Source organism: Medicago truncatula, chromosome 1 (genome assembly GCF_003473485.1).
Source record: "Medicago truncatula cultivar Jemalong A17 chromosome 1, MtrunA17r5.0-ANR, whole genome shotgun sequence".
Classification (NCBI taxonomy): domain Eukaryota; kingdom Viridiplantae; phylum Streptophyta; class Magnoliopsida; order Fabales; family Fabaceae; genus Medicago; species Medicago truncatula.
In genome coordinates, this window is record NC_053042.1 from 33,161,402 (window position 1) to 33,232,783 (window position 71,382).

Below are 71,382 nucleotides of genomic sequence, written 5' to 3' on the forward strand. Positions count from 1 at the left end.
ATTATTTGTTATTTGCTGGCGCATATGGATGTGGAGGAACAAAATTATTTTTGAGGATGATTTTCGGCGTCGGATTGACCCAACGTATGCTAAACTATTTTTGAGGATGATTTTCAGCGTCGGACTGACCCAACGTATGCTATTCTCAAAATGGTTGAAGACATAGACAACTACTCCAACCATCCTTTAAAAACTCACAAAAACGACACTATTTTTATTGGCTGGAAAATACCTCGGGATGGGTGGATTAAGCTTAATTGTGACGGAGCATACAAGGATTCCTTGGGTCTAGCTGGTTGTGGTTGTCTATTCTGGAACTCAGATGGTAGATGGCTTAAAGGGTACACACGCAAAATTGAAAATTGTGACGCGCTTTGTGTTGAAATGTGATGAATGTATTTGGGAATGCAGCTTGCTTGGAAACATGGTTTCCACCATCTTCAAGTGGAAAGTAACTCAAAATCTCTGGTTGATATGATCACAGGGAAAATCAATATCAATGGCAATCCGACCACCTTAATGCGTCGTATACAAGAGCTCTTAAAGTTGAATTGGCAGGTACATTTCAATCATACATGACGAGAAGGAATCAGATTGGCTAGCCAATCTTAGTTTTTCTATGGACTCTTTTAACATTCATGCTATGGATACTCCTCCTAGTGAGGTCTCTAGTCTCCTTTTTTATGACATTTATGGTGCTAGCATGCCTAAAAACATTCATGTAACTTTGTAGTTCTTTTTTCTAGGTGTTAGCCCTCTTTTATTACCAAAAAAATAAAAATTAAACCCCACGTTTTTTGTTATACCCCATATATGTTAATTGTTATACTCAAATACTATCCATTTCATTGTTACTTTTTCCTTTTTCAAATGAAAAGATGCACACTTACTAACTTAGACCTTCATGTTTTAGGTTGGTCTAAGTTAACAAAAGTGTCACAAGTATATCTCAATGGTGGGTAACAAAAACACTAAAACATATGCTACAACAATCCCAAGTACGAGACGTACACCAGGATCTAAAATAAAAAGTTAAACCCTACTTACTACTGTTTGCAAGATTTGTTAAGACTGGTTTTACCATCAATTCATCATCATCACATAAAACTGCATCACTATCTGAACTATATAACCAACCATATAATGTGACCTACTAAGAACGTCATATGCAATTGAATTGAGAAGTGTAGTACTTCCTCCAAAAGGGGTAAATTACAAAACTTCCATCAAAATCCGAATTGGATACGAAGATGATTATTTTAAGACAGAACTGGGTGGATCAAAATCATTTGCAAGTCAGAAGAAACATTTGACAAGTAGAAAGTTTTATAAAAGAGAATGCTAACACAATAAGAGATTTCACCTAAGGACAAAGAATACGGTTAGAAAAGGGTTGCACTTCTGCAATCCTCAAGTTGAATTTATCAGTATAAACCAGAACCCTTGTAAACTTGGGTTCAACAAGATAACTAACTTATTTACTTCGGATCTTAACTTTCAAAGCCCAATTAAGCTTGCCCTCCGGCAAAGGGATGGACCTCGGTAAACGTAGTGGCACCTCATATTCTCCAATGGTCGATAAAGGTGTTGGAAGATGCAGATTTTCAGCTGTGATGTTCACACAGAGTTGTCTTGCAACCTAAAAATGACACAACAATGAAAGAGGGTTGCTTATGTATATAGGAGAGAGAAGAAATAAAAGACCCTGTGATATGACAGTGTTAGTAATATACTATATGTTATAATTTCTATGAAAATAAATAATCCTTGGTCTGTATTGCATGCCAGATGATTGCTTTAGCTTGTGCTCTATCTACAGCACATTATCATATCAAAGAAAACTATACTGGTTTGTAATGTTAGTTTCTGTTGCAATCCACATCTTATTTGAAAATTGGGTTCTTATTAAAGAAAATTTGGATCCATTTTCATCTTATTAACTTACTCCCTCCGTCCCATTATAATTGAGTCTTTTGCTCATTTCACACATATTAAGAAAAAGTGTAGTATAAGTGAAAGAGTGAGAAAAATGATTTTGAGTGCCTTTGTTAAGTATTGGTGCATTCTTTTTTATCATAAATGGAAAGTAGAATATATTGAATTGGAAGTGGTGAAAGTAGTATTATTTGAGTTATAATTGGAAAAAAGTAATTAATATTGTATTGGAAAATGAAATGGGTTAATTTTTTTAGGACAATATTTTTTTACAAATGGCTCAGTTATTATGGGACGGAGGGAGTAAGAGATAACAAAAGAGAAATAACAAAATGCTCTCTCCGCCCCATAATAACTGAGTCATTTGTAAAAAAATATTGTCCCAAAAAGATTGACCCATTTCACTTTTCAATACAATAATAATTACTTTTTTCCAATTATAACTCTAATTAATACTACTTTCATCACTCCCAATTCAATATATTCTACTTTGCATTTATGATAAGAATGAATGCACCAATACTTGACAAGACACTCAAACCTATTTTCTCTCTCTCTTTCACTTGTACACTTTTTCTTAATGTGTAAAATTAACAAAATGCTCAGTTAACATGGGACGGAGGGAGTATTATGAAATGGTTTTTGAACTTCCAAGTTTCAATTAACAACGGTAAGATACATTAGCAAATGATAGTAATGGACTTAGAATTAGCCAGACTCACCAAATAAGGGAGAGGGAGATACATGATGGAGAATATAAAATGAAGAGTTAATTATTACAGAATTTGGTATGTCAGAAACCAAAATAGATTCCATAACAAGAAGATCAACTGGAAATCAGCAATTAACATTATCATCTCCAACACATCTCTCTCTGGTAACAAAACTGTTAAGACTTCAGCTGTTGATATGAGAGTTTGTTTTCCTAAAAGCTCTCAAAATCAACATTCACCCTCCAAAGGCTACAATCACTAAAGAAGTGATCTGGCATCCCCCCCTAACAAGCTGGCTTAAAGTCAACACAGATGGGGCTGTTTTGAAGAATCCTATTAAAGCAGCTTGTGGTGGCATCTTTAGGAACTCATTTGGTTTTACTGTGGGCTGTTTTGCTTAAAAGCTTGATACAGAATCTGCTTTCATTGCAGAAATCTATGGTGCCATGCTTGCAATTGAAATAGCAAACCAAAACAATTGGTTACATATGGCTTGAAACTGACTCTATGCTTCTGGTAATGGCCTTCAAATCTGCTCATATGGTTCCTTGCTCTCTAAGAAACAGATGGGCTAATTGTTTAGAACTCACTAAAAATATGAATTTCTTGGTCTCTCATATTTTTAGAGAAGGAAATTCCTGTGCTGATAGTTTAGCTAGCCTAGACTTAGATTGCAATGAATTTGTTTGGTGGAACTATCCCCCTACTGTCATTAGAAGTGAAGTTGTTAGAAACATGTTGGGGATGCCCAATTTTAGAGTTACTAGCTCCTAGTCTAGTTTGTTTTTCTGCTTTGCTTTGTTGTATGTTTCTTCCTTTTATTGAATGAAATTGGGTAGTGTGCTTTGCACTACTCTTGTTTTAAAAAAAATAAAAAATATTACAGAATTTGTAAAAGTAGGATATAGAGAAATAAAGGAGAGAAGGAACGCAGAGTAATTATTACTAGACTAGGAGTGTTTTCAGCCACTCTGCCTAGGCTGTCAGCTCTAGGATTGAGAGATTTCTTATAGGATTTCTTGTTTCTTTATCAATCTTGTAATTCTTTCCAAAGGGCTTAAATACTGGGACAGATTGAGGTTTGTACCAAAATAAAAGTAGGGTTTCCAAGAGGTTGGGAATTTGTTGGTCTGAATATATCAACAAAACAAAAGGGTAAACAGGCCAAGAAAGTCCATCTTGCGGCATTAATATTAGTTGCATTTTTTTAACATCGTAAAGTTTTAATTTGTTACTTAGTTGCTATCAAGAAAACATTTAAATAATGAAGAACAAATATTACCTCGGCCACAAGAGCTTTTTTTGACACTGGTATCTGTAACTCCAAGGGCTCGTCTTTTGATTCACGTGCCTTCGCTTTTTTAACATCAATTAACCTCCGCAAGACCTATTAGAGTATCACATTAACTAGTGAGTTTTAAAAATGAAAGACTATCAAATTATCTGGTAAACTTTTTCTCCTAAAACTTCAGCAGTTGCTGTCTTTGCGAGTATCATCACAATCATAGTTTAAAAAAACCAAGCCAGACGAATCAACAAGAAAACCCATAAATAAGTAAAGTGGCATGTCCGCTTAACTGCCAGCTGGAAACAAATGGAGTTTAGTTGAACAAATCCAAAACCAATGACGGAGAACCAGTTTGAACGAAGTTTTTTAGTAATTGCTTTAACATTTACAATTCAACCCAAAAACAGTAACATGGTAAAATTTTGTTAGCTTACTGTATAATATAGGGTCATCTTATCTCTTCCTTATTCGAGCCCGGGTTATGGACGAAGGGAATGAGACAGAAATAGAAGCAACAACTGGGTTTATTACGTGACAGCTCACGATGTTCATATCGATCTATTATGCGCCTTTGCATTTGACTTTGGTTAGACCTCATACAATAACTGTCCTAACTCTACCGTATCGTATTATATAATTTTTAAAATAAATTTTCACACCAATTCAACCACAATTGAACAAGTGAACTATAATACATTCACCATTTCAGAAAAGTTCATTTACACTTTAGCTATGGCAAATTCCTCAACGAATGGCAATAAATATGAAACAATCGTCTGACTAGAAAATTATTCCCAAAAAAGGACCACAAATGGTCTCAATCAAACAGGCTTGAAAATCTTTGAAGAGTAAACTACTAACCAGCTTAGCTTTATCAAGAATCAGTCCGGCCCTTTCATACTCTTTCATCAAATCTTCCTTTGACTCGGTAACAACAACGACATCTTCTTGCTTCACTTCTTCAGTAGGTTGATAAATCTGAAACATTTAAAACATGATTCTAGCAATTGATGAAGGCAACATAACTTGTTGCAAAGAATAGCCGTGTGAGTATTCAAATGTATATTTTTCAATCATACAAGCACAGAAATATAATGTTGACAGTGTTTACTGTTAGCGGCCAACTCTCGGGTGGGATTTAGACCCACATCGGATAGATAGGAATCTTGAGAAGAGTTTATAAAGAGGAGGCACTCCTCACCGTACAAGCCGGTTTTGTAGGGATGAGTTAGGCCTCGATATTCGTTACATGGTATCAGAGCCTATCAGGTCCATCGTTGGGCTTCCTGCATCTCCACACTTCAGGCCCATTGGGCCGGGCTGAAGCGTGAGGGGGTGTGTTAGCGGCCAACTCTCGGGTGGGATTTAGTCCCACATCGGATAGATAGGAATCTTGAGAAGAGTTTATAAAGAGGAGGCACTCCTCACTGTACAAGCCGGATTTGTAGGGATGAGTTAGGCCTCGATATTCGTTACATTTACTGCACAGACATTCACATAAACAAAGAAAGACAGGGAAAGGATTGTCTTCAGATCAGAAATCTGACAGTACTGTCATGATTCATAGAAAGAATTTAAAGTTACTCCATAACAATGTTGTCAGCCACATATCACAAAATAGCTGATGGTTCAGATTCCGCTACACAATAGTGTGTTGTAGTGCCGCTCTAGCCACTTTTTTGTACTATATAACTTATAACGGAACAACAGTGACTTGTTCAAATTTTTCCACGCAATAGCGCCAGTACTTAACAACATGTTCCGCTATGGCACGCTAATTATTATGAAGATTATACAATGCAAAGACATGAATTCACATAATGATGACTGACATTGACAGAATAACTGTATGGATAAGTAGGTAAACAAACATAAGGGAGCAAAAGAAAACCTTGCGCTGCTCAGTGAGGAGATAAGCAAACTTATCAATGTTAGGGACAGCAAGGAGCTTGGGCATTAGGTGGTTGCGAAAAAATCCAGGAGCAACTTTGACAGTTTCACCAGCTTTTCCCAGCTTATCTATGTTCTACAAATTGAAAATTATAAACATCATAAGTTTGAATCAAATCCAATCCCAGAAAACAAAACATGATAAATCAGGGTTTTAAACTATGAAGCACAGATACGGACACTGGACACGACACTGACACTGCTAATAATTTGAGAAAATCACATGATTTAGTGGTAATTATATGTGTCGGTGTCGGGCATGTAAAGGAGTGTCCGTGCTTCATAGTTTTAAATAAAAGGTCTGGGATCACAATTTACATCACAATATAATAGTTTTCAATGTTGCTGAAACTGCAATGCTACCGCAATTGAAGTAAAGACTACATTTCTACAGTATCAAAGACCACAATGTGATCACAACCACTATTTAAAACCATGGGATAAATAAGGGTTTAAAAAAAGGTATGCAACTGCAATCTAAACCACAGCATAATGGTTTTCAATGTTGCCAAACTGCAATGTGACCACAATTGTGGTCGCATTGGCCATTTTCCACAATATCATAGATCGCAACACGACTGCAGCCATTACCACAACCACTACTTAAAAGCCTGAGATAGGTAATAATGGTTTTCAATGTTTTCGAACCACAACACAGCCACGATTGAGGTGGCATAGGCCACATTTGATCGCAATTCACCACAACATCAAGGATCCCGACTGCAACCGTTACCATAACCACTATTTAAAACCATTAGAGATTCAACTATGAATTGATACAAACACTAGACACGACATTGACACCGGTAATAATTTGAGAAAATGACATAATTGAATGTAATATCATGTGTCGTATCGGCCACTTACACGTGCCGGACATGCCTTCGTTGAAAAGTGTCAGTGCTACTGCATAGATATACAATAGTGGTTTTCAATGTCGCCGAAAATCACAACATAACACGGCATTTAACTGTAGTTCTCACCACTGCAGCCATTACCGCGGCCGCAATTTAAAACCCTGAGATAGATACTTACAGTTGTAAGAATGACTTGAAGCTTCCTGTTGTAACGCAATCCTTGAGATGCATACATGAGTCGGTTCACCACAACACTATCATTAACATTAACAGCATCTTTAAATCTAATAATCTGCCTAACACCATGTCTTCCAAATTGAAGATACCCCATTCAGATTCGTAATCACACTTTTATCTCTGTTAAAACCCAAAAACATAATCATGTATAAAACCCAATAATTTCATTTCTTCATAAAATCAGAATATGTGAAAGAAAATGAAAGTTATATTTATATCAGAAATGAGGAAATCGCGCGCTACGAGAAACGGAGAAAGGGGAAGAAGAATCTGAAAATGAAAATGAAAATGAAAATGGAAGAAGGAAAAGCTGGACGGAGTTTTTTCACCTTTATTGGCGGTTGATGACGAACTGCGGTTGCGTTTATCCGGCGAGTGGAGTTCAGTGGGAATCAAACTTGTTTCTGGTGACAAGGGGGTATTGCTGAGTTTTTGCTGCTTTACGGTGTGTTTGTTTGAAGAGAAACACAAGAGAGAGAGTAAGGTTACAATCTTCGCTGATATGAGAAGAAAGGCAAAGAGAGAGATGTTTTTCCATGATATTCCATTATTACCCTTAGTTCATTGCTTTAAATTTCAACTAGCAGGCATAACGCTGGCTTTATTGAAAATCAATACGTGTAAGTATACTGCAATGATATATTTCACATATTATTTAATTAATTACGAGCAATAGTGTAAAAAAAAAGTTAATTATGTTTTAGGACACCGCGTTTCCAACATTAGTCCTTACTTAAATTTTATTAAATTTTTGGTCCCCGACGTTTTTTCCTTTAGCAAAATAGGTTCTCGCTGTTAATTGTTGTTGATTGAGCACATGTGGATGCCACATCTGACTTTTTTTGTTAGGTTAAATATGTTTTTAGTCCCTATAAAATTGAGACATTTTAAGTTTAGTCCTTACTTAATTTTAATAGTTGTTTTAGTCCTTATAAAAATATTATGCATTCAATATTAGTCTCTGTTTAATTTATTCTTAAACTCTTAATTTTTTTAACAATTAGAAGTAAAATTTAAGAGTTTAAGGATAATTAAACAAACTTTGTTTTAGTAGGGACTAAAATTAGAAAAAAAAAATTGTAGGAACTAAAAAAGCCTACTAAAACTAGTTATGATAGTATTTTCATCATGAAAAGATATTTTTTACTAGTAATTATTCCAAAAAAAAAACTATCAATTCGGCAAGAAAATCACTCATGTCCGACAATGCAAAAGAAGTCATCGATAAGATAGTGAAAATAGTGAATATTTTTTGCATTGGGATAGTCATTCCACCTATTTCGTCAAGATAAAGAAAACGTAGTCTATCATAACAAAAGATGTTGACCAAAAGATGTTGAAGCGACATAGATTATTTGAGTATAACCTAATATCATTAACCAGAGGCAAAATATTGAATGAGTGTGGAAAAATAATTTCATATTAATTCGAACCAACCCATATGCTCCCATTTCATGCAAAACTAGTGGCAGTATACAAGATGCCTACATATCAACCAAAGAGTAATGCTTAACACATCTACAAAAAAAATTGTTAAAAAACTTAAGAGTTTAAGCATAAATTAAACAAATTTGAATTGAACAAGGACTAATACTGAGTGCATAATATTTTTGTAAGGACTAAAACAACAATTAAAATTAAGTAAGGGCTAAACTTAAAATGTCTCAATTTTACAGGGACTAAAAATATATTTAACCTAACAAAAAAAAGTCAGATGTGGCATCCACTGTGCTTCACTGTTTGCTCAATTAGCAACAATTAACAGCGAGGACCTATTTCGCTAACGGAAAAAACCGTTGGGAACCAAAAATTTAATAAAATTTAAGTAGGGATTAATGTTGGAAATACGCCTATTTATAGGGACCTAAAACATAATTAACCCGAAAAAAAAAAAATATATCGGCTACAATGAGCACATATTTGACAAAACATTTAAACAGTTTTGCTATTTTGCAAGTGTATGTTCCCATTTAAATATTTCATAAAACATTTACGAAACACTGCACTTTTTATTGGTAGAAAAAATACTTAAATTTATGAAGAAAAAAATTTATGTTTCATTTAAAATAAGTAGTTAAATTAATTGACTGAATTTAAACAAAGAATTGAATTAATTTGGATAGAAATGGTAGTATTTAACATAGGGGTATTATAGTACTTTTATTAAGAAGCAACACCTCTCTCTTCTCTATTTCTTCTCTCTTTCTCTTATACCAAACAATTCATCAAATCTACTCTATTTCTCTTTTTTTTTCTCTCTTTTCAAACTCTCTTTTACATGTTTCTCTCTTCACAACTTCTCTCCTAAACCAAACACACCCTAAGATTTTATTTTTTTATTTTTATCTAATAAAGAGGTTTTCATTTTTAAAATGTGTTTATTATTGTCAATCTTTTGTGCCTTTTTTTTTAAAAAAAATATTGTGTAAATATGAATAGTGTAATAAATGTGATAATTTGATGATGATGTTGTTGGAGAAAAGATAAAGAAAAATAAGTGTTAATAAGCGTAGGAGAATAAAGAGTGTTTATTGATATATTTTTTCAATGCACTTTTGACCTATATTATTTTTATCAAATCAAAAAATAAACTGTCAAATTAATCTTTAACATTAGAAGACACTTTATTCATTAGATTATAAATATCTTAAATTAGTCTTTGACTTGTTATATTTGTGTACTAATTTGACAATTTAATAAAGCGACCTTTTTAAAGTATTCATAATCTCATAAAGCTATTTGAGAGTGTCTTACATAGTGAAGAACTAATTTGATGGTTTGTTCTAAAAAGGAATAAATTGGTTTATACTAAAAGAGAATAAACGGTCTAACATTGTAAGACACCTCGTGCCATTATCCATTTGGTGGAGAAGATAAGAGACATTATTATATTATTATAGCCACTAGACTACCTGACAAAAAAAAATATATATAATGTTTGATTAGACAACAAAATATGATAAGTTAAACTTGAAAGCTATAGTATCATATCCCTCTAGTTATAATTTTTATCTTGAATAGGAGCGATTCGAGGTTAGAAATCAGTAGAATAGGGTTAGAAAATAAATTACTAATTTATCTCTATAAAATATAATTTAAAATATAAAATTGAAATCTAATAAAATGTAGATATAAATAAAAAAATAAACAAAAATAATAATTCCATATTAAATAAAAATTAAAATAATTAATAATATTCTCTTTTTGGATAATTGATAAAATTATAACTGAAAATAAATAAAAAATGTGAATATTAGTTTATGTTTTTGAACAAATTAAATATGATTTTTTTTTCTTCTGAGTGTATTTTTCTCATTTATATATACAGGCAAAATTATCCAATTGGTCTCTTAACTTTATTTTAAGTAACACTCTCGTCCTTTATCTTTTTTTTTTTTTTATCCTGATTTAATCTTTTATGTTACAAAATGTCAACATATAATTATCCTTTTTTTTATCAAAAATAGAGCATCAAAAAGTCAAAGATAGAGCATCAAAAACCGTAAAAAAATGTTGCAACCTTTGAAGATACTCTTTTGGATGTGGTATAGTATCAAAATGAATTTACTAGTTAATTTAACTAAGATTTATTGTTTTTTTTTTTGTGGTGGTTGGGGTTCGAACCCCAGACCTTGCATATTTTATGCATTGTCTATACCAACTGAGCTAAACTCACGAGGACGCTAAGATTTATTGATTGGTACAAAGAAAATAAATACTAAAAAAAACTTAATTTGGTTTCACAGTATCAACCAGGATAAAGTGCAATGCAAAATTAATAATGAGTTTCAAATGTCCAGATTGTGTAAAATAGTTTTAGAATGTCGACCAATAACAAGTCCATATTGTCATGAAAATCTATATGTCCTCGTTGTTACAACATGGTAGTTTGGTTGTGAGGATATTTTACGTGGAATCTCATGTTCAAATCCGGGTCACCACATTCTCTCCTTGTATGTTTATTTGAGAATATATTTATTTTTTGAGGGGGGTATTTGAGTGTATACTCGCCACTAGAAGAAAAAAGTTATGATAACCGTTTTAAAAAAATAACTACCAAACACTCAATTCAATTGTACGTGAAGAGTATGTGTTTTTGCATGTGACGAGTATGTGTTTGGACGCACGTTTGCTGCTTGATTATCATGTTTCGAGGCACTTTGACCATGAAAAATATAGAAGCCACAATATGTAGCTTTTTGGTAGACGTAAGTTTGGAGCAAATGTGTCGTGGTTCCAAACATGCAACTAGAGTAGGTCACAACTTATAGTGATATAGCTCAGAGACACTGATGTTGTTTTATGTGATAAGGTAGTAACTAGTAAGCACTTAAGCAGGGTTTAACCTAACACAGAGCAATCCATTTTAAATAATTTTTTTAACGAATAAATCAACAGTTGATACCACACATCCATGATTACAAAAAATATGTTAATATGAAACCTTTTTTTTCATCAATGACTGAGATACTTTACTTTAAAGAGAGTCCAGTTTGGCAAAATTAATTCCTCATTAAGTCAAAAGGGTTTGAAAGTTACTAAGTATATGCATGGGAGTAGGTCAGGTCAAGCAAAGTTCTTTTAACAATGTAATGGATAGTAATCAGGTCAATTCTCTTCCGCATGAGAGTTGATATGCTAACCAAGGCTCACAAAACGCAATAGAGTTTGTTACAAACTGATGCTACCTGATCAGCTAGCATCAACTTGAAGAAGATGGGTTACTGAATAAATCTCATTCATTTTATACAGACGATTTTTATCTAATTTGATTTGCGATATATCCAAGTTTTGTTTATTGATAGGAAATTACAAAATCGGATTTTGCATAAGTACGGACTTTGAATAATATTGCAACACTCAAGCAAAACACTATGTATCTTGTTATTATAATAGGGAAGCTGTAGATACTATCTAGTTCATTTGTCAGTTTAAATCTGTGTATTGAATGAAAAATACAATCAGAATCCAAGGAACCATTACAATGTATTAATTCATATCTTAACCAAGATCTGCATGAACAACTGAATTTACAGCCTCCAGAAGTTTTCATGTTCAAGTACACTGCAGCTGTGTATTCAATGCAACTTTGTATTCCTCACCACAGGCACATTTTATAACTTGATTGATCTCCTGTAAAATCAGAAGCACATATCCATGATTGCAGGGGAAAACTAAAACATGCGTTCGACTTTTACATAGGACAGAAAATCAGTAATATATTGCGACTTGATTATTTAGATTTGTTGTCTGCATTTACATACATGTTATACCTATTTTGTTGATAATTACTTTAAGTAACTTGTAAAATTTTCCATTGCACTAAACCTATTTTACCTTGAGTTTCCCTACTTGTTTCTCCATAGACTGCAAGTATTCGGTTTCTCCAGCTCTGTCGGACAAAAGAGCATTATATTCCTCTTCAAGAGCGGTTATATCAGCTGCTTTTAGCTCAGGCTTGATCATTTATTTGGAACAAAGAATAAAATAAGTTTAGAGAAAATCTAAATCACTTCATAGTTAAAAGAAAAGCTAAATCAATATATAGAAATATTTGTGTTTGTGTGTGTGTGTGTGTGAGAGAGAGAGAGAGATGAAAATGTATTCTCCATCTCTCTATATATGTGCATGATAGTCACACAATTCTAAATTTTCTGCAGAACTAGTGAATTACAAACCTTAAACTCATTTTCTCTGCACTTGACATCCTCAATAGCAAGTTTTATCTAGAATGAAAAAGAAACAATATTAAGATGCAAAGAAACCATAAAGACCATAAACAACAATATTAACATAATATATAAATCAAATTCAAAGTTCCCCATTCTGAAGACAATTATTTTAGATGCTCAAAATATTCTGCTTTCACTTTAAATGTAGTGTTCAACCTTGATCATGGTAAATAGGATGCCCGATGCACACATTCCAGTATGTAATACAGAAAATGCAGATGAAATGGGAAAAAAATTGTAGAAGTTGTTTGTAGAAGAAAATTAGAAAAAGTAAAGAGAAGAAGGGGGGGATATATGAAACAAAGTTTCAAATGCTTTACCATATGGTATAAAAAAATGATACACAGGATCAAAACTAATACACAAGCAACCAATAACTAGAGTAATGAATAGCAATCAATAACTTGAGTAATACTAATGAATAATTGACAGTCTAAAAAGGATGCAATTAAGTACCTTGTTAATGTCCATGAGAACCTTGGATTTCATAACAAGAATTTCATCAAGCCTTGCTTTAGCTGAATCCAAGTCAGTGATTAAGTTGTTCTTTGCATCACTCCCCTGTCAGACAAAGATAAATTACCAGATTCCAACTTTGTGAAGCACAGATTGATGAAAAAGGTAAAATACCAGGTTATCTATGGCACGGTTACCATCAGCACTAGTCCTCCCTGCAAGTTAAGTATTATATGAATGTTTGGACATCAATTTAGTTTCATAAAACAGCTTTGAAATATAAAAAACTTGTAGGTTGCAATCAGAAGATTAATATTAAAAAATAAAAATGTGGACTTTCAATTCAGTGTTTAGCCATGCCTTCAGCTTCACTTCTTTGCTCGTCAACTTTATCGTTGAACTGCATAAATTCAACATGTAAGTAACTAGCAGTGACTTGTCAGTAAAGATGTAAATAAGATCTGACAATTGGAGGAGATTTTCTTTATTTTATCTTGGTCAATAACTTATCAGATTTATTGTATTTGGATTCTCTCATGTGTGGACTTCACATGATGTCCTTATGTGGGAGATCTAACCGCTTAAAGTCCACTCAATTTTTTTTAGGTGTTGGACCCAATAGATTTTAATGGTGATCAATTCAACTCAGTTTCTCGCTCGGCATAGGCAAAAGAATCGATTGAAACAGACCCTGTAATTGCTGAAGCATTGGGGGTTAGATGGGGATTGCACTATTGCAGATGGTCAAAACTCTAAATTGGAACACTGTCACTATTGTTCATATCATTCTAAATCAGTTGTGTCTTCTATTGATCATATCATTCAATACTGCAAGGAGCTTATGTCAGAGCTGGACATAACAAATATTGTCTTTGTTAAGGATAGTTTAAATTCTGTTTCTTATAGCCTAATTAGTTTGTCAAAACATGTTGGTCATAGGACTTGGTTGGGGTCTCTCCCAACTCAGTTTGACACTAATGCTGCTGTAACTCTGATTTTTATTTCCTAATAAAATTATGGTTGCTGTCAAAAAAAAATCCAGAGTCCTAAATAAGGATCTCAATATATTTGTATGAATAAAGAAAAGGCATACAAACTCATGCTCTTTCAGTTCCATGCTAATCTTCTTAGTTCTGATCCATTCCTGCCAAAGATTTCTATTAGTTGCAACGAACTCTGTGAAAGAACAAATTAAAACATTGAGAGTCTTAATCATTAATGTTGACTATCTGAGTGAAAAACTGTGAAACCAAATTTCCATGCTGACCATGTATTTCAAATGGTATTATTTCCCTGGTAAATTCACCTTTTGATGTTAACATTTGTTTCCAGGTGTCTATTATTTCATGCATTGAGCCTGCCACTCCAAAGGTAACGAACTATGCACCATTCATATCAAATCCAATAATAAGAGCAAACCTGTTGCTTTTGGAATTTGGCCCTCATGTCCTCTGCAACCTTGCTATAGTAGGCTCTGAAAATGAAAATCAATTCAGATGGATAACCATAAAATGTACAAGACACTCACTCAGTATCCTCATTTACCTTCTCTCTGATAGTTTAGCAGATAATCCAACTTTCTCTTGTCGAATAAGCTCCATAGTCTATGGAAAAAATATTCATGAACAGCATCAGAAACGCATAACAAGGCATCGGATTTCTTTTTCCTCTCCTGGCTTTTCTTTTCTTTTTATTTCATCATTATCAAGGCATATATCAAAACAAGAAATAAGCTCCAAATTCTTCATAATCAATCCCAAAGCCCCGTATAGAGTTATAAAAAGTTTATACTACCAAATTGACTCCAGACTTAACACTTAATTCGAAAGTCAAATCAAAGACGCAACAATTAATGAATTAGTTTTTAAAAATATATTATTACAGTCATAAATTTATAGCTTTTACATGTTAGTTTGTACTACAATTTGATGTGTGTAGTGTACACATGACTTTACATGCAAGTTTATTTGCACTTATCTCTTAAGTCATAATATAAGCATTTGTGTAAATAGTTGAAAAAACATAAAAAAATTTCTTATACATATGCTCACAGGCTATTTTTAGTCCCAATACAACATATGGAAACAGTCAGGTCCTGTCTTTTCTTCACATCCACCTCAAATTCTATTTTTACATTAAGAATGTAAACAGTTGTTCAGTATGGAGAGCACAAATAACATACCAAACATAAGTGTTTATGATATAATAACTATGCATGTCTGCTGAAAAACCAAAACATTAACTGATGAAATTGAATATATCATGCATTCCACTAGAAAGGACCATTGATTACGCAATAAAAAACAAAAACCAAGTTCAGTTATAAAAATTAGATTCATCATAGCTTCAGTTCCACATTGCAAACGGAAATAACATTAATAAGATCAAAGGACACAATCCTTTTTACCTGTGTAAGTCTGGATGTATCAGAATCCAACGAAGCAAGCTTTTTCTGGTTTTCAAATATCTTTGAGCAGATCTCAACCTTTGACTTATTCATCTTTTCCGTATCCTCAACCACTTGTGCAATTTCAGATTTCGCTACATATAATATAATTAGAATTGTATAAAAGCACCAGATTGAAAATTTACGGCAATTACAATCTGAGGTTCCACTTCCATATATTTACAAAATTTTGATTGTTTCACTTCTTAGACTACAGACAGTGTTCAGATCTAAGAAAATGATATTAAAGCACAACGTGAATTGGAACGAAAACTAAACAGTTGCATTTGATAATGAGAAATTTTGATGTATGAGATTCCAAATCTAAGAATACTATAGCAATTTTGATTGTTTCCGTTCTTCGACTATAGAACATGTTTGGATCAACGAAAATTACACTTAAACGCAATGTGAATCCGAAGAAAAACTAAACCACAGCATATGATAGTGAAAAAATTTCATGTATGAGATTCCAAATCTACCAATACTATAGAAATTTTGATTGTTTCACTTCTTAGACTACAGACAGTTCAGATTGATGAAAATTACATTAAAAAACACAATTATGAAGGAAAACTAAACCACTGCAAATAATAGTGAGAAATTTCGTTTCATATATTTAGCAATTGTGTTTTTTTCAGTTCTTAGACTATAGACGGTGTTCAGATCGATGGAAATGACATTAAACGCACCGCGAATTTGAACAAAAACTGAACCGCAACATATAATACAAGAGATTGCGATGTATCAGATTCAAAATCTACGAAATAACCACAAATTTTGATTGTTTCATTACTTAGACTATAAACACTAAAATTGAACGCGAATTTGAAACGAAACCTGAATCGATGTCGATTTCTAAAGTGCGAATGTTCGTCATCTGCATTTGTTCTTCAGCTGAAATCTTTGCGGCTTGATCCTCCGCATCTGAAATCAGTTTTCAGAATTCGAATTCAGATTTTGATGTAAAATTAGGTCTGAAGTGAAAAGGATTGAAGAATTGGAAGGTGCGTACCGTTCATGTGAGAGCGTAAAGTCTTCATGTATTGCAAATATTCTTCCATCTTCTTCTTCGAAATGGTAGAATCGGTGATTCGTTTCGTTTCTGGCTCGGTTTGAAATGTTTATATCAAAATTTGAAAGGGGTATTTATAGATCCTCTGTTAGGTACCGTTTCACTTTCGGGTTAAGTTTTTTTTTTTTTTCCTTTCGAAAATGAGTTGTATTTGTATACTTTATCTCTTTCCAAAGTAAGGGTTAACTACACACTCTTTAATACACATTTTTCAACACAGTTGATTTATTTATTAAATCAACATGTATCTTGTAACGCCCTAATCGTTAATTTATTTATTTTGGATTTATTTAGAATTTTTTATGTGATTTTAAATAATATTTATGATTTATATGGTGTGCATTATTTTATTGTATAGTTTATTTTAATAATAATTAGAATAAGTGGGAAATTAATATAGTTTATTTAAGAAATTTTGAAAATGTAGTGTGACATGCCCGTTTGGGAATTACTCTGATGCATGTTTATTTATTATTAAATTGATTTTAGGTAACGGGGTGTTACATATCTTATCAAATTAGTGGGGTTTCATATAATTTTTGGAGAAACTCATGAATTTTTACAAATAAAGAAAGTTTGACAAAAAAATGTGTATTAATGGGTATGATAAGATTTCGGATTATGCTCCTCTCAAATTCTGATCATAAGGGAAAAAATGAAGGACGCTGTTGATCCTCTTTTCAAAGGAAGAAAAAAACAAAAGTTCTCATGTTTGAATCTTCTCAATGTTGGTAATTCATTTGTTTGGTCAGTTCATACGTTGTTTTTAAGGGATTAGTCGATTATGGGCCAGATACCAAATTTTCAAGACAATTTGATCCTCATATATGTGTTTTGTCTTAGTTAGTTTGATAATCGAATCTATCTTATATTCGTCGATTTGGTCCATACAATTACTAATACGAGACAAACACGTATAGTTTTCAAGCTTCAATTCAATAAAAAACACATAACAATAAAAGTTGAGAAAACAACAAAATACTTAAAGGATCTCAAATGACAAAGTGTGGTTACAAGTTAAAAACAATTAATCATTATGAAAATATATTTACAAAGATATAGAGAGTTGCAACTTCACATAGCTTCTTGAAGACCAAGTAACCTTGAGGGTTTTCTAACAAAATCATCATGGTTAACATGGGGTACTACTCTTTCGAGGTTCACAACTACCAGGTTAACCATGCAACATTATTAAGGTCATATCTCAAACATTTTCCTTAGAAAGGTTGAGTCTTTTTCCTATGACAAGAAATCTAGATAGATATTCAAACAACCTTTCAACGTATTTATATTTTTGAAGCTTAGAAACATAAATCAAATTAAACAATGAGTTTCATTCTCATCCTTTTATGAGCTCATGAAATTCGGTAATAAAGGTAAAAATGATCAAATTTTACTTTAACAATTAGAGTTAATACAATTTGTTTAAAAGAGACTTAAATTTGCAACGAACTAAACTTATGCAAACATTATCATAACATCATCATGTCTTAACCACAAAGGGTTTTACCTCATGATGAGATTAAACACAAAGATATAGATATGAGAAGAAAATAATGAAAACATAATATTGTAGTAATTAATTCCCTAAAAAAATTGTAGTAATCAATATAAGAGTTTAGAGTTTACAAATAAATATTACAACCCTGAAGGAGAGAAGTGATATTTTTGCATTACTCAATCAAAATGTTCCTAACACTTCAACTCTCTAAGAACTAGCTCTCATGTACATCAATGGAATGGATGAGGTGTTGAAAGACCTCAAGTGGCTGTTAACCCTGACTAAAAAAGGTCTCTCAATTTGGATGACAAATTGTAGACCCCTGACACAACATTCTCATTGGTCTTTTTATAATACAAGACTTGTCCATACCCATGTCTTGCCATTTGGTAATTTCCCATGTGCATCTCTCTTTGTCTTATCCATTAGGAATCAATGTATTCCTTATCCTTCTTCGCACTACCAATCATAAACTTCGACCTCAAGCTTCTCCATTGAAGGTCCCACGTCCGTGCGATTGTACTACAGACATCAAGAGTCTTACAACGATGCAGCTCCTGATTTCAACGTTGCATATTTGTACAACTTTGAAACAATCGTGCAGTCTGCCTATACTACCAACCATAACAGGCATCAATAGTTCCAAATGACTAAATAAAAACTACAACTAAACAAGTTTATAAAATCTTAAGTAGACGCAAATTAGATGAGTTAGCCATGCAATCACTCAAGACATCGGTAAATTATGAGGATAATTCAAAGGTAATAACTAACATCTTCATGGTTATCACTCATCATAATAAATTAATTAATGGACATTGATTCCTTTACAATTGCTTGATCCTTTGTACCATGAGTCTCTTCAACTTTCTCCATATATGAATATCTTCCACTTGCAACATCCATAAACATTTTTGTCTCCCCATCAGTCATTTGATGGTCGGATATGGCAAGTGTACCAAATTGTTTATCAAGTAATAAAGTGATAAGTAGAGTATCGTATCCATAGTGATTGTCGTTTCATCCAAACAATTCGCGTTACATATTTTTGTAAGTTGACGATATAAAAGTTAGGTTGCAATTTTTATCTGTTTGCAACAGAGCAAGTTTACCTGTTTTGGTTGCAAAAAAGTAAGAAGCGGTTAGGATACTTTGAATCTCCTTGTATATATATTGTTGGATAATAAGTAATAGTATGTCGCGTTTATTTATCTTAGGTAGACTATACAAGTGATGAGGTCGTTGGGACGTTACTAACCTACTTTGGTCTATCCCTCTGATGGCTAACTGCACCTACTAATCGCATGGTGGTCCTTACGTACGGGATCTCGTCAATTCAAAGGTAATTGAAACATAAATTTAAATTGGCTATCCAGTGTTTCACAAGGCAATGAAAGCCAAGGTTCCCTTAGGTCTACCCATCTATGAATCTTAGGACACTATATCACACTATCTCTACAATTTCTTATTAGTTCTAGAAACGAGCAGTCCTAATCTACATCTACCTTACTAAGGGTTTTAAGAGAATGGTTCTATTAGGTTACAACTTATTTCGGACAGCTAGGCACTTGTTTCCCTAATTACTAACAAGTTAATTCTTAGTGTCATACCCTAAATTTTGACCAATTAATATTTTTCCGCATTTTAAATTAGTCAAGTTTCTTTTATTCGTATTTGAGTCAGGTAAAGGTTCCTATTTGTTTTTTAGCTCGTCAAAATATTTTTATTCGTATTTTAAGTAGGTAATATTTTTTATTCGTATTTTTGTTGGTTAAAATATTTTTATTCGCTTTTTCAAACAGTTAAATTTTCTTATCGTTGTTATTAGTAATTTTCAGTTGTTTAAAACCTTTTTTGTCGCATTTTAAGTAGGGAAAATCTTTTATTCGTATTTTGAGTAGGTAAAAGTTTTGTTCACATTTTTGTACGGTTAAAACCACTTTGTCTGTATTTTTAGGCATTTAAAGTTTTTTATTCGTACATTTATTTAATTAATTTTTTTTTGCACGTATTTGTAAATAAATAAAATTTCCTTTTCCTTTTAGTTAAAATTTCTTTTCCGCTCGCACGTTAAACGTTTAAAAAGTTTCTCCTCATTTTAAAAACACCGTATTTTCTAGTCGTCTCAGTCGAAATTTGGCAGGGAGGTTACTTTGAAGTACCTCAATTGGTTCCGAAGGGACAATTTTAATTTTTGCTTTTATTATTTTATCAAATTTTTTTTTTGGTCAACATTTTTAAAAGAAAGTCACGTAAGTGACATCCTTTTTCTTTTTCTTTCTTCTTTTTTTATTTATTATTTTTATTTTTAAGTCCATTCCATGTGTCCTCATTTCATTGGCCATTGCAGTATTTTTCTCCAAGTTTCAGTCAGGGGTATTTTGGTCATTCCAATGTATCAGAGAAACCCTAATTGCAGGCTATTTAATGCCTGTCATTTATTGCAATCAGTCAGAGTCAGAAAAATCACCAATCAAATCACAACAAACACTTCTCATCTTTCTCTCTCCGAAATTTTGGATCAAACACCACAAAAAATATTAATATCACCAAGAACACTCATGAATATTCATGAACATTCATACTCAGTAGCAGTCTCTGGTGTTAAAAACTTTCTCCGCTTCCGTGAAACATCTTCCCCCCCCCCCCCCCCCATTTTGGAGGACTTTATGTGCTGCTTTGAGGTCTGATGGTGAGATGGTTTTGACATGTGCATCAAGTGGGATTGCTGCCTTGCTTATACCTGGTGGAAGAACTGCATTCAACATCCCTTTTATAATAGACGAATGCTCTATGTGTGGAGTTACCCCAAATACACTGTTGGCATCGCTGGTGATCAAGGCTAAACTTATCATATGGGATGAAGCGTCAATGATGCACACGCATTGTTTCGAAGCACTTGATCGATCTTTGAGAGATGTTCTTAAGGCCGTTGACGAAAGAAACAAGGACATACCATTCGATGGTAAGGTTGTTGTGTTAGGTGGAGATTTCAGACAAATATTACCGGTAATGCCAAAAAGTATGAGGCCAGAAGTTGTCCATGCTTCAATTAACTCATCTCATTTGTGGAGGTACTGTGAGGTCCTTACGCTTACAAAAGATATGAGGCTTCTAAGCGGCGCATCTGAATCAGACATTGAGGAGAGGAATTGTTTTCTGACTGGGTTTTAAGAGTTGGGGATGGTACAACTGGGGAAATCAATGATGTCGACATATATGTTGTTATCCCGTTCGACTTGCTTATTCCAAGTTCAGGTTAGCCTATTGCATCTATCGTTGACAACACTTACCCAAATTTGTTAGGAAACATTGGTAAAGCAGAATATTTTCAAAGTAGAGCAATATTGGAACCAAAGAATATTATTGTTGAACACGTTAATGATTATGTGTTAGACTTGATTCCTGGTGAAGAAAAAATCTATTTGAGTTACGATACACCTTATCATAAAAACATAGATGGTGACGCAGTAGATGACATCCACACTCCTGAATTCCTCAACACCATTGTGGCGTCCGGATTGCCAAATCATCGGTTGTGACTGAAAGTAGGAGCACGTGTCATGTTACTGAGGAACATAGATCAAATTTTGGGCTTATGTAACGGTACGAGATTGATCATTACAAAGATGAGAAAATTTTTGCTCGAAGAACGGGTAATATCTGGTTCTAATATCGGTGAGAAGGTGTTTATTCCAAGGTTATCGCTAACACCATCTGATAATAGAATTCCTTTCAAATTTAAACGAAGACAGTTTCCGATATCTGCCTCATTTGCAATGACTATTAACAAGAGTCAGGGTCAGTCGCTAGAACATGTTGGTGTCTACCTACCATCTCCTGTTTTTTCACATGGACAGTTGTACGTCGCAATATCACGGGTTACTTCGAGGGGTGGTTTAAGATATTGATTAATGACGAGGACGGCGATGATACCGATGTTGCATCAAATGTGATCTACAGAGAAGTTTTCCGTAATGTGTAGGACTTTTTTGTGTACTATTCATTTTCTTACTTATTAAAACTATTTGCATGTCAACGAACTTCAGTTTCCCTTTTAAAATTATATGTTATGTTAAAATAACAGGAACTAAATACTAGAATTATGGAACAATAACAAAGTCTATGGTAATTAACATTATGTTTTGATTCACGATAATTTTTATATTCAAGCGAACTACATTGTTTTATTTTTCCAGTGAATATTAACTTCTTAAAATGACCCATGCGTTAGTAACAAAGAAACTTAAGTGATTAATAACAAAGATTTAGAGATTGCTACCATCTTTTTTGCCCAAGTGATTAACCGATAGAATGATATTGAAACCTTTGATCAGTTTCTTGTTATATATATTGTCGAGCCTGATGAATGTGGACATGTTTTTTTTTGTTTCGACAATTACAAACATTAATTAATCGTATGATCATATATATATTTTTTTGGTTACAATCGTGTGATCATATAAGGTATCACTATTTATTTTTAATTATTTCAAATAATAAATATGATCAAATAAGGAAAGAAAGTTTAAAACAAAAGAAGGAAAGAAATATTACAAATATTAAAATTAATAAATCAAAAGAATAAAATTGTATCACATTTGTTTCTATGTGACGTCATATAGTTTGACCAAAAAGAGTCAATGTAATATTCTTTTGCACACATAGTCAAAGGTAATATCAAACTTAGAATTGTTTTTTTTTTTTTTTTTTTTTTTTTTTTTTTTTCATATTAAACTTAGAATAGACCTTCGTATAGTTTTTTTTACCTAGAGGAATTATTTGCCATCATTTACCTAGTGTTAGTGGTCTTTATTTTTTTTATATTGATTGATAATTTTTGAGACAATTATAATTTTACAAAAAAAAAAGATATGGACACAAAAATAAAAGTAATAGAGAGAAAATAAAAATATAATGTATGTAGGAAAGATAAAGTTGTCATAAAAGTTTTGAAAAAATAATTGTACAAATCATTTCTCTTTTTAAATAGATGATTTATGCTTAAAGTGGTGATTTATATGAATAAAACAAAATATATTATTTTTTATATTTGAGAGAAACAATTAATTATCGATCAGATTATCACCACCCTTCCAAAAATCTTGGGGTTAGCAAAAAAAATATTTTTAACAAATTAATTGATACTAATAAAGACATTACTTTTTTTATGGAAATAAAATAGTAAAACTTAATAATTAATTCCTTAAAAAAGAAAAACTTAATACTAATTTAACAGCACAGCAGAGAAGGGGATCATGGCACGTGTACGTACAAGATGACGTCTAACAGAAGGATCGTGCGGAGCACCATCGTTTAACTTTCCCGAGAAACACAAAAGCCTAAAAAATCTATGAACTCTCTGTTAGAGATCTTGCACTCACGCGCGATCATCTTCGAATCCTAAGTTTAGGGTTTCAACTTTCCATTTTCCAATCACCTCTTCTAAATGTACCCAGCACAATAATCACGGTATCGATCAAAACCGATTTTAAATACATTTTCCCACTTTGTTGAACTGCTTCACTGCATGTTGGATTTTCGTCTAAATCAATCTTTTGTTGTTGTTGTTGTTCATTTTTCTGTGCAGGAAAATTTTGTTACTAGTTTATGATGACTTGAAGTGCTTCTTCTTATGAGCTTACTTTGAAGGAAATGGTATGTATTGTTTTGAAATTGTTAACATTGTTTCCCAGAATGGATTATTTGTTTGTGTTTGATGTTTGAATTTCAACTGTTTACCATTTTGTTTTAAATGTGATATCTTGAAAGAGAAGAAGAAGAAAAAAAAACATTGGGGCTATTAGTTATTTTAATTTGCTGTTGCACTTGCATATGTTTTTGTGGTCCACTTTTAGTGTCAAGTACTACAACTTTAATTAGAAATTGACATGATTTTTGTACTTTTATTTGCATGGCATTCTGACCAATAACTGTTTTATCAGTTGAATAGGCTATTGTTAGTGTACTTTAGAAGTTCCTTAAAATATTGACTTGGTATAAGAAGCATCCTAAAACTTATTTCTATATGCAACTCTTTGCTGGGTGCATTTTTCTAATGTATGTTTTTCTTGTGATAGTCGTTCGACAATCAACCATTTTGGATGGGAAAGAGTTCTGGGAATTTGAATGACAGTGACGACATGACATATGAGAATTCTTCTAGACTCGAGTCAAAGCGTTCTAATCAGTCCTTCATGGATGGCCTTGAAGTGGATCTGTTTCCCAATAAGAAACAAGCAGTAGAGGCTCCAAACAGTTTATCGTCAGGAATGCTCAGCTCAAATATTTTGTCATGGGGAAATTCTACTCTTCACTCTTTAACTGGCCATTTTACTTCACAACTATTTGATCCTGGTGCTGCAATTATGAATTTTGAAGACACAAATGTTTGCCCTTTAACCATAGATAATAAGTTGAGTGCGGAAAGAAAGGATATCTTGGATCCTTTTGGGGGCGATGCCTCATTTGGTTTATCAATGTCAACTACACTAGAAGATTCTCAACCAGTTTTTAATCACAATGGGATTAGAAAAGTCAAAGTTAATGAGGTGAAGGAGAAGGAGTCTGAGAATTTCATGTCTGTTCCAAGCAATAATCCCTATGATGGAGGGGTTAGCAACATTGTGTCAAATACTCATGCATTCAAGGAAGGTGATTATTCAATATCAACATGTCTCTCATACAACAAAGGGGATGCCAATGTAATATTGACGGGTGGCGCTTTTGACAGGACAGAGAACAATTTAGTGTCGATGAGTCAATCTTATAACAAGGGAGATGGCAAGTTATCAATACCTTCAACATACACAGATATTTGTACTGCAATATCAATGGATGAAGGGTACAGTAATGTAGATAGTAATGTTGTGTCTATTGCTCAAGCTTACAACAAGGCCCATGACAATTTTATGTTAAGTAACCACTTATTCAATAAGGCTGGAGATGGCACCATATCAATGGGTAACACTTACCATCAGAGGGGTAATGACATGCCATTTGTTTCTTGTTCTTATAATAAAGGAGAAAGCAGTATTATATCCTTTGGTGGCTGCGACGACGACGATGCAACCCCATCTGACTTATTTGTTTCCGACTACGGGCTGTTTATGGGTCAGGCGCCTTCACATATGTCACAAGTTGCAAAAGAAAGAGGTTTGGTTAGATCAAGCTCTAAAGTACCTCTAAGTACAGGTCAGACGTCTGCATCTGAAACTGAAAATGTTCCCAAGACAAAAGAGGAGATGAAAATGTCCAAAAAGGCTACTTCAAATAACTTCCCTTCAAACGTCAGAAGTTTGCTATCCACTGGTATGCTGGATGGTGTCTCTGTAAAGTATAAAGCTTGGTCACGGGAGGTAAAAATTTTGTATTCCTGATGAGTTCATCTTTGCAGTAGCTTATCTTTGATCACATGTCTGGTTCTTCCTATGCTTAATAGAAGGAACTTCGAGCTGTTATAAAAGGTGCTGGATATTTGTGCAGCTGTCCGTCGTGTAGTTTTTCCAAGGCAAGTTTGTTTAATCGTCGTAGAGGAGAATCCTTTTGAAGTCAACTTGCTCTCCCTAATATTGCATTTCTTCAGGTTATTAACGCATACGAGTTTGAAAGGCACGCTGGTTGCAAGACGAAACACCCAAATAATCATATTTACTTTGAGAATGGGAAAACCATATATGGAGTGGTACAAGAGCTCAGGAGCACTCCACAGAATATGTTATTTGAAGTTATTCAGACAATAACTGGTTCACCTATCAATCAGAAATCCTTCTGCATTTGGAAAGGTAATATATCTTGTTCAGTACATAGACCATGTTTGCATAATCAACTTAATTAAACGCTTACAGCATTCGTGATTATCATGTAAGTGCTTATGTTTAAGGCTTTGAGCTATTTCTATAGTAAATGATAAAATAAAGTCATAATATATTCTCGTATAAGCTATGGGCTGTTTTCATCAGCTATCCTAGAGAGCTTATGAAAAAAAGGCTGAAAACGACTTACATACACGTCATAAGCTGTTTTCATAAGCTCTCCTAAATAGCAGTGCTTATGTCAGTAGGTAAGTTTAAATAAATTAGTCCAAACATGCCCTTAGTTGTACTTTGTGTATTTGTATGACATCGTCGTGTTGATGGACCAAGATGCTTTATCTGAGTGCATATTTCTTCTTTCTTACGTTGTGTATGCAGAATCCTTTTTGGCAGCAGCACGTGAGCTCCAGCGCATATGTAGAAAAGCAATTGTTATAAAGAAGCAAATTTGAGTTGTAATATGGAACAACCTTGTTGGGTTATCAAGTGTTCTGTTTTGATACTCCTTTTGCTGAGTGATTTTTTTTTTTTTTTTTTGAAGTGCAAATATTTCATTAGATAAAAACAGAAACAGGGTCGCGAGAAATTTGGTGTGGGACATTCCCCACCCAATTTTTAGAGCCAACTATGTTGGACATTTGAACTAACTCATGAGCAACAGCAAATCTTGGATAATTGGATCAACTGCAGCCATTATAGCCTTGACATTGATACAATCCACAACAGCAGCTGCATTGAACTCCACCACCACCTTGTTTAAACACAAATATTTTGCAACTGAGAGACACCATCTCAAACCAAGTGCCTCCGCCAACATAGGACTCAAATCCACTTCTTCTCTTTTGCAAGCAGCCAAACTGACAGCTCCCGTGTGATCTCTTATGACTAGTCGCCAACCGTAAAGCCATCATTAAAGCAACCTGCATCTACATTCAGTTTTGCCCAGTTATCTTGAGGAGGAAACCAGTTCGCTACAGCTGGGATTGGTTCTGTTTGAGGGACGGGTTTGCGATTAGCTTCATTGAAGTCACATACGAGTCTTGTAGCATTGTTGACCCTAAGGTTTTGAGTCCTTTACCCTTTTGTTCGGATTTTATTTTTCGAACCAGATTGTTAGTGATTTCCGGAAACTAAAATCCGGACAAATATGATATGAAATTTTTGTGTCTTTCTTTGATGTTAAGGGTCTATGTTGACCGTTATATAACCCCCACATAAGCTGCAATGAAATTGTAGGGGTCGTATGAACAGTCAACAATGACCATGACACCACAGACACACCTAAAAAACTAAAAATTTGAAGAAAATGTAAGAAAGGAGGTGAAGAAGAATGAAGGAAATTGTTGAAGATCCAAGCCTTTTTATAACCTTAAATCAGTCATAGGTCTTAAGTACAGTCAAATAAAACGTGTTCCACAACCTAAGCTGTCCAAAAAATCATTTAACACCCCACTAACCGTCCAAACCTTTGGTGAAACGCCACCGTCCAAAATGAAACTGAGGGGTTCCGGATTTTATATTTTGAAATGCATGGAGTTTGTCCGGATTATAAAATCCAAACTGCACCCTGTATTTGGAGCGTTTTTGTGGCGAATGGTTTGGAAAAAAATAGAACAAAGGTACATAACATAAATAGAAACAACATAAGACAAATAATCAGTTAAAAAAAATTCATAATAATATAAAAGATGAATCTTTTGGGAAGGTGCTCGAAGAGGAGCTTTTGAACTCGATCATGCTGGCTAGCCAACTGACATGTTACGATCGGCAGGCCGACATGATCGAGTTCATAAGAACCTCTTCTTCGGAGTTACATCTGTAACATAATGAAGAAATGCAAGGTGTTTCAAGAGGATTTCTTTGAGTTAGATCCCGCTACCTTGCCAAATGACTTATTCATTTGGCAGACAACAAGATCTAACTCATAGAAACCTCTTGATGTTCATACTTATATATCAAGTTCAGAAGCTTTGTATCTATCTATCTATCTCTATATTTTTGGCACCATGCTAAAGATCTTCATCATGCCGTCAAATAGAGAGCACTCTATTTGCGACAGTATGAGAAAGATCTTCAGCACAATGACAAAAAATTTCATGGTTACTTTGGTGTGTTTGTGTGAAAACCGAAAACACTTATTTATAGGGGTTTATGGATGTTGTGGACCACAAAAACTGTCTATGAAATGTGTTATTCACAAAAGAATCATATGTTGAGGCAGTCCAAATTTTGTAATCCGGATTGAACTTGCACCCTAAAAAAATTGACTTGAATTCGGACTATTTTAGCGTTTAAATGAACAATATCTTTGATGTAAATTAAAACATAATGAAAGTTTAAATAATATATATATTATTCAAAACATAGTTCTCATGAACTTAGCTCTGTTTGTATCGACAATGCATAATATATGCAAGGTCTGAGGTTCGAACCCGGCCACCACCAAAAATATATTATTCAAAACATAATGCAATAACTTAATTCAACAACATATAACTAACACGTAATTAAAACAACATAAAACTTTTTCCTCTGATCATTAATTGGGGTTGCATCACTAGTAGCCACCCTTTTCTAGTCATTCCATATGACGAGGGTGACGATCCATGCTGAAATATTATATTATACAGTTCAGTAGGTTCAACAATCTTAAGGTAATTGCAATGACGTTTGTCTTTGGTCGAGGAAATGTTAGCTTGTTTTATATGTTTAGTTTAATGCTGATGAGAAAGACTCAACCAACATATTACCAGCAGATAATTTTAGGTTTCATTATCATGTATATGTCTCTTTCATGCATGGCTTAATTAAGCCATCTGCATACATATCCACAAAATTCTTCATCTGTTTTTTTTCATCTTTTTTAATTTGGTGAAAATCGGAGACCTTGGTCACAATCTTGAGAAAGTTGATCTGGAAATGTTTGACTCTTAACAAAAAGAAAAGTAACTTACGATAATTTGGTTGTAGAAGTAGTAAGTTATATTGATCTAGAACTATACGAAAGATCACCGAAAAAGGAAGTTGCTGATAGGATGTATGAGAAATACCAGGAAGAATAATTCCAACCATAAGAGAGAAACCTTTGAAATTGAAGGAAGTAATCAAGTAATCGAGGAAGCATCATGCTTTGTAATAGAGTGCTAAATACATGGTCTAATAGACATCAATCAAATTCTAAATACTATTTTGTAAATCACTTTATTTAATTGTTGAAACTAAGTACGGATAAATCACCTTGTCTCATAGCAAGGTCGGAAACGAAACTCCCATGTGCTCCTAGTTTCAAAATGTATTTTGGTTTTTCATTCACAATGTTGAAATGCAACTCTCCTGAATTATCAGGTAAGTCGTTTTTAATAGAAAACATGTGAAACTTTTCGCATTGAGATTGAGAGTTTAGTGGAATAGAGGCTCTAGATCTACTGCCAAAGGTTGAATTACTGAAACACATAGCAATCACAAGTAGTAACAAGAAGGATACATGGATTGAAATTATAGAAGTAATATTGGATCATTAGTGCTTTAAAATATGTATGTCTTAATTTTATTTACAACTCTGTACGATATATTTTTAGGAGGACCTACGCAAGGAACTTCACTCATTTATTTGACCATATTTTGTTTTTATCAACTTAATAAAAAAGACAATTTTTTATACATAATTTCCACATGAACATTCATTCATTCCCATTAACCATACTTGCAACCCGTGTATTCAGGGTTCGTTTTGGATGACTCTTCAAAAAAAGTCTCAATGAACATTGTTTAATTGATAGGGAGACGGGAGTTCACATTTTATATATAGAAGTCGGGTTCGAACTGTGAATTACCCACATATTTATCTTAAGGGTCAATTTTTAGCCACTAAACTACTTGATCAAAATAAATTATCTAAATCAATATGATCCAATTAAATTAAATATGGTTTAATTTTGATAGTTTTTTGAATAATCCAAATTATAATTGTGTCAAAAATCTTAGTAGTATTAAGATTATAAAGACATATTAATAGGTTTAATGAAAAATATTAATATCATTTACTCAATAAATTTTTTGAAGGGATTATTATTAATAATATTAAAAACCAATAATAATACTCCATCCGTCCCGCAATAGATGATCTATTTGAAAATTTGCAATTTTGACCTAGCTTACTTTGACCATATTTTGTCGTTAGATTCGTCTAGGAGTATTTTCAAAATACTAAATTTTCATGATTTTTTCAAACATTATTCAAGATATTTTAAGCTCAAAATTATGCATTCAAATGCGTAATGAAGTCAACTGTGTCATGTATTAAGGAACGGAGGGAGTATATGTAAGGTATGAGGTTCAAACTCCGACATATCCATTTATGGGTTGGACATCGCTAGTAGTTTTATAACCTCGGCGGCGCACGTTTCTCTTAAGCAAGCCAAAATTCTTAGTTTTACGATGGTGAAATGAAAACTTATAAGAAAGCGAAATCAATCCAGCTTGATAAAGTTAATGTTGACATAATTGGTCAAAATGATTCGGTGTAGAAAGGAAAAATTGCAACAAGAATACCCCTGATTCACTGAATGATTAGAGCAATGATATTTGAACAACTATTTGCTAACAACTTCAATGACAACCTCCTTTTTCTCTCTTCTCATTGATCAAAAACAACGTAGAGAGAAAAATGAAGAAAGAGAGAAAGAATATAATGTGAGTATGAGAGAGAAAGTTGTCTAAAAATTGTTAAAAAATGATTGTACAAGTATCATTTCTCGAATGATTAATATGAAAGCAAACATTAAACACCGATGGATCACACACACAACCAAATAACTACAACGAATTTCATGTTATCATGCTATGAAAGGAAGTCTTAACTAAACGGGAAATGTGATTAAGATGTCTTTCACCTCTAACACTCAACAAGGTAAATAATCTAAGAGCCAATACTTAAATTATTTTACGAACACAAAGCATATTGGAATTAAGTGAAGCTTTTATGGCACTCAAATGTCGTCCAAGGAGGCGAAATCATATTCAGTGGTGGGTAAGTTCATTCGAGTACATTTCATCTCAGTTTGGATTATCTTTACTGTTTGTTTATTCATATTGAATGTGAGTTTCAGTCGGTCAAATTGCAGGATTCATGTAGGAAAAAATGAAAAGCTCTTTTCTCAATTGGTGTAATCCATGCTTACTCGTTGTTAATTTCGAAGAGGTGATCACGGTGCACTATGCATCCGTTTTGAGGTAAACACTTTTTCGATTTAAAGATAAAATTATATGGGAAGGAATATTTTAACTCCAAGAGTAAGTTTGTAGACTTACTCCAAATCATAACCTTTCATTATATTTTAATCTAACGGCTTGAATGATAGTCTTAATTGTTAATCATGTGACCCTCTTTTTGAATCTCCTTCCTCATAAATACTTTCTCTGATTATTCTCTTTTAATTAATTACTTCTCAGAAATCAAATATGCTTTTATTGTGTCCTAATTCCATTCCATAAATACGTCTCCCAATTCAAAAAGTTTTTTCAGTCTTTTCTTCGAATATTATCATAAGGTTGCATTACAAATTCTACAAATTATATAAATTATATTGCTTTCAACTTCGATTGCAAAGCACCACTGGTTATCCAAAAAAGAAAGAAATATTAATACATAAAACCAATGACAGAGAATGGGAGCATGTAGAGACGAGGCTGTGGAGTGGAAGGTAAACCTACCATTCTAACTCCTGTCATGATCAATATCCAATCAAAAGAAATATGGATGGTATATTCCCTAAAAAAAAAAAAATATGGATGGTATATACAAATTCAATTGGGCGAGTTACTTATATAATGGAGTTAAAATTTTTTGTTATTTTAACTGAAATTAAAAACGAACACATTTAAGAGTGAGTTTAAGAGGAACGAGATTTTTGTTTAATTAAGGGAGAATAATTGGAGAATGTCTTTATTTGGATGGAGATCCAAAAAGAGGTCATATGATTAACATTTAAAACTATCATTCAAGCCATTAGATTAAAATACAATGAAAGGTTGTGATTTGGTGTAAGTCTAGAAACTTACTCTTAGAGTCAATATATCCCTCCTCAAATTATATATGATTTAATTTGATTTTGAATGACTAATTTAAAAAGATATATGATCCGTCCAATTTAATGCAGATTAATTTCCATAAGTTTTTTGTTAAGCTCGAAGAAATCTCGTATCATTTCATCCAAGTAGACTTAAATTAATATCTAACCATGTTTAGTATTTTTTTTTTTGTTACACTGACCATGTTTAGTTTAGAAACTTAATAAAAAAGACAATTTTCTATATTAATTTCATTTTTTTCAATATCAAACATTATATGGTAAATGATGCATCTTAATTTTATTTACATCTTTGTAGAAGATATCTTTAGGAAAACAACTATGCCCTGTCTAAAAAGGAGAACAGTTACGTATGGAACTACACTTGTTGATATTGTATCTCAATATGTTTTGTTTAGCAACTTAATAAAAAAGACAAACTTCGAAATTAATTTCAATTTTTTGAATTTTTGAATTTCACAAGATTGATATTGACTATTGATGCTGTAAGTTTACTGTGAGTTTATTGGTCCATTTGAAAATATGTGTATAAATTAATGAGCAAACTATGCTAAAAAAACGTGGTAAAGGGTCATACTATCTTCCATAAGCCAGCCAAAATTATCAACTCGATTGTAAAGTAGGGATTTATGTATGTCAATAAATCATTGTAATATACAACTAAAAAGATTTGAACATCAATTATTTTCCTACACTTCTCAAAAAAAAAATTCTACACTTGTTCAACCTCTCATTTTCTTTCTATCTCTTTTTCTATCGTATTATTTTATACATGCATTTAACTTGGAAAATATGGAAGGGACACAGATTTTTTCATGAAAAACTATTAAGTTGATCTCTAAATTTGTGAAATGTTAAAAAATATGTCTTTGACTATATCGATATTTCAATATGGTCCATAACCCTATCAGATGTTACTATGTTAGGTTGCTCGTCGTTTCTTTAATTATTAGACATTCTAACCGGTTCTTAGATCAATCAATTGAAGCAATGAATTCGATTTTGACAATATTGATCCGAGGTTACATTGTCTTGACACCTAATTTTATCCAACTATAATTATTTTATACATGCATTTAATGATCTGTTGTATTAATTAACGAATATGACAGCTCATATGTTTAAATATTACTTACTCCGGTCCTATTTATAAGAAACATTTTTTTTTTGATTCATTGCATAAATGATGTATTTGGTCTTATTTTATACCAAAAACATTAATTACTCAATGAATCTAAAAAGTCAACTTTTTCTTATAAATAGGACCGGAGGAAGTAATTAATTGATGTGACAACATATTATTAGATTAATGTGTAAAATAATTACACACTTATATCAATTAAACTCTCTTTTAAATTTCAGGTTAAATTATATTTTTGGTCCCTTAACTATTTAGGTAGTATCGCTTTGGTCCCTTAATTAAAATTCAATTTATTTTGGTCCCTTAACTTCTCTCTGTTACACATTTTGGTCCTTTCTGTTAGTTTTAATTCAAAAACGTTAGATTTTCTTCTGGAATTTTGCTGGGATTCTTGTTGTTGAAGATTGATGGAGATGATATGAAGATGAAAAAGAGGAGAAGAAGATGAAGAAAACCTAACGTTTTTGAATTAAAACTAACGGAAATGACCAAAATGTGTAACGGAGAGAAGTTAATGGACCAAAATAAATTGAATTTTAATTAGGGGACAAAATTAATACTAGCTAAATAGTTAAGAGACCAAAAATGCAATTAAACCTAAATTTTATTAACATTTGGGTTGAATTGTTTTTGTTAAATGATTCACGTCACTCCAAAGACATTAATGAAACTCCATCTACTTTTTTTTAACTATAATTAGTAATAATGGGATATTTGTATGAATAAATAATATGATTTTTTGTTTCCTAAAATACTGACTCAATATCAAATGTAAATAGGAGGTTTACGGGTTAAAAAGGATAGAAAAATGAGAGGAGGAAAGGAGATCTGTAAAAGCTAGCAAGCAATCTGGTAAACCACTTTACTTTACTTTCTGTAATTTCAATGCTTCTGATTATTTTTTTGTAGAATGTACTATATAGTTGAGTTTGATTTTTGATTTTGTGGAATTTGATTTTCATTTAATGCGTTTTCTGTCATTAGTTTAGTTTAATGTATGATTACATTAAACCACTGTGCTAAGTAATAAAATCCCATTTTTAGCAGTTCAAAGGATTTATCTCAATACCAATTTCTGTTTGTTCATATCCAATGTTTGAAGTATTTTAACAAACCAACTGATGAGGGAGGTTTAGGTTTAAGGTCTCTCACAGTTTTAAATGAGGCAGCTAACTTGAAATTGTGCTGGGAATTGATGAATTCCAAAGAGAACTCCAGTTAAATGCCACATTTTTTCTTCAATATGGAGCAGTATAAAATCTGAATTTTGGAGAACTCAAGATGGTGCATTGGGGATGGTCATAAGGTTAAGTTTTGGAATGATGATTGGGGTTGTCAGCCTTTAGCAAGCACCCTCAATCTCAATTCTAATTTTGCTGCTCATCTAGAAGCCATGGTCAGTGATTTTATAGAAGATTTTCAACTTACTTGCAAAAGCCTTTAGTAATGTATCTTAGTAGTAATGGTAGCAATATATTTTTCTTAAGATATTAATCTTTTAACCAGAACCACTATCCTGCTACTACTGTACAACTACAACCCAACAGGTCATATCACATCAAACAATAACTTGAAATTATAATAGATTTTCAAAAATCAGTAACAATGAGAACATATATGAAATGGAAAATACAAGAAAATGCAACCTTTAAGGAGGCAAGAGCATTTAAAGAATGAGAAAGGAAGTTTCTCACACAGAAGCCAGTTTTGACCATGAACAATTCCATAGAAGCTCAAATCAAAGTCAAAGCTGACGCAACCCAAATCTTCAAGTACCAATTGACATGACAAATCATATTTTGAAACTAAAGAAAGCTACTACCAAGATGTCTACAAAGCATATTGAAATTATACAAGGAGGAAGGTTGACAATAAATAAACCAATAACTCATACAAAATTATAGAGATTAGATAACAAAAATATCAGCAATAATAAGGCCATTTCACATGAAAACCCACGAGCACATCATAATGCAAGCAACTCTTCTAAGTTTGAAAAAATCAAGAGTATAATGTTTTCTGATTTTGCTGGGAATAAGAAGATCCTAACTTTCTCCATCATTGGAATAGTCACCCTATTGATCATACATGTAACTTAACTGCATCTGTATTTGGAGATGCTTTTGAAAAACAATTTTTTGTCCAATAATCCAAACTTCTGCTGAACAGTTAAGAAATAACAGCCAGAAATCAGAATTACCATTATTGTCCTTTAACATCAGAGACACTATGCTCCAATAATCTCTATCATTTTCTGATTCAAATTACACAAATCAATTGGGACACTAGTGAAGCCTAAGTCTAATTAAGAAGGTCTGTCCTAATCGATAAAACTAGTACTCTTGCAAACATGTTGATCCCTTAAGGAAACTTGTTGGGGAATCAAAACAATGTCTTGAGAACTTTTCAAGAGGCCAAAAGATATTAAACTCATCCCAATGTTGCTATCTTCAGACTGGATTCATCTCCACTTCGTTGACTGGTTGAGGTGCGACTGCTGCTTCCGGTGAGGATGTACACCAAGGCCTGATGAATAAGATAACAAAAATAAGCGCTAAAATGACGAGAGCAAAAATCAAGAAATGCACTGCAAAGGTGTTATCGATATCCGATGAGGAATTGGTTGGCATTGTTCTCTTTCGGAAAAGTAAAGTGGAATTACATATAATAACTATTGAAACAAGATTATCTCATGGTTTTTTAGAGGCAGAAGCATGGGCAAAAGAAAATGTGGGAACATCAAATTGTAGAAGTTGGAAGGTCATTACTACAGTACGAGTATAGCCTAATATGTGTAAAGTGGTCCCTTCCCCACCCCAAAGCCAAAACTACAAAGTACAAACAAACATGTATAGTTGGAAGAGGACCCACCTATCTTGTAGCAACAAAAGGAAGAAGAACAAGAAACGCATGCATATTTCGTATAGAATGAACCTTTAAAAACAGACGGTAGTAGTTGGTGGTACAATCTCCATGATATACGTCTCAAACTATATGCGTTTTAAGCAAAATAATATTTGCAAAAATAAAAAACCATTAAATTTATAAAAAAATAAATAAAGCAATTTACGTTTTCCTTCATTAAAGTAATCCAAGTTTAGCTTATATAATGATAGAGAGAATTTATAATTTTATCTATTTAATACTTTGTACTTCATTTTGAATACATTTATATGGTCAAACATTAATAATTAAGTTGCAAAAGAGAAATGTATTTATTTTTTGAGAGAAAAAGAGAAATGTATTAATTGATCATGACAGATGGTAAGTAGCAGCCATAAATGTAACCCTTCTTCATGTCTATGTAATAAACATACGGTGGATAGATTAAAAACTTATAGTGGGACCATGTAATGCATACACTTTGTTTTGCCGTATCAATTTGATAATCACTTTATTGATCGCACGAAATAAGAAAATTTACTCTTCAGCGTGATTTAACTCACGCTGTCACTCTAATTAAGATTGGTTGAACCAATTTAAAAAGTGATTGATCCATCTTAAAAATATCAACGAGAGTTAACTCATGTTGAAAAATCATGAACGGTGGTTAACTCCAGTTGAGTTAAGGGAATGGACGATTTTGAAGGGGAGATGAGTAATTTTCCTAAATAAATGGAAACTTTTTAACTCTTTCAAAACCAAACCATTCTAATCTTTGAACTTTTAGGGCTTTGACGTGTAACTAGTATGCACCCACCAAAGTATCATTGCACTTAATTACTTGCATTGTTGTGTGACTAACTGGCATCTTCTATTAATAGTATATGCCTAGTCTCTGTTTGCATTTTAAACCCAGAGAAATAAATCAATGAGAAAGGAAAGGGTTCATTTGAATAATTAATACTTCATTTTGTTGATTTTCCCCATAGTTAAGTTACTGATCTACTTTCTTAATTTGCAGGATTTTCTCATTCTCTTTGGTTAAAGATTATTTGAAATTCATATGGCTAACATATTAATAATTTTTTTAATATATACCACACCTTTTTATTTTCTTTCACTTCAGCTACGTAGCTGTTTAATTGTTTTGTGTAACCATCAAACCTGTAAGACAGTAAAGTAGTCAGAGAACACTTTCAACGGAGTTTTTGTTTGAATATCTTTATTGATTTTTTTTTTTATATCAATGTACCCTATTTTGAAAATATAAGTATTATTTCAACAACTAAAATGTTATAACTTTTGAAATATCTTATAAAAATACACATAAAGTTATTGTAAGTTTGATTAAAGGAGATAAAAATTTATTATTATATTCTGTCAAAAAAAAAAAAAGTTATTATTAAAATTTAAAGATGAATACAAACATGATGTTAGACATTTTTAGATTGTCAAAATAACTTTTCTATTCGGAAAGTTGAGTTGCCATAAGTTTTCACCGTAATTTTAAAAATATTCCAAACGCACATAGCGAACACGTGCAACAACTCAACTCTACAAATAGTGGCTTTTAAAATTTCACAATTTGAAAACGTGAGGCAGGGTCAGGTGCGGGTCAACCAAACACATACTAAGTCATAATTAGTCTAATTGAAAGACTAATCACCTAAAGTCAAACTACTAAATTATAGTTAGTCTAATTGAAATGGCAAAACTAAAACTATAAATACGACGTATATATGCATGCGTTTCTTGTTCTTCTTTCTTTTGCTACAAGATATGTGTGGGTCACCTTCCAACTACATGGTGTCAGGGCAAGTAAAGATAAAGATTAGATTCATCATAATATAGAACGAAAATTGTTGTTGACACGTTTCATAAGGCGATGCACAGAAGTAAAATACGTTTTTGCCTCCTCGGCAGTTAACTGTAGAGAAATTGTAAAATCGGCTGCAATTAACTGCCGAAGAAAACCTCAGTAGTTAACTGTCGAGAAAACTAATTATGGAGACAGCGGGTTCTGCATAATTCTAAAGCATTTTCAAAGGTAATATAACTTATACAACATTTAAATTCAGTCATAAACAAGTAAAATACAATATCTTTTGCTCTATTCTAGGAATTTAAACAAAAATCTTAACAATGTTGATTAGATTTTTGGGCTTCGTTGGAAACAAGATATACAATAGAAGCGATTGGTACACCCTTGCTTTTGCTTTTGCTTTTGTAATGCTTCTCCTCTGAAACCATTTTAATAGATTGAGTATGCATTATTTATATTTCTTTCCATGAATGAATAACTAAATCTCAAGGCATTGCTTGTGCAATTGCGTTGGAATGCAATCAAGAACAAACATGAAAGTGACTATTATTGAAGTTAGGAATTATTCCTCTTTTGCTGCTACCGAACCAATGTCCTAAGCTTACCAACTAGAATCTGGTTTGTATGTGGCTGTTGTTAGTGTAATAATACATTTTAATTTTAAGTTTTTGATTGTTGCTCTTTTGTCTGGGTGTTTTTACTTTGTACCTATCATTTGGTGTAATTTTTGTACATCTTTCTTGGCACCTCATTGAATAACCTCTTCATCCTTTTATATAAGGTGGATATGGAATCAATAAAGTCCTTTATTATTATTTGTACTCTAGAAAGAAATACAACTTGGCTGACTTTAACATATTGTGAGGACTTAACATATGGAATGACTTAACATGTTACTGATCTCCCTATATGCTGTGTTTGTACTTAGTAGCTTTGCGGTAGTAAGTAGTAGGTTGAAAGTGGTCCCCAACAAAAAACTTATTGTTGCTGATATTTTTGTTATCTAATAATATCTATAATTTTGTATGAGTTATTGGTTTAATATATATGAGTGTTTATTTAGCTTCTTAAAAAAAAATTAGAAGTGATTAAGACCCATAACTTGTACACTACTTTCTTGAAGTAGAATAACTTCTACATTATATCTACAAATTTTCTTTTAATATAGTCACCGTTCTTTTAAGACTCATAACTTCCACGTTACTAAATAAAAGGGAAAAAGAAGTAACACGTACTCTAGCAAGCTCAAAGCCAATATCTTGATAAAGACGGGGAAGTGTCATATTTGACCTTTGTCCCCTACTAAAATAGAAAGAAATTAAATTGTCGCATGCACGCACGCGCGTACGTACTTGCTTTGCTCATGCACGTGAGCATAGCTCAGTTAGTTGGGGTCAAAATTTTTGGCTGGTTGTGTATTACTATTGGTTTGAAGAAAGTAAAGAGAATGTTGTTTTCATGTTGTGGATGTAGAAGAAAGGAATAGGAGACAGGATCGAGAGACATGAGAGAAAATAAATTATAACATCATTCATTTGATGGTTCATGGTTCATATATATAACTCACTCATTTGATGCCGCAAATTTTTAGTAACACTTCATTTTTTTTTTTTTTTGTAGGCTATCACCCTCAAAACATATGATGCTCGCTATCACTTGCATCTTTAATAATAGTCTAATATGATTGCTTACTTTTGCTTCACGTTACAATACAATTTTCGATAACTTCTCTGTTTAAATTTCATCCTGCTATTTGCAAGGATGATTGGTTTGAATGATCCATCTATAAATACACCATGCATGGTAAACATGCTAGTAAGCATCAATATCCAATTTACCTTCTCATATTTTGTTTCATTAATCTTGTAGCATAAAAGAGGGGTAACGTTAACAAGACAATGGCCAAAAGACCAAACTTTGATTGCAAAAGCAAAGCCATTCATTGCTGTCTTATTTTTGCAAGTAACATATGCCATCATGAACATTATAACGAAGGCTGCAATGAACAATGGACTAAGCAATTATGTGTTCGTTGTCTATCGCCATGCCACTGCGTTTATAGTAACTAGCGAAAAGATGAATGCAATTATGTATTTGTTGTGTATCGCCACGCCACTGCGTTTATAGTAACTAACGAAAAGATGAATAAATGAAGATTTATAGTTCATGTTGTAAGTTCGATTTCAATGTTAGGTATTTTATTGGTTATTTGAACCTTAAATTCTTTTTGCCCTTCTGATTTCTATCAATCGAATTAGACGTCGGTTGTTCTAATTCATGTTGCTCATTACAGCTGCAAAAGTGGCACTTGTATACTTCATCCCTAGGACATAGAAGTTCTAGTCTATAACCGGCCTGAAAATTAAACATAGACATAATCATCCAGAATATTCGATGTTTTAAAATACAATTACTGTTACTGTAAAAACGGAAACCATATTTACATATTAACACTTACTCCAGCAGACTCAAAACAAATATCTTCATAAAGACTGCGAATGTCATACGAGGTCTTTGCCATGTTAAAAAGATCGAAATTAAACCATGTATCATATAAATATATTATAATATTTGAAATTAAACCAGTGTCATTGAAATTGATGTGTCATGCAATAATTGAATTGATATTGTTATATTTCATAATTGATGTGTTATAATATGTGTGATCGCACGAGACCCACTATTTTAAGAAGGAGAAATGATATTTGTACAACCACTTTATGACAACTTTCTTTCTCATACTTACATTATAGTCTTATTCTCCCTCTTCCTTTTCTCTCTCCATTGATTTTGACCAATAAAAAGAGAGAGAAAAGAAATTATCACATAAGTTGTTCCACATAGTTGTTCAAATATCATTCCCCTTTCAGAAGTAACAAATTATTGGGATATTAAAACTTGTGTATGAGAGCACGCACATGCGTGCGTGTATGCATGCATGCATTTGTAACTTATAAAAATAGAGCATATCATATTTAGACTTAACACAATTTTGGCCCCACTAAATAATTATTTATGTCACGCTTCTTGGTGTTGGTGCTAAGAAGGATACCTTAATTAACTAGATGAAGGTGAGTTCAATAGAGAGAACTCAAATAGTTATAAGATTAATATTTCAAACTAATAGTTTATGACAGGTAAGACTAAATACAAATAATAAGATGAATCGCTAGCTTTTCCTCACTTGAAATTAAAAATTAAAATAAATAAACAAACTATTTTTTCCTTGATTATTTAAGGATTAGGAGGTCAATGAAAGTTGATTTAGTTGGTAAAAATTAAATCACCTGTAAGATTGCCTCTTGAGTAGTTAATCCATAAGTACCTCTATTAACAATGTTGAATCATAAAGTCGATCCTAACCTTGATGAGCTTCTGAATCCCAATCGCTTAAATTTTGACCACCTAAGATTTAAACATTTGGGGGGTTATTGTTATGATTGAGGTCCAGGTGTGGAAATGACCATATTTTTAAATAAGATATATTATGTTTTCATTTAGTCATTAATTTACTATATTTCTTTGTATTCAATTAAATATAGGTTTAATATATCATTTGGTCCTTAACTTATTTTTGATTTTCAATTTGATCCTCTAACTATAAAATGTCTTAATTTGGTCCCTTAATTTGGTTTTCAATTTGGTCCCCAAATGATGTATTAAGCCTAATTTATAATATATATATATCCTTTGGAATTTACGTAGACTGAAGAATAAACATAATGAAATAATACTTTACACCTTTCTCTATAGTCAATAATCATATATTAAATGTACCAACAAAAAAAAAAAAATCATATATTAACCATTACGAATTTTGTGTTTTGATATTCTCCGATACGATAACCGGCACACACTCGGAAGATATCGCTTCAACTATTTTTGGTGTATGCACTTGATAACCTCTAGCACATATGCAGTATTTGCTGCTATTCATGTACTCCATATAAATTCTTTTACCTTCCGAGTCACGTGCCATAGGACCAAAAAATTCATGTCGGGTTCATTGTTATCCCAGTGTTTTAGTAGGATCGGACGAAGATAACCGTGCATGCTTCCTGCGAAAAAGGCTAGTATGTATGTTAGGTAGTGTAGTATCCTTGCCTATTTTGTAATCCATTAGCATTGCAAAGAGACCAAATACAAACTTTCATTGGTGTCCTCTCGTAAGTCTGGAAGCCTGCAATTTTATGCATCACATTGTGTTTATATTGCAAAATATGCAATGAAGACTTAGATCCATATTAAAAAAGATGAAGTAAACATGTTATGGAAGAAGCATTGATCCATTTTCCCTTTTGACAAGTTTCATAAACACCAAGCTATTTTTTCCTAAAAAAACGTGCATGTAATGAATCACGATCAATTTAAGATCAGACGGAAGTTGCAAAGATTAAAAATTGTAATCAACATTATGAAAAATAAATAGTAAATATAGTAAAGTGATGCATCGGAACGACACCTGATCATAACAGGCAACGAGAAAATGGTCTGCTCCTCCAATTTTATTCCGTAAGCGATATCTTCCCGCATTTAAATTCACAAATCTCTCAAGGTGTTTGTCAGAAATATTAGCCCTTAGCATATTGGGAAAAACCCAAGTCCCACATCGGATGGATAAGACTCTTGAGAAGAGTATATAAAGTGGGGGCAATACTCACCTTACAAGCTGGTTTTGTGGGGTTGTGTTAGGCCCAACCACGATTTCTAAGATGGTATCAGAGCAGTTCATAACTCTTGAAAGAACACATGTACAAGTGTTGTTCGAATAAACAGTTTGATTAAGCGCTTATATCATAAATAAACCCTTATCATATCTAAGCACTTATGTATAAACTATTTATGTAACAAAAGATAAAATGACGTCAAACTCTTTTCATATATAAGCTAGAAGTTGTTTTCATAAGCTACCCTAAAGAGTGTGTGGACTTTCCATAAGTTGTTTCCAAAATTGAGCCAAAGCAATCACATTAACTTACTAAACAAGAAAATACAGGATAACTTGCAATTCAGATCAGAGTATAAGAATGAAGAATTATATGCACTAACTTATAATTCAAATTGGACAGAGAAGTTCCCAAGCCAGAGAATTGTACTATCTTTTCCATTGAATCAAGACACATCCAAAGGAGAAAATGTTTTCCAATGACAGCAAAAAATCACTATAATAATAGCAACAAACATAACAATTAAGAGGTGTCTAGTTCAAATGATATAAAATCTCTGGGATAGAAAAGAGATACCATTTCACACAAAACTCAAACGATTACCTCAAACTGAACTAAAACACCAAAGTCCAAACAAGTAGTTGGAATGAAGTGGTTTGTAAGCTTCACTTAAGGACACATTGTTTGGGACATAGCCAAATTTAATAACTTCGTGGCTGAACTCTACATTCATGTTTGTTCCAACTAATAATCCCTATGACGGAGGCCTTAGAAGCACATATTTATAAAACCAATTCAACTAATAATTCCATAACAAAGTCAGCAATATACTGGATGTCAGTTCACGGCAATATACTGTCATTTCACAACAAAGTCAGAAAGGGTGGCAACCTTATCGATAACACTAGTACTCTTGCAAACATGTATTATCACTCAATGAAACTTATTGGGGAATCAAAACCATGTCTTCAAAACTTTTCAAGAGGCAAACGAAAATAAAAGCGAGCCTCCTTCAATTTATGCCTCAAACAGAAGGTAGGCAATTTGAGTCTCTCAGATAACCTGCATATATACAAAGAAAGTGGAAAAAGAAAAATGTGAGTTGGATGAAAAGGAAAGAGAAAGGGTAAAAAGAGAGGATAGTCACTAATTCAAGTTGGAAAGCGCTCATTTGATTTCAAGTTGTTTGTGTGCCTTATTTAATTCTGACAACCATCGCCTAATCCTAGAGCAGACATGCAAAGAGAAGATAGTCACTAATTCAAGAAGCACATCCAAATCTATTACATCAACATATAATAGCTGATGATGGAAGAACGATATTTATATATAGTAAAAAATAGGAAATATGTCAATAGTGCTCACGTCACAACATCAAGAACATGTTCCAAGTCACACCTCTGCCTCTTTGTCAAGCCAAACCTGTAATGAAGCATTATATATAAGTGGCGACAAAACCATTACCTCTTTGTTAAGCGATATGTGCAAAAACAGATCATGAGCACTTTTCACTACTCTTTCTATGAGGAAGTGTGTTGTGTCCGTTCAAAAGCAAGGAAAACCGTTAATTTTTAACAAATCAACTCAAACCATCAAAGAAACAAAGCAAAGAATTAAAAACACAAAGCGAAAACCTAGAAGGAAAGAGTAGAAGTGATAAGTTAGCAAGGTATTTGCTAATATCAGCCAGATTGCACAGAGATAGAAAATGCAACATAAAATCCAAACAATGAATTATTAACCCAATGCATTAATATAAACCAAAACCAAGTACAACAAAGCATATACAATTAGGGGTGGCAAAAATACCCATGCCCATGGGTACCCGCGGGTAAAATCCATCACGGGCACGGACGGGTAGCTAAACGGGTATCCATGGGTATAATTAACGGGTATTTGACTACCCATTATTATATGAATACGGACACGGATTTGATGGTACCCATACCCACGGGTACCCATACCCAATAATAAATTAACTTAATTACTAAAATATCCTTATATATCTTATTATTAACCTATTTTTAATTTTTTTTTTAATTTATATTATTAAGTTGACAGATTAACTCATTCAATTTTGGAAGATATGGATGGTGATATTGACATAATTGGTGAATGACATTGTTAGTAAATGTTATAAATTTTATTTCAACTATCATTGTCATGTTGATTATTTGGATTTTTATTTAGAGATTTATATGTTTTTATTGCAGAAATTGGGAAGTCAAATGAAGTTATTGAAGTTTGGAATGCATGCAAAATTTAGATGTTTATTTGGATATTTTGATGTTTTTATTTTACTTCATGAATTTGTATGAATTATGTAAGAATTATGAATTTTCTATGGATTATGATTTATGAAATTTTGAATAGATTATGTATGGATGTTTAAAAGTAGTTGAAGTTTTTTGTTAATTAAAAAAAGTTATTCTTTGTTCCAAAAACTAAATAAATTCAAAAATCCATGGGTACCCACGAATACCCATGGATACTTTAATACCCATGGGTACGGGGCGGGCATGGGTATCATGTTTATCCAACAGGGCGGACACGGGTATCATATTATCCGTGTCCATGGGTATCCATTGACATCTCTATATACAATTGAATGCAAAATAAAAAATTTAGACTAAAAGCATAGCATAGCCATCAATAGTGAGTAATAGATAGGAATACATCATCAAACCAACACACTGGAAATTAAAGTTTGAGATTAACAAAGAAAGCAAAATCCACATCTATCAATTCAAAATTAGAGCTTCACAAAATTGACCAAGCAATAACATAAACATGAGAACCTTTGCAGATAAAGTTACCATGTGACTCCTACCAATATGAAATCTGCACATAAAGATTAACATATCTTAGATCAAAAATACCAATCTACTAGCAAATTAAAACCAAAAAATAGTAACTAGATTGAAAGTACTCACTCTGTTTAAGAAAGTAAAATATTAAAACTCAAATCCTATCCATCAATTAGCAGCAATCTCCCCCATCCAGGTACTCTATTCCATCAATGTCAGTAATCCACCCCATCCAACGCAGCAAATATCAAAATAAAGTAGGGGAAAACAAAAGATAAAATTTTGAAAAAGGTATAGCTAACTGTAAAAATAACATCAAACAAAATGGAAAAGATGAATATATAGAATTAATAATGCTAATTGATTGATATCAAAACAAACAAGACTGCATCAATCATAATAGAATTGTTGACAAATTACAATTGTAGTAGAAAGAGCTCAAGGAAGGGATGATTAAGGGATTGGCGAACAATAATTTGGTCAACCGAATCATTTTATAACAAGCCATGCAACTAATCAATTAATAAAGGTATAAAACTGCCATGCACCATCAACAAGGTGATCCACAGAAATGTGGTCATAGAAACAATGCCAAGAAAGGTGTTCAGATTTAGAATGCACCATCAAGAAAGAGATCTACCAAAATTAGTTCAATACATTTTATTTGTATTACAACTAAATACATGATGAAAAGAAAAATATCAATCAACATGCACATATTGTCAAAGATCATTAGTGCTACTTATAACAAAATTCTGCAACCGAATTTGAAACAAAGCAATTCATAGTGGAAATGAACTTACCCGTAAAATCATGGATAATTTGGATTGATCTATGTATTTGAATATGCTGACTAAGAATAAATCAATTGCTTGCCTTTAAAAGTAACATGACATTAAGAAAAGAGGCAAAGACAACACAGAACACTAGTTAGTAGCAGTGACATTGAATTTGAGAAAATAGGCTAATTTCACTTATCTTAATTTGCTTAGATACTTAGATAGATACATTACAAAATGAATCATTACACAATACACAGTTACATTGGCATTGATTCCAATTTGATAATTTTTGTAAAGTTCTAATGTTAAGTTCTTCAAGAGCTAATCCAAACTTGGCTTTCAATGTCATCAGTGTCAAACACAAAACATGAACAAGTCATTTTCCGAAAAATATAGAGCCAAGCATTGGTATATAATCATTAGGATCATATTGATTGAATGAAGTTTCAAATTTAGCGTTTAGGTAAAACTGGGGGAAATTAAAAGTTGTTGAAATTGATCAATTCAACCTAAATTTCTAGGCACAAAATAGCAACAATTTCACATAAAAATAATGAAATGGAAGTAAAAATCATGGATTCAACCTAGATTTTTGTTTCCCATAAAAATCATCAGATGAAAGAAGACCAACGCGTGCAAAAGTTATGAAGGGAAATCACACGAAACAGAAGAAATGCATTGGCATTAATATGAAATTACTTGTTTGTCCATTAGTTGTTTTCAACTTATTTTGATAAGTTCTTCATGATAGCTTATAAAAACAACTGATCTACTAATTTCCCTTTTGTTTCTTATGTATTTTAGTTTACATGCAAATTAGATTCATTTACATACTATGAAAAGTTAATAACAGAACCTTGCAGATGATATGCATATGTTAGTGTTAGTTGATGGAATGATTAATTTCACTATTGAATCTCTCATGATGTGAAGCCATGGAGATAAACATTGAGCAAAATGATACAGAGAATAACGAACTCTTTGGATTTCTTATTTTTCATTCAACTGACTTCAATAATAACACATCTTAGCTCATATATATATATATATATATACACACACAATCAGGGTCAATGCCTAAGTTGGTTGAATTCCTTCAACAAACTATTACATGTGGCATAACTAACTAAATGAAGCTAAATGTAAATCCAACTGTAAAAGTAAATGTACATATTGTAATACTCCCCCTCAAGTTGGGAGGTAAAGATCTATAAATCCCAACTTGGATATCAACAATTGAAATAGAGGTTTAGCTAAAGCTTTGGTAAGGGGGTCTTCAAGCTGCTGTCAAGATTTAACATGTACTAGTTTCAAGAACTGAGACTTGACATGTTCTCTAATGAATTGGCAGTCTATGTCAACATGCTTGGTTCTTTCAGACTATCTAGTCTGTTGGCTAAATGAATGGCGGAAATACTGTCACAAAAAACCATCTTAGAGTTCATTGTGACTTCAAGCATTCGATGGATTTGTTGAACCTATAGCAACTCAGAGGTAAGAAATGTTAAGCTAAAGCCCTGTATTCTGCTTCAGCAGAAGATCTAGCAACTGTGGGTTGTTTTTTCGATTTCCAAGCAACTAAAGAATCACCAAGGAACACACAATATCCAGTGGTCGAATTACGATTAACCTTACAACTACCCCAGTCTGTGACTTTTAGAGTTGAGGTAGCAAGGAAATACAAACCTAAGCCTGGAGATTTCTTCAAGCACTACAACACAGAATGCACAGCATGTAGATGAGAACTGTGAGGATGTTGCATAAACTGGCTTAATCTATTAACTGCATATGAAATATCTGGCCTTGAGATACATCAATCTCCCAATGAGCCTTCTGTACACAGACGCGTCAGGAAGTGCTGTCCCATCTTTATCTTTCAAACTGATGTTAGGATCCATAGGGACTAGAGCTGCTTTTGCTGAAATAAATCCTGTGTCTTGGAGTAATTGAAGTGTATACTTTCGTTGACATAAGTGGATTCCCTTGTTGGACTTTACAATTTCCAAACCAAGGAAATAATGAAGGTCTCCCAGAACTTTGAAAAGTTTCTCAAGAAGGAGTTGAATGACCTTAATTCTATCACTAATAGGTCCTGCTAAAATTATATTGTCAACATATACGAGTAATATTACCAGATTTTTGCCAGAACCTGTGGAAAAAAGAGAGTGATCCGCAATGAACTGAACAAAGCCGAATTGAGTGATGGTTGAGCTGAATTTACGATATCACTGCCTAGATGCTTGTCTAAGACCATATAGTGACTTGGTATGCTTACAAACAAGGTTCTACCCCTGAATAGGATAACCTTTAGGTAACTGCATAAACACCTCTTCATTTAAATCGCGATTCAATAAGGCATTATTGATGTCTAGTTGAAGTAAATGCCACTGTTTTTGGGCAGCTATAGACAGAAGAGTTCTCACTTTGGTGAGTTTTGCCTCAGGAGAAAAAGTATCAACAAAATCGACTCCGGCTTGTTGTGTGAAACCTTGAGCCACAAGGCACGCCTTATATCGACTTAAGGAGCCATCTGCCTCGTATTCGACTTTATACAACCAACGAAATCCAATGGTTCTTTTTCTAGTAAGCAGTGGTTGAATCACCCAAGTTTTATTAGCTTCTAGTGCCGTTAATTCCTCAGCCATTGCTTTCCTCCATTCAGGTTTGGTGACTGCCTGATGGTAAAAAGTAGGTTAAAAATTATAAGCTACCTGACCAACAAAATGTTTATATTGAGGGGTAAGGTAGTGATATGACACATGATTTTGAATAGGATATTTGACTTGGCATTGGTAATTATCAAGCTAGCTTGGAGGTTTATGGGGTTGCGCTGGTATAATTTCAGGTGCAGGATTATGTGGTATTAATTCAATGGGAATAACAGGTGCAGGATCATTGAGTTCAGAAACCGTTTCTGGTAAAACAGTAGGCAAGACTACATCAGGAAAAAATCAGGTGACTCTACATCTGTTTCAACAGAATGAAAGGGAAAAATGTGCTCCTAAAAGGTGATATCCCTAGATACAAAAATTTGTTTGGTATCAAGGTTAAGTAACTTGTATCCTTTGACACCAGGAGGATATCCCAACATTATACAAGCAGTGGCACGAGGAGAAAACTTATGTATCTTTGGGAGGGAATAGTTGATGCATAACATAGGCAACCAAATACCCTAAGCAAAGCATAATCATGTACCTTTTTATACAGAATTTCATAAGGTGAAGTATTGTTTAGACCAATGGCAGGGTCCTATTGATTAGATAGACAACAACACTAACACAATCACCCCAGAATTTTAATGGCACCTTTGAACATGTTGAAATTTGAGGCCTAACTCATCCTTACAAAACCGGCTTGTAAGGTGAGGATTGCCTCGGGTTTTTCCCAATACACCCCCCTCACGCCCAGCACTCTTTGGGCTTGGTGCGTGAATAGGTTTAGGCGGCCCTTGAATTCGACAAGCTCTGATACCATGTTGAAATTTGGGGCCTAACTCATCCTTACAAAACCGGCTTGTAAGGTGAGGATTGCCTCCCCTTTATAAACTCTTCTCAAGAGTCTTGTCTATCCGATGTGGGACTTGGGTTTTTCCCAATAGAACAAAAGAGAATAGATCTGGTCACATTCAATAAATGTTGGTGCTTTCTTTCCACTACAAAGTTTTGTTGTGGCCTGTGAGGGCACGAAAACCTTCATCCTGCAAAAATGAACTTAACTGCAACTCCTTTGCATTGTCAGTTCTAATGGCTTTTATAGATACACCAAATTGAACTTTAACGTGTTTAAAGAACGTTTTGATCAAGGAGGTCGCTTCGGACTTATGCTTCATAAGATGAAGCCATGTAAATTGTGAATGATCATCGACAATTGTTAAGAAGAAATACATCCCATTATAAGTTGAAGTTTTAAAGGGTCCCCACTCAGAAAAAATAATTGTAATGAGCAATAAAGTGTAATCTATGAAATTTTGATAAAGGTGAAACAGTACAAAATTTAGAATTCAAATTAAAATTCAAAGGAAACAAACTTGAAATTTTATTTTGAACAATATTTAAAATTGGATCTGATAAATGACCTAACCTAGCGTGCAAAATTGGAGTTGAAACAGCCATAACAGAACAACTATATTCTCTACAATTATGGGTATATGAGACATTACATGTTACACATGAAACATTATTTATTGGAGGTTTGAAGAAGTAAAGTCCTTGACTAAGTTCACCCTTTCCAATCACTTTGTCCCTCTTGGACTTATGAATCAAGAAACCATAATTAGTAAAAAATGACTTTGTAGTTTCCATGACTAACAAGGGAACTTACCGAACTCAAATTTACATGAAAGTATGGTATATAAAGAACATTTCTAAGAAACTCATTAGTAAGATAAACTGTTCATATAGCAGTAACAGGGACTTTGGTAGTATTTGGAAGGGTAGCAAACTTATTTTGAAGCACGCCTTATAGGAATGAATTGAATCAACAATGTGAGGGGTTGCTCCTGAATTTTATATTCAAGGAGTGGAAGAAGAAATAGTATGAGGTAAAAGTGAATAGCTCATACCAATATTGAAATCCACTTGATTAATAGTGCCAGCACTGGTGCGTGCCATATGATTCCGGCAAAATTTGGCTAATTCCTCCCATAAACCCTTGATTTTGGAGTAGTAAATTACTAACAGAAAGCGAACCTTGAGTGCAGGTGATCAAATCCTTGTGTAGATGAAACGTGCTGTTATGATTCAAAATATCTATAAGGAAATACACTTGGCATAACATATTTGGTTGAGACAAATGGACATGTGGCCAGTGATCCTAGAAATGATGATCAATAATTGGTATGAAAAATAATGATGAAGTCTCTCCTCTCCCTCCTTTGATACTCTCTAGTAGAGTAATGGTTTAAGTCCTTGGACTTAGCCTTCTTCTATCTTTTTCTTTATCTTTTATGTACTAAAAATACCAGTTTTAATTGGGTTCTATTAATCTATTGACCATTGATTTAATAAACATTTGCAATTATCTATTGACCATTGATTTAACAACAATTTTATGTTCTACATGATGCCAAGGGAGTACGAGTAACGAGTTTGCAAGAATAATATAATTGCAGCAAGTAACAATTCTGAATGCTGAGTCAAAATATGCCAAGTTTCAACAAGGGAAGGTGGACCTCCAATTCACGCAGGATCGCTTCTTACCTCAACCACTTCCAGAACCGCCATACTCCGGTAGTATAGCTCCGAAATTCCTCATAACCACATCAGTGTCCAGCACCCATTACATGTTTGTGGAAATATCCCTCGGCTAAAATATTAATTTTGTGCAGGATTGCGGTCTCGATTTGTATGTTTATAGTGTGAATCAATGAGGAATATATTTGTTTACTTGGGAATCTGCTTTACTTGTCGAGATGTTATTGACAAGTTTCATTGATATTGGAATGTTAGAAGAAGCAATTTCGTTGTTCATTTTGCTGTTGCAAATACATATGCAACTCCACAAGGCACCATTTGTTATTATGCTTCCTGTTTGTGCTTCAATTGATGAGAATTATAAGGATTTCACAGTGTATAAGTGTGCCATTCTTAGTCAATGGTTCCTTGCAATTAATTGTTGAGCTAATAACTGCTTGTTGTGCAGTGGTTTGGAGACAACTCCACTGAGTTTTGTGGCTCATATTGGTGTGTCTTACGTGACTAAAAATAATCTTGAAGAAGCCATAATGTTTTTGATTATTCTTATAAGAAAGTTTTCTTTTGGTAAGATAAATTTGGAGTTTCAGTCAAACTACAAAAATGGATCTTGCTGTAATGACAGAGCTCTATATTTACACCATGTTGTTTCTCATTGGATTCGGAAGTAGGTTTTATACTGGTCAAAGCATATACTCATGTGCATGAAACTGAAAACTACACTAGTAAAATTACTTCAGAATACATGCCGATGTCAATGAAAGGAAAACACTCCATGAAATTTGATTCTGGTGGCACCGCCTATTTTTTCCTTTCAAACAAGACGTTACAATTCAAACAATGGGATCCGGGTGGATGCTCTTGTTCATTGGAAAGCTATATACTTGTTTTGTAGGCCTCGTGAAAAGTTGCTCCTATCACCCAGCAACAATATTTTACTTTCAACCTTGAGGTCAAGGTTGATTTTAATGGGGGGTAATGTTATGATTCAAAATATCCTATAAGAAAATACACTTGTGGCATAACATAATTGGGTTCTAATCTATTAATTTGACCTTTGATTTAATAAACATTTGCGATTATCAATTTGTAACATTCTCAAATTTAAGAACCCTTACACATGCGTGGACCATTGTTCTGAAGAAATCGCTCCTGTAGAACGGACCAAATAGCAGCAGCAGTTGCCGAGTAGATTACACTAGCTATGAGTTCTTTCAAAAGCCAATTAGAAGCAACAAGATTATAGTTGCGAAGCCAGAGAGGATATTGAGGTTCATCATTTGGAGGAGATTGGATCGAACCATCAACGAAACAAACCTTATTCTTAGCGCCAAGAGCAATCAACATTGCACGCCTCCAAGATCCATAGTTCGAATCAGTCAGAACATGAGTAACAAGTTGCAGAACTGGATGATCCGAATGATGGAGAAAAAACGGACTCAGTTGATCTGCCATGCATTCGATGTGAAGAGGAATTAGCAAGATCGAACAAGATGCGGAAAGAATCTAGCAGAGATTTGGACAAGAAAGCGTCAAAAATCTTCTGATACCATATTGAATCTCTCATGATGTGAAGCCATGGAGATAAACATTGAGCAAAATGAAAAAGAAATGTAAGGAAAAATGATGCAGAGAATAACAAACTCTTTGGATTTCTTTTTTTTCATTCGACTGACTTCAATAATAACACATCTTAGCTCATATATATGCAATCAGGGTCAATGCCTAAGTTGGTTGAATTCCTTCAACAAACTATTACATGTGGCATAACTAACTAAATGAAGCTAAATGTAAATCCAACTGTAAAAGTAAATGTACATGTTGTAATATTCACAGCTCGATATTTGACAGACTTGGACTTTCCTAACAATGATCAATAGAAAAATGCTGAATGATTCTACCCTCTCTCGTTACTTCCTTATAAACTTCACACAATCTCCAAAAATAAAATTGTCGTTCAAGTCACTAATTAATTATTCTCCTAAAATTGTGGCTCACGCCACTAACTTCCCTCAGCGTCTACTCCGTTCTAGAAATCATGCTTTTGTGGGTTGGGCCCAATGATTGGGGTATCAATCCTATTGGACCTTGGAGTCCTATCATCGGTTCATTCTGTTGCAATTCAGTTTGGTTCGCTGAGATTTTCTTTCTGAACTACGTCCGTGCTGGACAAGATTGCAAGTGTTCTAAAACTTGTTCCTGAGATTTTTCTCTCTCTTTACTTGTATATATGTTCATGTTGATCTTAAATTGAGAATGGCCAAATCATGTCACCATGGGATGGTGTCGGGTTAATGTTGCTTTTAGATTCTTCAATTCGCTCATTAAACATACTGAGGTGGCAGTAATTTTTTCAAATGCTTTTGAATGATGGAATTAAATTAGTGATACATTGATTTTAGTTTTCCATAATAAACTCAATCCTCAATTATACTTTTAAGCTATCTACAATTTTGTTAGATTAGTATTGGATCAGACAAAATTATGTACTCAAATATTGATTTCAACATCCAGACTGAACTCGATTGTTATTGTTCAAATCTTATTCAATAATCATTGTTGAAATTTCACCTTGTTGAAAATATATTGCTACCGTTTTCTTTCAACGGTTACGGGAATGTTTTTTTGGGAAATATAATGTGCTCCGTCAGTCATATAGTATGCTTGTTTTAATTCGTCTGTGTTAGGTTTCTTTGAACAGACACAAGATCTTGTGAAGGATCATGATATGCTTGAGAATCCGCCGAGTTCTTTTTCTCTCTTATGGTAAATCTTCTTTGTTTAATATATTTTTTAGTTTTGCGTTATTTATTATTAAGTTAAAAATGTATATTTCAGGGATAAGTTTGGCAAAATTTTTAAAGAAGTAGATCAAAATTCTGGTGTTAATAAAATGGCCGTTAAAGCATGGAATTCCATGAGTAATGAAGTAAGTCCTCTAGTATATAACAACACATGCAATGCAATATGATCAACTTAAGTAATATTTGTCTTTTAAAATTGATTATATTATTTAATCAGGATAAACAACATTATTTGGATAAAGCAGCTAAGCGCAAGGCAAAACATGAGAAACTTAAGAAAAAAGGTACTATGTTTATCCCAAATTTAATTGATTTTGTGTTATTGAACTCAATTTCTAATAATATTCTTATTGTATGAATTATCTTTGCTTATTCTTTTGGTGTGTTTGATTGAATAGGCTGACCCCGGGATTGGTGGAATGCTTCATATTATAAGGTCTGATTTCTGAACATTGTTTGATGAATTCTTGTGATTCCTCCTTTTGCTTGAGTTTCAGAGTCGTTCGAATTTTCCGTGTTCTGCCTCTGTTTATGTGTTACTTAGATTTTTTAATTGAGCTATCTGAAATGCATTCATTTGACTGTGCTCTAGTTTTCTTGAGGCTTCTTTTGATTTGGAAATTCACAATCATATAGATGTTATTGGTTGTATTGGAGTTCCTTGCTATTGACTTGTTTCAGCAATGGTTAATAATATATACGATATGGAATTATGCATTTTTGGTTATTAAAGTTTCTTGTGGATTACTGCATGGCTATGAAAAATTGGACATTCATCCTTATTTTGTTGGATTGCATTATATTGTTTAAGAACTGATATGTTTAAGAACTTTTGATATCAGCTAGCATGCATTATATTGTTTATTTTGGCAGGACAAAAAGTTGAATATTTTAAAAGGATGCAAGATTTGATGAAGAAAGAGAAGGAAAATAAATTTGTAGAGTGTCAACAAGTTGGAACAAAAAGAATCAAGCAGAAAACAACATGGAAAGCTGATAATATGGTTGGATGAATAGGAACAATGAAGTGGGATATTTTATAGAGTACATGTTATATTGGATGAAAACTTGTAATCATTTTAGTATGACATTCAAATTATGTTGCATAGTTCTAATTGTGTTGCATATTTCATTTTCATTATGCAAGAATAAGAAACAGTGAAGGGGGAAATTGTAGAGTATGTAATTCAAACTTGTTATTAAAACTTGTATCTAATATTGGTAAATTCAAATATGAATGAAGTTTAAGCGAAGACAAATTTGGTAGATTCAAAAAAAATTAGTCTAGACAATTTTGCGACACTTTTTACAACTTCTCAAAAATTATAAATGTAACAATTTTTTATTGTTACTAGTGATACAAAAAGTGTTACAATAATGTAACATTTGCGACACTTTTTAATTGTTACAGATAATACTATAAAATGTAACTAAAACTCTTTAGTAACACGGACTTTATCTAACAATTGTTCGAGTGTTGCAAAATTTAATTAGTAACATTTTTCTTGATTTAGTTACAATTTTCAAGTGTTGCTAAATGTCATTATTGTAGTAGTGAGAAGAAAGGAAGTTATTCATCCCTGAATTTATTGGTAACAGAAAGGAAAGATTATACATATGCATGCATGTGTGTCTATATATATAAGATGGAGAAGAAGCTTACTGATAAATTCATATAAATAGATGCTCTTTCCTTTAGACCTCACTGACTGTATTAAAATTTAAAACTTAGAAGAGTTGCTTGCATTATTATGATGTGCTCACGGATTTTGATGTGAATTCTCTTAGATACAACAATATTTAAATCAGGACAATAGACTTAAAACCAATTTTATGTTATAGAGCCTACAGTAACGCAGGCTGACAAATAAATAACCTCAACAAATTGTTTTTATGCGTACTTTGGCGGTGTTCGCCAAAAAGACATTGAAACTTTGATCAAAGAAGTTGAGCTTTGTAATGGCCTTATTGTTGCTGATATTTTTGTTATATTCTAATATCTATAGTTTCTTCCTTATTGTGAACCTTCTTCCTTATGTAATTTCATTATGCTTTATAGATGATATCAGTGGGACACAAACTCACAAAGTTATAACTAAGAGAACAATGGAGAATTTCTTTGAACACACACTAATTTTATTGTCGAAGTCTTGATGATACAATATGGTACAAGCATGTGCCTTTTATAGGCTCTTAAACTTAATGTCGGTTACTAGATTTTTCTAGCTATGGATGGTGCTAGATTATTCCTATAGAGGTGGTGTACAATCAGCACTAGATTATTCTTTTGGTTACAAGATTATTCTAGGTGGTGCTACATAATATAGATATTTTTAACTCTTAATGACAAAGAGTAACTCCAAGCTTCTATACTCTTCTAGATATTTCTTGATTTAATTTCTAACATTGCCTCCCTTAAATCAAGCTTTCATCATTCCAAGCATTTTCTTCAATTTGTAAAATGACTCAATCTTCAATGGCTTTGTAAAAATATCTGCAATTTGCTCTTCAGTGGGACAGTACTCGATCACCACTTCTTTCTCAGCAATTAACTCTCGTATCTTGTGAAACCGGATGTCAATATGCTTGGACCGTCCATGAAAAACTGGATTTTTGCTCAATGCAATTGCTGACTTGTTATCACAATATATCTTTGTAGGAGTGTTCTGCTCATGATGCATCACTTCTAAAATTCTTCTCAGCCACACTGTTTGAGTAGCACAACTGGTTGCTGCTATATATTCTGCTTCTGCTGTTGAAAGAGCAACCACAGGTTGTTTCTTCGAAGACCATGATATTGCACCGGTTCCTAGATGAAATGCGTACCCTGACGTGCTTTTTCTTGTTTCTGTATCTCCTGCCCAATCACTATCTGTATATCCAACAAGCTTCACATCACTATTATTACCATAAAAAATTCCTTCGGTCAGAGTACCTTTAATATAACGAAGAATCCTCTTGGCTCCTTGCAAGTGACTAACACACGGATCCTCCATGTATCTGCTAAGTAAACCAACTCCATATACTATATTTGGCCTTGTTGCAGTCAAATATCTCAAACTTCCAATCAAACTTTTGTAATGAGTTGAGTCTACCCTTTTACCATCGCTTTCTCTTGTCAGCTTCAACTTTTCTTCAACCGGCGTGGAAATTGGCTTTGAATGCTCCATCTTGAATTTCTTCAAAATATCACTTGCATACTTCTTCTGAGAGATAAAGATTCCATCCTTCTGTTGAATGACTTCAATGCCGAGAAAATAGGACATCAGGCCCAAATCTGTCATTTCAAAATAACTTATCATAGCCTCCCTGAATTCAGCGATCATCTTTGAATTGTTACCGGTGAATATCAGATCATCGACATAGAGGCACACAATAAGAACATATCCAGGATCAATGAATTTGATGTAGAGTGTGTGCTCGAATGGACATCTCTGAAAGCCGTTTTGAATAAAATAAGAATCAATCTTTTTGTACCATGCTCTTGGCGCCTGCTTCAAGCCATACAATGCTTTCTTCAATCTATATACTTTATCCTCCTTTCCTCTAACCACATATCCTGCAGGCTGCTCAACATACACTTCTTCTTCCAAAGTACCATTAAGAAATGCAGACTTAACATCCATTTGATGTATTTTCCAGTTATTTTGAGCTGAGAGTGAAATAAGCATGCGAATTGTATCTAATCTTGCAACAGGAGCAAATACTTCAAAATAATCAATACCTGGTTTTTGTTTGTAGCCTTTAGCCACCAGCCTCGCTTTATAGCGATCAATCTCACCACTGGGTTTGTACTTTGTCTTGTACACCCACTTCACTCCTATTGGCTTCTTGTCTGGTGGTAATTCGGTCAGCTCCCATGTTTTATTCTTCTCAATTGCATTGATTTCTTCATCCATAGCTTTTATCCAATTTTCATCACGCGAGGCTTCTTCAAAAGTAACTGGCTCACAATCTGCAAACAAAGCAAAGTTAATGATCTCTTCATCAGATGGGTCATTGTCGGTACCCAAAACACAGTCTTGTAGCCGAGCTGGTAATCTTCGATTCCTTTTTTCTCTGTTCGATGTTTCAGGCTCATCAGGTGTTGTATCTACATGCTCATCTTCCTCTTCATAATCATTTGGAGTTACAATCGGCTCCTTTTGTGACTTTGATGACCAATTCCACATTCCTCCTTCATCAAATGTCACATCTCTACTGATGATCACCTTCTTGGTCTCTGGATTGTAAAGCTTATAGGCCTTTGAATTTGAGCAGTAGCCAATAAAAATACATCTCTCGCCTTTATCATCTAACTTCTTTCTGATTTGATCTGGTACATGAGCATAAGCAATACATCCAAAAACTTTGAGGTGCCTGATTGAGGGCCTCCTTCCACTCCATGCTTCTTCGGGAGTCTTCTCTTGAACACTTTTTGTTGGACATCTGTTCAAAATATAAACTGCAGTAGCAACTGCTTCTGCCCAAAATTCCTTTGGCATTTGTTTGGCTTTCAGCATACATCTCACCATATCCATGATTGTTCTGTTCTTCCTTTCAGCTACTCCATTTTGTTGAGGAGTATATCTTGTTGTCAATTGATGTTGGATTCCATGTTGCTCAAAGAAATCTGTGCCGACGAGGTATTCTTGGCCTCTGTCTGTTCTTAGTGCTTTGATTGGACAACCACTTTGTTTTTCTACGAACGCTTTGAATGTCTTGAAGGAATCAACAGCTTCTGATTTCTGCTTCAGAAAATATACCCATGTCTTTCTGCTAAAATCATCAATGAAAGTAATAAAATACCTGCATCCACCAGGTGTTGGTATTTCAACCGAGCACAAATCTGAATGAACGATCTCCAAGAGTTTCTTTGCGCTCCAAGACTTTCCGGTTGGAAATGATTCTCTATGCTTCTTTCCCATTTGACATGTCTCGCATACACCACTTGGAATTTTCACAACAGGCAAACCAGAAACATATTCTTTTCGTGACAGATAATTCAATCCAGAAAAATGAAAGTGACCAAATCTCATGTGCCACAACCAATCATCATTTGGAATTATTGAACTCAAGCACGGAAATTGATCATGTTGAATTCTTAGAGGGAATAGGCGGTTATGAGACATTTTTACCTTTGTGATGAATCTCCCATTTCCATCAATCAACGTGCAATAGCCTTTGTGAATCTGCATGTTGTAATCTTTCTCAGACAGCTGTCCCATGCTCAAGAGATTATGATGAAGACCGGGAGCATAGAAAACATCACCAATAAAATTTTGTGATCCATCTTTCAATCTGATAGCAATTTGGCCTTTCCCCTCAATTGGAATATTTGAATTATTTCCAAACTTCACGGTAGATTTTACTGTTTCGTCCAGAGAAGAAAATAATTCCTTTTTCCCACACATGTGATTACTACACCCGGTGTCCAAATACCAAATATTTTCTTCTTCTGAAAGTGTATTGCTTGCTAAAATTAAACTATGTTGATTTTGAGAAGACTCACCAAAATGTTGATATGAATTCTCTGCCATATTTGCTTGATGTTTATATCTGCAGTCAGCTGCTTTGTGCCCATACTTTCCACAATTAAAACAACCATTATTTGTTCTCTCTTGGTTGTAATAACCTCTTCCTCTGCCACGGTTATTGGAACCAAAATTGTTTCCACCTTTTCCTTGATGGGATGGATTGAAATTGTTGTTTCTCCATTGGTTGAAGTTGCCACGTCCTCTTCCTCTAAAGCTTCCTCGACCTCTTCCTCTGAAATTTCCTCTTCCTCCATTGTTGAAATTGTCACGAGCTCTGGCTTCACCCATCTGACTGGATTCAGCAACGTTGTTGAGGTTCACCTGGCTCTTCAAGGCTTCCTCCTTTACTTTTTCAGTCTTCTCCAATATTCGGTTGACATGGCTTTCAATGCTTCCCTGTAACTCTGCTACCGACAAGGTATCGGTATCATGGGACTCCAATATCGTAGTCACCACATGCTCATATTTCATCGGCATGGTGCGTAGAATTTTCTCCACCACCTTGCTATCTTGAATATCTTCTCCATACACTCTCATTTTGTTGACAAGATTTATAACACGAGTAAAATATTGATCCACTGTTTCAGAACTGGACATTTCATACCTTTCGTATTCTCTACGCAGAGACTGCAGCTTTGATTTCTGAGCTTTCTCTACTCCTTTATGTGACAACTTCAATATATCCCACGCTTCTTTCGAAGTCTTCGCATTTGCTATTTTGCCGAAAATTGAGTAATCTATTCCTTGAAGAATTTGTGATAGTGCCAGCTGGTCCCTTCTACGAGCAAGTTCATCAGCTCTTTGTTGCAAACCAGACTCCACATAGCTCCAGATGTTGTGAGCTTTAAGATGTGTTGTCATCATAAATTCCCAATAATTGAAATCTAATTCAGAATTCAATTTAGGACCGGACCAAACGATATTGAAATTATTGTTTGACATATCTTTCTCAGAATATGCTTACAATAATTTCGACACAATGAGAACTCTTTTGTTCCTCACACACTTAGACTATTTTTGACACTGACACTTGCAGGACCTAACCTGCTCTGATACCAATTTGATATCAGTGGGACACAAACTCACAAAGTTATAACTAAGAGAACAATGGAGAATTTCTTTGAACACACACTAATTTTATTGTCGAAGTCTTGATGATACAATATGGTACAAGCATGTGCCTTTTATAGGCTCTTAAACTTAATGTCGGTTACTAGATTTTTCTAGCTATGGATGGTGCTAGATTATTCCTATAGAGGTGGTGTACAATCAGCACTAGATTATTCTTTTGGTTACAAGATTATTCTAGGTGGTGCTACATAATATAGATATTTTTAACTCTTAATGACAAAGAGTAACTCCAAGCTTCTATACTCTTCTAGATATTTCTTGATTTACTTTCTAACAATAGACATCTTGGTAGTTTCAAAAAAATGCCCTGTCCTTTCTCTCATTATATTCAGTTCAATCCTTTAATAATTTTCTGTTAGAAGCAAATTCTTCTACTGCTACAAACTCGAACATGAAGTCAGCGACTGTGGCAAATTACTTACTAGAGAAGCTTTGGGGAAGAGAGAAGTGATTCTAGATAACTTCAACAATATATCTTGTAACAGATACTAAACATGTAGACTGTAGCACATAGGAGCAAGTTGTACAACTGCTTTTACAAAACGGACTGGGGTCTGATGAATATAAATATATTTTGTAGTAAGTTTGTGAACGGTTCTATTGTGAGAATGAAGGAATGTAATAACAATCTAATAGGCGGTTACATGAGAAAAACCAATACATCAGCCATATCTTCTAACTTATCAAATATATGGTGTAATCTCAAAGGCCTAAGGTTTGAAGAAATTGAAGGTGAACTATTTATATAATTCTTTATGGAAAATATCAAATAATCATGATATTAATAGAAGAATTCTTGAAGGAAATCCTTGTACTTTTAGAAATTCCTGGCTCATTGTCAAACTCTTATCAAATTTGATAGAGAGGAAAATTCAGCAAACATGCTAATCAGAAAATTCTTTCCAATGTTATATTATGGATAGAAATACGAAACAACAAGGCAGCAGACTAATACATCGGTTTCTTCGTGAATTGAAGCATTAGTAGTAACTGTATGTGCTCTCATAACTAGAAGCTGAGATAATGTCAATTCTAACTAATGGCAGATGTAATGTTTGGTATAATGTCTTCTTCAATCAGTTTCAATGGAACTACAAACTTTTTGGTGTTGAATTTGTGATTCTTTAGAAGAATGTTAGATGTGATAATTTAACTCCCTTCTTTGCAGTTTATCAAGCTTGGTATAATGTACCTTAGAATAAATATGCGCTAGCTTTGGAGTGGACTGAAGAAATTATTTCTGTGGTTAACCCTTTGAATATTAGTTACAAATATATTTATCTAAATATAAAGGTGATCTAGTATTGTATGCATAAGCCTCTTTCTATAATAAATGCTTAAGACTGTTTCGGTAGGTTGAGTACCATCTTGCCTAACAATACCACTCGTCTCCAAAATCAACATTGTCCTCAAGATTGAAATTGGGGAATTTATTTTGAATGGTGGTGATGTCTTCCAAGTTGAACCTTTATATTCTAGCAGCAGCCTTTGTCGGTTTCCTCTGTCCATCTCCCAATATTATATTATAGGGTAGTTTGCATCCACCTATAGGCCCAAATTCTGCACAAAACTTGTGGATAAGTCCATCCGTACTCATTAGGGAACTTAGAAGCAAAAGTTACTTATTAGGGAAGAGAAATTAGAAGCAAAAGTTGCTCAGTTATTGATACTAAATTAGTAAACCTTTACTGAAAAACTTGGTGGAAAAACATTCTTGTTTTTTTCTGGTCGAACAAAAGCATTCTTGTTTGAAACTCAAACAAATCGGAACCATGCCAAGAAAGCAACTGGTGTGAAGAGAAGCAAGCCTATTATTACTTCCTATCCACGTGCAAGTGCTCGAACTGTGGCCCAAAATCTGGTTTTTGTAATAGTCGCTTAAAATATTGTGCACTCTTTAGGCTAACAGGTAAATAAACTACAGAAAGAAAAGAAAATGTAATTAGTAAGAGCTACAAACTTTATAGTAAGCACTTATGCAGAAATAAACAGTAATAGGATCTCACAGAAAATGGCGATGGAGTTTTTAGTTTTTACAAGGGGGTAATTTGAAAATATTCCTGTCATTGGAGATGTTGAACTTATATAATGCAGCACTATTCATAAGTTTTTTGGTGTTTCCGTTTTCCCTCACAACATTTCAATATACAGACACTTATTTTATGGTTGGTCGTTAGCTATTCTGTCCAAGTTTGTTGGATGAGTACTTGTAACAATGCTTTTCAAAATTAAATTGAAAATTGGAACAGAATTGAAGGAGATGGAAGTGGAGTGGTAGTCTAGTAGTCCATGTTGCGAACATTTATTCCATTGAATCGATTCTTTTAAGGCCTTTAGAGACCTCAAAGGTTCTGAGCATTTGAACTTAACTAGCTTTAGGATTTGAACTTGAGATGACTTGTTAGTAGTAGTCGCAGACAAAAATTCTTGACAAAACTAAACTTATCTATTTTGTTTTCTGGACAACATCAAATCTTTCTCTCTTTGAACTTATCTTTTTATTGATGATGTATCAATAAAAGAAGTACATTGGCTAATGATGTGACAACCCTTGCTAAAGAATGAACAAGCAACATTTCCAGCACATTGGAAAAGGAAGAAAAAAAACGCAAAGGATCTTAACCATTTTCCTCACAAAGGGAGGCATTTTCGATGAGTGAAAGTCGTTGATTGTAATTGTATAATTTTCCAAAAACATTACACATGATTGAAATAAGTATCTCGTAGCACAAGTAGGGATTTGGACGAGAACCTGACAACAATTGCCCCGATCAATGAGTTGGCATTGTTTGGTAATAATCATAAATGGGTTTGATTCTGTTCCCTTAGTTTGTAGTTACAATATTGCTCTTTGTTTGATTTTTGTTGTTGTTACTATTAGACTATGTAAATATTGACTCCAATACCATGTTAGAAATATTGGCCGTGCCTTTCTTGTTATACAGAAAAGGTATATATACAAAGTTGTGGAGTCATAGTTGATTCTCCAAAATAATGAGCAATTGTTTACAATTAACTCTAATGATATCAGAAATTGTGTGTTATTGGATGACCCAGAAGTAGAGAAACATGCGACACAAATTGGAAATTAGTGCAGCCAACTAATTTCCACTTGCCAATGGCTTTGACATAACCCTTGAGCTAGACGTCTATACTTATTCTCTCTACGCTGAGCAACAATCATATCAACATAGACGGAAAATGAATATGATTCTGAAGAAATTTTATATTATAGAGCATACTTCAAGGCAAGCTGACAAATAAATAACCTCAACAAATTGTTTTTCTGTGTACTTTGGCCGTGTTTAAAAAGAAGACATCGAAACTTTGATCAAATAAGTTGAGCTTTGTAATGGCCTTATTGTTGCGGATATTTTTGTTATTGATATCTATAATTTTGCATGAGTTATTGGTTTACTTATTGCCAACCTTCTTCCTTGTGTAATTTCAATATGCTATGTAGACATCTTGGTAGTTTCAATGTAGTTTCAAAAAATGTCATGTCCTTTCCTGTCCTTTTTCTCATTATATTCAGTTCAATCCTCTAATAATTTTCTGTTAGCAGCAAATACTTCTACTGCTACAGACTTGATTGAAGTCAGCGATTGTGGCAAATTTTTATCCGAGATTATTGTAAGAAAGATTTACTAGAGAAGCTTTAGATAACATGGGAAATCTTATCTTTATAACTGATGCTAAGCATGTACACTGTAGCACATAGGAACAAGTTCTACAACTGCATTTACAAAATGGACTGGACTAGGGTCTGATGAATATAAATATACTAATTATATACAACATACTACTAATATCTTTCACTAAGAATAAAACATACTAATAAAATCATGTACAATAGGACATAGATTGTTGGTTTATAATCATTTATTGTTGGCGCGATCCCTTCTCTAACCACCAATACGAGAAATTTGTAAACCTCTAACGAAAACTTGGTTGAAAAGCATTCTTGTTTGAAACTTAGAAACAAATAGGAACAAATATTGCTTTGATGTCTTCCTCATTGTTATTCCTTGCGTGTGTGTGTATAGATAGAGGTTACAAGGCTTGGTTAATATTGTTTGTTATGGATTGTTTTCAGTAGAAGCGCCAACAACAAAAGAGAATGAAATCATTGAGATGATTGTTTGTTATGGACAACATCAACTCCTCCAAAATAGATCAATGAGAAGAAAATTCTTGACAAAACTAATCTGTTTCATTTTCTGGAAAACGATCAACTCCTTCATTCTTTGAACTTATTTTTTTATTAATGATGTATCATGGAACAAACGAGTGAGAACCATTATGTCCTAGCAAGCACAAAACTCCGAGTCTCGTTTCTAACACACATCTCAACACCTACCTCGGTTTTTATTAAAGGAAAAATAGGAGTCTATGTTGCATTTTCCGCACGACATATCAGGTTTTCTTCACAAAGGTGCATCTGCTACACTACTTCTGCCATGCCACAGCTGTTGCAGCAGTTGAGATGCGCGTGTTTCTGTTTGTTTCTCCCAAACGCGCTGTCACGACCCAAAATTCACGATCGTGACCGGCGCACGAACTAGAACATCCTAGTCCGGCAAGCCTATTGACGACACTTGACAACTATAATTTAAACAATTTTCAATTTGACTTAAAATGATATCCACTGAAATTTCGACAGAGCATCCTCTGTATTTTGAATATTTTCCAAGACTTTAATCCTGTTTATGAACCTGTATTCTCATCCAGAGTATCAAAAAGACATATTTACATATTAGTACATCTCAAATAAAACATTCCTAGACTCCAAATAGCTGCAGATACTCTGATTCAACATATACATAAACAAAAGAGACATCCATCAAAGAAGCCTACCAAAAAGAGTGACACAGCTGAACTTTGAGTCTACTAGCTGCTTTCTACTTAGCTGCTTGAAAATCTGAAAAAAATAGAAAATAAAAGAGTAAGTCACAAGGACTTAGGCCCCGTTTGGATTGACTTATTTTGAGCTTATGTGGGCTTATCTACTCCCATAAGCCTTTTTAAAGGTGTTTGGGTAAATAAATAAAAATAGTTTATCATAGTTTCATAAGCTGCTTATGCCATATTTTAATAAGCCTAAATTTTCAGCTTACCCTCTGGCTTAACAAGGAGCTTATGAATATGTAACCTCCTTCGATTCTCTCTGGATCCACTTTTTCAAAACATATATTTTAATTATAATTTTTTTTGAAGGAATATTTTAATTATAATGTTAGTTATCTTTGGCGGTACATCAGTAACAAAATTGCTATATACTTATCTTACTAAAGTAACAAACGTAACTAAGATTTTTTTTTTTTTTGTTACGTAACAAAATGAAACTGAATAAAAAAACAAATTTAACTTGTCTTTTTTGGGTAACAAACTGCACACTAATATCAATATATATGATATGTTTATTTACACCTCTAATGTTAATTTTGTCTTATATGAATATTTATATTTTTTTAAGTACAAATATTGATTATACTATATATATATATATATATATATATATATATATATATATATATATATAATTAATATGTTATAATATTGTTTTTTACGCCTTGATTAATTTTATCAAAAAAAATCTTGATAATTGTGGTTCAATTCTTTGATTTTTTTGTTAAATTAAAAATGTTTAAAATTTCGATAATTGCTTATGTAATGTCACATCCAAACACTTCAATTTATGTAAGTACTTTTTAGTGTACATATCCAAACATAAATAGCTTATCAAGTATAAGAGCTTATAATATAAGCACTAATGCTATAAACATCTATATAAGCTGTTTATCCAAACGGGGCCTTAGTGAGAGACAACAACCACCACCAACTAGAAGGGAAACACACAAGGGCACGATTATTTATTTTTCTCAAATCTAATTTTTAACTTACAAGACTTACAAGGCTAGTAACCGTATAAAAATATAATAAATTCACAATCAAGTGTACCATGAAAATTCATAAAACTTTGTAATTTTATCAAACCAAATAAGACTATAACAAAATTTCAATGTCGTCAAGAGGTGAAACCAAATCCACAACTTTAAAGAAAATATATAAATTGATTATAATGAAAAGGAATCGAGATAATCAAATCCAAATAGAATATAACAATCGGGCTTAATGAAATGGAATCAAAATAATCAACTTTAAATAAAGTATAAAAATCTAACTTTGGTGAAAATAATCAAATGGTGAATCGAGAACTAGCTCCATCTCGTTGATAGCCCTCTCCTCTAATGGTGGCCTTTCCATGGGGCGGCTCCATCTAACGGATAGCTCTTTTCTCTCGACTCAAAACAAAGTGTAAAACATTTTCAATTAGGGAGTTTACCTCTCATTGATAGCCCTCTCCTCCTAATGGCGGCCTTTCCATAGGGGCGGCTCCATCTAACGGGGTAATTCTACCTAATTGAAATCACATACTAGGTGCACCTAGGTCGTCGTCATTGTAACCGTAATTTTCAAAACACCATTCTTAAAACACAATGCCAAATCCATATTTCACAACATAACGAAACTTATTTCAAGATATGTATCATCAAAACTCAACCAAAAATCTACTACTTATAATCATAAGTAAATCCAAATTCAAATCTAATTCAAAATCCAAATCGTGTAAAAATTAATATCAAACCTTTCGAAAAACGCATATTTCAAAACCCACGGTTCACAAGATCTCAACACAACTATGAAAATACATACAATCAAATTCTCTACTTTATAAATCACAAGTAAAATCCAAATCAAAATGGATCACATATTAATATCGAAAATCCCAAGAACACATATCTCAAAACCGTATTTCTTCATTTCTCAAAACTCATGTCATAGTATAAGCAACCAAACCTCAATTTCAAATCTTTTGCTCAATAAGTCATAGATAAATCCAAATTGAGTATAATTAAATTTGATGACTTTGAAATCATATAACAATGACGAGAAAAATGTTCAAAAGGTGTGTTCCCCAATTTGATAAATACTTTAAAATATAAAATCATAAAAATAGCAATAATAACGATATTGAAAATAAGCGATAATGATCGTCATCAACTCACAGTTATGACGAATCGACTAAGCGAACTCTCCAATCACCCTGGGAGAAGCATGTGAAGCGTCCGGCATTGTATCTAAACATAAATAGTTTTCTATCAAAATTTAGAAGTTTATTCTAGAACCTTAATAACAATAGAAACCATTAAATCCTCTAATATATATACTCTAATCTCTAAAATTAATATCTAACAACCTAATCATGCTTAAATATACACTAATTGAAGGGTAAGTTGATAAATATACCTCAATGAGTAATTACCAAGAGTGGGTACTATTCTCCTCTTAGGACCCAAAATTCTTCCAAGAACTCTTGTACCATCAGGGAAAAGCTTTGTCTAGATCCTAATTAACTCATGGGATTTGATTTGGTGTTGAAATTGGATGGTTGCAAAGAATTTTTTTGATGAAGTGTGAGGAATAGAGAGGTTAACGAAGGAAGTAGGGAAGTGGAATGGAAGAGAAAATGAATAAGAGGAAGTATGTATGTAGAAACTTCCACCGTGTTCTATTTTATTATCAATATTTAATTATTATTTTATTTTAAACTTATAATATATAAGTTTTAATGAAACGGTGTGTTTCACGCGCAAGCTCCAACTCTTCCAAATTCTCCACATTGTAAACACAGAAGTAGGTGCTCGTTCTGCACTAAAAATTGGTAGCGCAGAAAAAATGATTCTTTGAAACTCCAAGCCATTTCTTGGAAACTCCAACAATCAACACTTCCTGCACATTGAATAAAAAAAGATGCAAAGAATCTTCACCATTTTCCTCATAAAGGCGAGCATTTCGATGAATATAGTGACCACTTGAACTAGTTTTGCTTCCAATTTGATCTATAACCGGCCTGACAATTAATCTCGCAAATATTTATTTTGTATATAAATTCAAATAAGTCAATTCAAATATTCTTGTAGTACCGCTCAAACTATGCATTTAACATGAAAGTAGCCCATATTCTAATATAGGCTCAAATGTGAATTTAACCAAAATAGAACAAAGCATTATCGTAACTAGAAACCTGGAATTAAAATTCAAAAGCCATTTGTGATCATCATAGTCATTACCATTATTATTATATACAAGAAATCACATAAATACGTAGTACAAAAATATTTTTGATACATGCACAAGTGGTTTAAAAATTGTAGTATTATTTAAAAAAAAATCATTTGTTTTTAATTTCTACAAGTAGTTTTTTATGTGATAATATATATGAGTGATTATTTAGCTTCTTGAAAAAAATTAGAAGTGATTAAGACCCATAACTTGTAAACTACTTTCTTGACGAAGAATAACTTCTACATTACATCTACAAATTATCTTTTAAATTTTATTTTAATATAGTAATTGTTCTTTTAAGACTCATAACTTCTACATTACTAAATAAAAGGGAGAAAGAAGTAACACGTACTCTAGCAAGCTCAAAACCAATATCTTGATAAAGACGGGGGAGTGTCATATTTGGCCTTTGTCCCCTGCTAAAATAGAAAGAAATTAAATTGTCGCATGCACGCACGCGTGTACGTACTTGCTTTGCTCATGCACGTGAGCATAGCTCAGTTAGTTGGGGTCAAAAATTTTAGGGGTTTGTGTATTACTATTGGTTTGAAGAAAGTAAAGTGAATGTTGTTTTCATGTTGTGGATGTAGAAGAAAGGAATAGGAGACAGGACCGAGAGACATGAGAGAAAATAAATTATAACATCATTCATTTGATGGTTCATATATATATAACTCACTTACTGTTAAAATTTGCCTAGGTTTTAAAGTTAAAGATATGCCGCAAATTTTTAGTAACACTTCATTTTCTTTTTGCTTTTTCTTTTTTGTAGGCTATCACCCTCAAAACATACGATGCTCGCTATCACTTGCATCTTTAATAATAGCCTAATATGATTGCTTACTTTTGCTTCACGTTACAATACAATTTTCCATAACTTGTCTGTTTAAATTTCACCCTGCTACTTGCAAGGATGATTGGTTTGAATGATCCATCTATAAATACACCATGCATGGTAAACATGCTAGTAAGCATCAATATCCAATTTACCTTCTCATATTTTGTTTCATTAATCTTGTAGCATAAAAGAGGGGAAACGTTAACAAGACAATGGCCAACGGACAAGACCAAACTTTGATTGCAAAAGCAAAGCCATTCATTGCTGTGTTATTTTTGCAAGTAACATATGTCATCATGAACATTATAACGAAGGCTGCAATGAACAATGGACTAAGCAGTTATGTAATTGTTGTCTATCGCCACGCCACTGCCTTTATAGTAACTAGCGAAAAGATGAATGCAATTATGTATTTGTTGTGTATCGCCACGCCACTGTGTTTATAGTAACTAACGAAAAGATGAATAAATGAAGAGTTATAGTTCATGTTGTAAGTTCGATTTCAATGTTAGGTATTTTATTGGTTATTTGAACCTTAAATTCTTTTTACCTTCTGATTTCTATCAATCGAATTAGACGTCGGTTGTTCTAAATATATTAAGACAGGTAGTGTGTAAATAAAATTTGTAAAAGTAAAAATTAATTTATATTTGTATCATTTCAATATTATTTTGTTATTTTATGATCTCTAACAATTGGTAAATAATTTCTATATTAAATATTATTTTCAAAACGCACACGTGCGCGTGCGTGCGCGCGCGCACAGTCCCACACTTTGATATATATATTAAAAAGGTTGTTCATAACGTGGTTGATTATAGCGATAGATGATATACTCTCACAATGTGACAAACCAAAGTTTGATTTCTAGTTGACAAAATACTCAAAGTGAATCAAAGTTCAAGAAATTAACATAATTATCCCTCCAAGTCTTCTCCTCCATCTTCATCGTCGTTGCTTTTCCCCCAAAGCACAAGGAACAATACCAAACAAATAATCAGCGTTCCTAAAACCCTGCAATATTTTCATAATTAGTTTTTGTTAGATCAATAAAAATAATTAAATTAATTTTAAGCGTATTTGTTTTTACAATTACCTTCCTAAAAACATCCTCTCAAGTAGAAAGAAATAGCTCATAACAGTTTAAAATTTTCAATCCCAACCGTCAGTTTAAAATTTTACTACATCGATGCAACTGGTCTAAGTTGGACCCAAACTCTAGGTGGTCTAAATCAAAAGAAACCCACATTAATATTATAAATAATGTCCAAAAAAATTGTTATTACTTACCGAAGTATACATGCTAAGACAAATGTGAGAGCGGGAATCTTTTTTTTTTTTTTGAGAGCGGGAATTATGTTGCTCATTGCAGCTTTCTTCAAAAAAAAATGTTGCTCATTGCAGCTGCAAAAGTGGCACTTGTATACTTCATCCCTATGACATAGAAGTTCTGGTCTATAACCGGCCTGAAAATTAAACATAGACATAATCACCCAGAATATTCGATGTTTTGAAAAATAATTACTGTTACTGTAAAAACGGAAACCATATTTACATATTAACAATTACTCCAGCA

At 33.1% G+C, this 71,382-nt stretch overlaps 4 protein-coding genes and 1 long non-coding RNA gene across 5 annotated transcripts; 1 reads left to right on the forward strand and 4 right to left on the reverse strand.

Moving 5' to 3' along the window:
- Positions 1-1,177: 1,177 nt before the first annotated feature.
- On the reverse strand, positions 1,178-7,485 carry LOC25484100 (50S ribosomal protein L9). The gene is made up of 6 exons (XM_013612855.3): positions 7,310-7,485; positions 6,922-7,100; positions 5,828-5,962; positions 4,798-4,914; positions 3,931-4,035; positions 1,178-1,639 (listed from the first exon to the last, which is right to left on the reverse strand). The coding sequence occupies exons 2-6, from the start codon at positions 7,072-7,074 to the stop codon at positions 1,475-1,477; spliced, it is 675 nt and encodes a 224-aa protein (XP_013468309.1). The 5' UTR covers positions 7,075-7,100; positions 7,310-7,485; the 3' UTR covers positions 1,178-1,474.
- A 4,354-nt stretch (positions 7,486-11,839) lies between these two features.
- LOC25484102 (uncharacterized) lies at positions 11,840-16,788 on the reverse strand. Its single transcript, XM_024778981.2, has 12 exons — positions 16,630-16,788; positions 16,455-16,541; positions 15,576-15,709; positions 14,714-14,772; positions 14,588-14,642; positions 14,262-14,312; positions 13,529-13,568; positions 13,343-13,383; positions 13,169-13,273; positions 12,659-12,706; positions 12,318-12,437; positions 11,840-12,113 (listed from the first exon to the last, which is right to left on the reverse strand). The coding sequence occupies exons 1-12, from the start codon at positions 16,676-16,678 to the stop codon at positions 12,036-12,038; spliced, it is 867 nt and encodes a 288-aa protein (XP_024634749.1). The 5' UTR covers positions 16,679-16,788; the 3' UTR covers positions 11,840-12,035.
- A 6,713-nt stretch (positions 16,789-23,501) lies between these two features.
- On the forward strand, positions 23,502-26,510 carry LOC25484103 (uncharacterized). The gene is made up of 6 exons (XM_013612860.3): positions 23,502-23,662; positions 23,781-23,848; positions 24,271-25,548; positions 25,632-25,700; positions 25,776-25,974; positions 26,383-26,510. Exons 2-6 carry the CDS (start codon positions 23,846-23,848, stop codon positions 26,454-26,456), a joined length of 1,623 nt encoding a protein of 540 aa, XP_013468314.1. The 5' UTR covers positions 23,502-23,662; positions 23,781-23,845; the 3' UTR covers positions 26,457-26,510.
- A 33,003-nt stretch (positions 26,511-59,513) lies between these two features.
- On the reverse strand, positions 59,514-60,568 carry LOC120578275 (hrp65 protein-like). The gene is made up of 2 exons (XM_039830919.1): positions 59,683-60,568; positions 59,514-59,569 (listed from the first exon to the last, which is right to left on the reverse strand). The coding sequence occupies exons 1-2, from the start codon at positions 60,566-60,568 to the stop codon at positions 59,514-59,516; spliced, it is 942 nt and encodes a 313-aa protein (XP_039686853.1).
- Positions 60,569-64,501: 3,933 nt separating this feature from the next.
- On the reverse strand, positions 64,502-68,397 carry LOC11429736 (uncharacterized). Its single transcript, XR_003010284.1, has 3 exons — positions 68,150-68,397; positions 67,909-67,980; positions 64,502-65,759 (listed from the first exon to the last, which is right to left on the reverse strand). It is a non-coding gene; the product is annotated as an uncharacterized lncRNA (long non-coding RNA).
- Between the last annotated feature and the right edge of the window lie 2,985 nt (positions 68,398-71,382).

Excerpts from the sequence above, each read along its gene's own strand:
- LOC25484103 (XM_013612860.3), top strand. Across the intron at positions 25,701-25,775 it reads CGTCGTGTAGTTTTTCCAAG|GTTATTAACGCATACGAGTT; the intron begins GCAAGTTTGTTT and ends GCATTTCTTCAG. Across the intron at positions 25,975-26,382 it reads ATCCTTCTGCATTTGGAAAG|AATCCTTTTTGGCAGCAGCA; the intron begins GTAATATATCTT and ends TTGTGTATGCAG.
- LOC25484100 (XM_013612855.3), bottom strand. The coding sequence starts at position 7,074 with ATGGGGTATCTTCAATTTGGAAGACATGGTGTTAGGCAGATTATTAGA. Across the intron at positions 4,915-5,827 it reads TCCTCACTGAGCAGCGCAAG|ATTTATCAACCTACTGAAGA; the intron begins GTTTTCTTTTGC and ends TAAATGTTTCAG. Across the intron at positions 4,036-4,797 it reads TTCTTGATAAAGCTAAGCTG|GTCTTGCGGAGGTTAATTGA; the intron begins GTTAGTAGTTTA and ends ATACTCTAATAG.
- LOC25484102 (XM_024778981.2), bottom strand. The coding sequence starts at position 16,678 with ATGGAAGAATATTTGCAATACATGAAGACTTTACGCTCTCACATGAAC. Across the intron at positions 15,710-16,454 it reads AGAAATCGACATCGATTCAG|CGAAATCTGAAATTGCACAA; the intron begins GTTTCGTTTCAA and ends TATTATATGTAG. Across the intron at positions 12,438-12,658 it reads GCAGAGAAAATGAGTTTAAG|CCTGAGCTAAAAGCAGCTGA; the intron begins GTTTGTAATTCA and ends TAAATGATCAAG.
- LOC120578275 (XM_039830919.1), bottom strand. The coding sequence starts at position 60,568 with ATGACAACACATCTTAAAGCTCACAACATCTGGAGCTATGTGGAGTCT. Across the intron at positions 59,570-59,682 it reads GAATTCATATCAACATTTTG|GAATTATTTTCTTCTCTGGA; the intron begins GTGAGTCTTCTC and ends TGTGGGAAAAAG.